Genomic DNA, 72,089 nt, shown 5'->3' on the forward strand with positions numbered 1-72,089 from the left:
AACAGTACCAGCCCCAATCTCAACGTAAACCTCGGCATACTCGAGCCTCTCCTTAGAAGCAGTGATGACATCCATATAAAGAGGATGCCCCACAGCACTAGCAATATAGCTTAAGCATGTCCTAGTGTAGAGCTCAAGGGGCACATTATACAACTGTACCCAGACTGGTATATGTTTTAGATCAAAGTCAAGCTTCTGCAAACTTGGCTCCCACTTCCGAAGCACAAACGACTTGTTTTGCACATGCCAGGGACCATTCTCAAGGATCCAGTCTCTAATTTCCATATTCGAAAAAGAGAACAAAGAGATTAGAACCAGCCATACTAACCTTGACAGTCGAAGTTTTCCCCTAGAGAGCTTCAGCAATTTTTTTGCATATAACCAAAATTAGGGGCTACTTCAATGAATTGGCCCACCAACGAATGGTTCTATTATGCTATCCCCTCATCGATCACTGCAGAAGGAGGTTTAACCATGGAAATCCCATTCGAAACCTTAAGAGGAAAGAAATTTAGGGATTACTTCTCAGCTCCTCCAAACAACTTCCTCTAGTCCAAACACAAGATCGGAGAGTCTATAGAACCTCAAATCCGAACGAAAACAATCAAAATAACGAAAGAAAGAGAAGAAATCAACACCGATGAAGCAAGCAAGAGAATCCATTAGTCCTGCTAACGTACGCCGGAGAGAATAAGATACATATGATTATTTGGGTTTGACTTTCTATTTTGGTCATATAATTTTTAAAAATTGTATTTTAGTCACTAAAATTTTCACTGTTTGGCCAAATCTAAAAATTTACATTGATATGAGCTAAAGGAACAATTATTATCTTTAAAGATAATAAGATATTTGAATGTTTCATATTAATCGATGAAGAATTTTTTAAAATAAATATGATTATTTGTAATTAATTTAAACTAATAAAATATTTATTTTGTACTACGATCAAAGAATACATATGTCTCTGTTTACTTGTTTATAAAAAATCATTTTGTTAAATTTTCTTTTTTCATGGCCAGTAAGTCAAGTTAGGGTGATCTTTTATTAATTGACATAATTTGTAAGATCATAAAATATATTATTGATCATTTTATTCTTGATTTCATGTGTTTTCGGTTAGTTTGTAAGACATTTTAAAGATGTTCTCAATAGTTATCTTATATTTACAACAACTTTCATATATACTTACAGTTATAAATCAAAGTCAAATATGCATTGGGCATTCGATTGTTGTGTAAAAAGGGGCAGGAACGGAGAGGATTATTATATTTTGTCGAACATTAACATTTAGCATGTTGATTCAGGCTTGTATACTTTCATGAATTATCCACGAATTATCTAATATATTTATTTATATAAGTGTGCCTTGAACCATCAAAACATACATTTTATATGTGTGCAGAGATTTACATTCGTTGTTGAAATCTTCATCGAGTATTTGAGATTTACAATCTTTCACTGAAACAATATCGTATTCAATAAAATCGATCATTTTGTATATTTGAAAATCATAATTAAAGAGAGAGATTTAAAAAAATGAATTATTGGATAATAAGCGGGAGACGTGTAAGAAAAATAAATGAAATAATTTGACAGCAAGCGAAGACCCACCGAGTGGGACATGGATTGCATTATTGGATGATATGACAACTGACAAGATCATAAATCGGGTGAGCGCAAAAATTTAAGGATGTTTATTTGGCTCTAGAATCATTTAACATTGAATGTTGTTTCGTATTTCTGAATGATTCAGTGATGACTGATTCAGTAAAATAATGTTGAATGATTCAGCACAGAAGTACATTCTGAATGATTCAGAGTCATTATCAAACAACATGTCACATTCAGAGTTAATTCATACAAAACCTCTGAATCATTCAACATTTGAATCATTCAACGCTTAATTATTCTGAAATAAATAAACAATCTCTTAGCATCATAAACCTCTTACCTGAAATATCTATTTTAGATATAAATAAAAGTAAAAACATAAAAATATTATATTATAAAATAAAATAAGATTGATATCAGATATAGATTAGACACCATCTTATGATGGACATGAGTCGAGTTAGATTAAATTTTTGTCCATTTAACTTTATTCAAAAATAAAGAATCTTCTACTCGAGAATTAGGAATGGACATGGATTGAGTTAGGTTTGGTCCCATGCCCATCCCTACAACATACTAAGAGTCTTAAAACCAACTAATAATAAAGCAGTTATTCCAGAAAATTAATTAATTAACATAGTTTGGTTCAAAATAAAAGTAGTTAATGGAAGGAATCTAATCCAAATTAGGTAGTTTGTCAATTATTTATTAAAATGTACTAGCCTCAAAATACAAAAAACAAATTGCTGCCGACACTTATTCCCGAACCTACCACTCAGAGCGAAGTGCCAGCTAGGCTCCCGAACCTCTCTCTTCTTGAATTACATCATCATCCCTTACCTTCCTCTAATTTTATATATATAACCTAATAATTTTTTATACATGTAAAGATAACATAATGAACCCAACAAAATATATTGTAATATATTCAACAATTTATATTACATACATAATATAAAAATCATCAAACCTACTTTTATTTCAAAATATTGTAACGTTTTATTTCATTTGTTTTATTGAACACCAAAGGAAGAGCAAGGAAACTAAAATATTAAAACAAACACCACCCAATTTTCAACTATTTAATCTTTTAAACAAGCTCATATTAAAAATTATTTAAATATAACAAAATTATGAAAACTTAATAAATTAAGGTTAAATTATACAAATAGTCACTCAACTGTTATTGTTTTCTATTTTAGTCACCAAGCTGTTTTTCTCTTTACAAATTTAGTAACAAACGTTACAATTTTCTATTTTAGTTATTTATTGTTAATTTTATTCGTTAACGATGTGTTGACTTGACTTAGTATAATAATAAATCGGTGTCACAGTAGGAGGACAATAGAGATAGAGATTGTTGTTGAAATATGCAATGCTGAAGGGATTGAGAAGAATTGAAGGATGATGAGCATTCGAGTAATAAGAGGTGACAACGATGTTAATAGTGAAAGAAGAAGAGGAGCAAGCAAAGGCGAGAGAGTGGATAAGCTAAAAAAATGTTCGGAAATAAAATTGAGGATCATACGTGCCATTATATTGGTGTTATTTTGGACTTACATCGTATAGTTAAAGATATAAAAGGAACGAGAAACACACATCTTTAAGTGTTTTCCTTATGTTTTTTCAATGTTTTTTCACTATGTTTAAATATTTAATGAATTATTTTAAATTAAGAGTAAACTAATGGAGTATATGATTTTTTAGAGACTATAATTATTATTATACAAGAGGATGTCACTATTTTTTACTAATCAATGATCAAAATAAAAAACCTAAAGTGATTATCAAATTCACAGAAAAAAGAAGTTCTAAAACCAAAATAGAAAAATCTAATAATGAAGTGACTAATGGTGTACTTTACGTTATATTTAAATAAATGTGTAATATTGAAAAAGAACAGAAAAGGTTGTCTTTCTCTTGGGTTACTTTACTGTTTGTTTGCAACCATAAAAGACGCAGACAAAGGGAGAAACAGACAGAAACAGAGAGTTTTAGTGAACTGAATTGTTGCTTCTTTCATCATTCAATAACCTCCTCCTCCTTCCTTATCTTCATCTCTATCTCAGATTCCATTTTTACAAGTGAAAAACTCAAATTCTGAGAAAGAATTCAACAACAAAAAAAGAAACAAAAAATGTTGTCGACAAAGTCCGAATCCGATATCACAAGCCTAGCTCCATCGTCGCCTTCGAGGTCTCCAAAACGTCCGGTATACTATGTCCAGAGTCCATCCCGAGACTCTCACGACGGCGACAAGTCGTCGACGACGCAACCGAGTCCCATGGAGTCACCTTCACACCCTTCCTCCGTCGGACGCCATTCGAGGAACTCGTCGGCGAGCAGATTCTCGGGGATATTCCGGTCGTCGTCCGGGAGGAAAGGTAGCCGGAAGAGGAATGATAAAGGGTGGCCTGAGTGTGGGGTGATAATGGAAGAAGGGTCGTATGATGAGTTTGAGGATAAAGCCTTCACTAGGCGTTTCCAGGCCTTGATTGCTCTTTTCACGTTTGTGGTTTTGTTCACGGTGTTCTGTTTGATTATTTGGGGTGCCAGTAGGCCTTACAAAGCTGAAATCGTCGTCAGGGTATGTCCATTTTATTCGATAATGAATATGAATATGAATATATGATTTCTCAAAAAAAGAATATGAATATATGATCTTCTAAATATATGTATTCTTTTAGAAAAATCGAACTTAGATTTGAAACCGAATAATTTTGATCTTTATTTTAACTGATAGGATTGACCATGATTGTTAAAATCCTAATGTGTTGCAGAGCTTTGCAGTGCACAACGTTTTTGTTGGGGAAGGCTCAGATTTCTCAGGGGTACCAACAAGAATGCTGACCATCAATGGCACCTTGAAGATGACTGTATACAACCCAGCTACGATTTTCGGCATTCATGTTAGTTCCGACCCTGTCTATCTCGCGTACTCGGAGATCAATGTCGCTGCCGGTCAGGTATGATTCATCAATCTGCTTCTGCCAATTAAAATTTTGTAAAGTAGAATTTCGCATTACTGAATTTCATAGAAACCACGAGCATGTTTGAATGTAACCTTGTAATGCAATGAAGTTAAGGTCTTTATCGAATCAATTGCAGTTGAAATATTATCAGCCAAGGAAGAGCCGTAGGACTGTATCAATTGTGTTGGAAGGGGAAAAGGTGCCACTTTATGGAGCTGGATCCAGCTTAACGTTCACACAAAATGGTGCTGCCGAAGTTCCGTTGATGCTCAAGTTTGAAGTCCGGTCGAGAGGGAATGTCGTCGGGAAACTCGTGAAAACGAGGCACCGGAAACAAATTTCTTGCCCTCTGGTCATTGATTCCGTGAAAACCAAGCTCATTAAGTTCAAGAAAGACGAATGTTCGTACGAGTGAAAGCCTTTGTCGTCTCTTTGCCACTCTGCTATTAAATCTCCACGATCGTTCGTCGAGAATGTGTTCTGTTTCGCCCCCCCCCCCCGGGTTCCCTTTTCTTTGTATCTTCTGTGAAGGGTGTAAATGTTTGTTGTTTTGCTTAGTCTTTTGAGCTTCTTTTGAATGAAAAATAAATAAATGTATAGACGACATAAGAGGTTCTTCGTGGTTGGTTTTGCTTAGGGATGTTCAACGTAGGGGAGATTTCCAAGAGAACAGAGTATAGACGACATAAGAGGTTCTTCGTGGTTGGTTTTGCTTAGGGATATTCAACGTAGGGGAGATTTCCAAGAGAACAGAGCAAGAATAAAGACATCGTTTGCATAGACTTGTTTGATTTTAGCCCATAAAAAATCGATAATTTTAGAGATTTGAATGAGAAATTGATTCAAACATTGTTGAGAAAAATGTAGAATCAATTGTTAGTTCGTACATGTGCAGACGTGCACGATATGGGTAACATTAATTTTAGAAATTGCTTGATTACTTGATTTTCATTAATGCTTTAAGTCAAAATTTCTCAATCGTTCACAATGTGAAACTCTTATAAATACCTCGGGAACCTACTAGTTTTTCTTTTTCTCTAGTTTTTTTTATGATAGATGAAGAAATAAATAGTTCGTGATCTCGACAGTTGTGTTACTGTTTAATAATAATCTCGTTGTTGTATTATGGGAGACAGACGATCAAATATCTTGAACACCATAGAGTGACTAAAAATCTATCTTAAAGAAACTATATAGTTGCAGGCTTTAACTTGTTTCTTTCCCAATCATGTATTTATTTCTATTTTATATTCTTTTTTAATATTTAATAGAATAAATTTTTTATGTTATTAATCATTTTATTCTATTCTTGTTTCATGTACACGAATTTTAAGACGAGATCATGTTGTGGAATTAAATGTCATCGCGACTATAGATAACACTCATAATATTAAATCACGATCGCAATACCATATCATAAGTTCATAACGAGTAACATTATAGTGACATTCGTAATAGAAAACCAAATTAGCTTTAAAAAATAAATCACACGTAGAAGGTATCTGAGGGTGACTCGAAGGTAGAGGCGGCTTTGAGAAATGCCTCATGTATGGAGTCCGGCGGAAGAGCGCAATCAATGAGACGGGCGTCTTCGAGGCATGGAGGAACTTGTCGTGTAACCCCGTGGAGGTAAATCATTTTCCGAGGCGTGGAGGACTTATCTTGTAACTCCGTGGAGGTAAATCATTTTCTCTGATAGTGTTCGGTTCGATTCAAATGATTATAAATTTTTAACTTGTGAACCAAAAAAAAATCAGTTGGACATATTTATGCACTAGATAGTAGATACCTCGTTTGGTCAACAAGTATTAATATAAATGAAAAGAAATTAATTATTATTATTTAAAATAATTTATCATAACATAGAAGTGCTCACAAATGGATTGAAAGGTTGAAACAAATTCGACTATTTTTAGCCATAAAAGTGCATGCAATTTGCCCATTAGGTTATCTACCAAAAGTCCACACGACACATAATGAGAAACAAGAGAAGGAATTCAACAGAAGTTCCACATTTACTACAGAATTATAGGTGGCATAAACATAGGACGTTGGAGGCATGGTACAATTACTTTTTTAACATGACTATCGACTAACCAACAATTATTTCTTTTGGTAAATTGAAAGAAATAGACAAGAGGAGGATCACTAACCAACTTATGATACACAAAATCCAATCTTTATATGACAACTCTCATCCCTAGTTTAATACTAATCGTCAGAACCTGCAAATTTAACATATAGGAATGAGAAATCTACTGCAGCTGTTTTCGCGTTTTGATATATGAAGCCCCATCTGATGATGACTCATTTAACATTCGCAGCCTGTAGATCTCTGTGGCCGTCCTCCGCCAGCAACATCAATGGTTTCAGGAAGGTAGCTTTCATCATGAAAAAAAAAACAAGTATTGAAATAAAAACAATTAGCAAGGACTCTGGTAATGCAACCCTTTTTGTATTATTCATAAGGCTTTCAAATGGAATCATATGCACGCACATATATATGGAAATTATATTTAACCTGACTCAGAATAATTCGTTAGACAGACAGACAAACATAAGGGATGAAACAACTTTTATGAGGAAATGTCTTTTAGAAAAACTCCCATTTCCTGCTGATTAGCTTTTCATCTATATAAGGCTCGATTAGTTTATTCACTGCTCACCTCCAGTGCACTAAAGAGACACTTAAGTTATGGCCGATAATGGTGTGTAGATAGGTGATCACTCAAAATGAACCCTCAAAACAATTTCCTAGGAAATGTCTTAATCCAAATATCATTGAATTGCAATTGAAGAAGCTTGTCTATCATAGAAAGGTCAGATTCTCCTAGTGTCAATTTACCCTCTTTGTTGCTTGCTACTTCAATTTTTTATTTTATTTCTTTGAAGACATACATTTTGTTGCATAAACATTTTGTTAGGCATTATCTTTCTGTTAAGGAAGCTCTGACATATGCAAATACTTACATTTCTTCTTCAGGTTCATTCTTGAGAGCATTTTTGGCTATGCACTCAAATGCAGCTTCAACATTGAATCCTTCTTTTGCAGAGGTCTCAAAATATGGTATGTTTCCCTTTGATGCACACCATGCCTTCGCTTTCTTTTCAGAAACCTAAACCAGAGAGAAATAACCTCATTCATACACCATACGAAAACACATTCACATTCGCACATGATATAGTAAAACATGAAGAAATCTGTAGGCAAAAAGGAAAGTCGAGGGTGGGAGACATTTTACCACTCGACTGTTGCCACCATCAACATCAACCTTGTTTCCCAGCACAACAAACGGAAAGTTTTCAGGGTCAGATGGACTCGCCTGAGCACTCGATCAAAAAAATAACAACATTAGTCATTTTTCCAATTAAAATATTCTATACACCATTGGAGAGAATATTACCTGAATCAGAAACTCTTCTCGCCAGTTGTTAAGATTATCGAAGGACTTCATGACATTAACATCATGCACAAGTACACAGCAATCAGCACCCCGATAGAAAGCCACACCTAAACTTTGAAATCTTTCCTGACCCGCAGTATCCCATATCTATGCACAAAATCAGAAAAACGAGCATGACGCTATGAAATGTAAATAAAGTTTATATCTCTATTTCTCAGCCAAATTGAATATCTTTGGAGAGTACAGAAAAGACAGGCTTAGTTTATACAGTTGACAATAGCTAAAATCAAACAATATATTAACTTAAACAAATGCTAAAATCCGCTTTGCATTATCATCATTAGGCACAACAGAAACCACAATCCATAGCAACTAAGATATATCTTCAAGTTGACTGTTTTTTACCTGCAATGTAAACAGTCTATCTTCGAACTGAAACTCTTTTGTCAAAAAATCGGCTCCAATCGTCGCTTTGTACTGATTACTGAACTTACGGTTAACATACCTAATTCCAATAAAATTAACAATTAACCAATACATAAGAACCAGCAATCGAACGTGCAAAATTCAAGAGTTAGATAAAGGAAAAAGAAAATCTAAGGATTTCAGTTTCAAAGCTTACTGATTCATGAGAGATGTCTTCCCAACCCTAAAAATAAGAGAAGACAAAAAATCAAAAAGAAAATCAGACATTACAATTAAAGAACAGAAAAATAATTGTAATTAAATTGGAAATGTAGCAGAATTAACAAAATCTTCGAATTCAAATATGCAGAAACAAAGTAAACTTCAAAAAAATTAAGACGATTATAAAGCTTACCCGCTGTCGCCGAGAATTATAACCTTTAAAAGCATACGCCGACGAGAAGCCATTGAATCAGATATCAGATTTTTTTTAAGTAATTGCAGGGAAATTATGAGATTTTATATATTTTTGTAGATCTTTGGTCAGAGTACAAAGAGATTATAAAAGAAAAAATAGAAAAAGAAAAAGAGTTTTGTGGCTGTTAATTTAATTTATTTTGTTTTGTAAGAATACCAAATTGATAGTTTCTTCAGCAAACGGCAAGACTGTTTGATAACAATATTAACATTCCAAAACTACCCCCGTTTTTATGTTGAATTCGGGATTTATTTATTTTATTGAATATATTTAAAAAAAATCAATTATACTTTTTAAAATTACATTTTCAATAAAATAAATGCACATTATAATTTATTTATTTATTAAATTAATTTTATTATTATAAAAATATATTTTATAAAATTTTAAATAAATATTATAAACATATTTTATTTTATATGATTATATTAATTTAATATTAATTAATTTTAGAATTATAAATAATTTATGTTAATTATTTTATAACTTTGATTATAAAATAAATGTTCAAATTATATTGTTTTTTCTAAATAAGTACACAAACTATTTTTCGAATAATTTAAATGACTGTCATTATAAACATTGTCATTTTAAATGTTCAAAGTCTTAATTACTGTTAAAATCTAACATTAAAAGGCACCTGTCATATTATAATAATTTTAAAATATATTTAAAATTAAAATCATACTTAAAAAAATGAAAAATCAAATTAACCCCAAAACTTAAAAACTCTCCTTTCAACTTTTAAATTTATGTCAAAAACCATCATTTATCATCAACGAAGATCCATCCACCCTCATCTCACCTCACCTCACGTCACCTCCTCCGACAATCAATAATCATGTATGTAATCACCATTTTTACTTTAATGTCTCTCCACGTCTCAGCTCCAGTTGATGGTTCCAGCAAATTCTAGAGAACACTAGCTGTCCCTGCACGTTTCAATTCCACCACAGCAGCCTCTACAACAGCAAGCCCGGAACAGCTGTCCCTCCACGTCCACGATCCAATAGCTTCCATCAACTCACCAGCTGTCCCTCCACGTTTCGGAAGCTTCCGGCAGCTTTATCCGAGGCCTCCCAAGCACCGTCCACGTCCCAGCAACAACAGGTCCCCTATCCAGCAGCTTCCCAACTCCAGCTCATCACAAAATTTTGAGAATGGGGTGACATGTTACATCTCATTTCACGTAGAAAGACTGAGGCCCTTGCTCCAGAAAATTTTGAGAACATGTGGACAAAGGGGAGAAACTACAAAAAAGACGGAGAAAAACGATTAATCGAGCAATTTCCACATCATTACTCTGCTGGGAACCCTGCTGCTGTGGATCATGCTAAAGCAATATCTAAGACCAGAGAGAAGTATCCAGCCAAGCTTAACTCATCTGAGAGTCATGTTGCTCAACCTTCATTAATTGATCAAAGCAAAATAGAAAAATCATTCCCACATGAAGTTCGGAATGTATCATACTGCTCTTCAGTTGTATCTTCTCAGGAGGATGATCACGATCTTGTTGATTTGGAGGAGGTTGAATCAGAAAGCAGTGATTCATTTACTTCTGGAGAGGAAGAAACAGGAAATGTAATGGGTCTCGATTCTACTGGAACTAAAGTTTGGGATGCTAAGAGTAACAGAAACCTGACTGTTTCTCATATTCATCGTCCACTTGAAAATCCCGAGGGCCATATTGTAAAGAAGGCTGGTGGAAGGCATGTCCAATATCGAATATTAACTAAAACTCCATCCAGCAGGAAAAGATCTAGATCGACCCGTCAGAAGTTGCCTGACTGGCAAGAGGTTGAGAGGATAAGCTTCTTATCAGGGGATGGACAAGACATACTAAATTCACTGAATGGACATGGAAAAGCTGAATATTCCAGTGATGATTCTGAGACTGAATCCTTTGGTAGACTTCACAGTGGAGTAACTGCTTCTTCATCTGCTGCTTCTCTCTCTATTGCTGAAAGTCGTAGTTTGGAAGCTAATTCCTTGCAAAATTCATTGGTTGGAGGTTCTTTTTTTAAATTGAGATGTGAGGTACTTCATAATGACAAATATGCGCTTCTCAGTTTGCTATAATTTCTTATTATATTATTGCAATATTTTCCTTTTGCAGGTTTTAGGTGCAGATATTGTGAAGAGTGGTTCTAGAACATTTGCTGTTTACTCCATATCTGTAACAGATGTAATAAATAACAATAGCAGTTGGTCTATCAAGAGAATGTGTGTACAGTGTGCTATATACTTTCTGGTCTTCGTCCCTTTTTGCATCCTATAGCATTCATTCTTCATTGCAGAGGCATCTCGGTTGGATTTTTCTAAAATGTCAAGCTAGTTACATTTATCTTCACCTCTGTTAGAGTTTCTAGTCTTTTTAATAGTTTTCACGCCATTTTGAAGAGCTGCATCAGCGTCTTAAATCATTTCCCGGGTATAAACTTGATTTGCCACCAAAGCATTTTCTCTCAACGGGTTTAGACATCCCTGTAATACGAGGACGGTGTAAATTGTTAGATGAATATTTAAAGGTTAAATGCTTGAACTCACTCAACCAATTTTCTTCATGCATGAGGGGATATCTGTTCTAAGTTATTTAAATTGATATTTTATTTCTATACTGAGGTTTCTTCATAAAATATATTTGTTGGGCTGTTTGATTGCTAGTACTTCCATCTGCACAAATTGTCATTTAATTTATATATGAGAAATAGACATAGCATATGCTTTATACACTAGATTTGCATATTTTTATGTTTTTAGAGGACTTATTAATATTTTTTTCGTCTTCAGAAGCTCTTGCGGCTTCCTTCTATTTCAGGATCAATTGAAGTTTGGGACTTCCTAAGTGTTGATTTCTATCGACACACATTTTCGTCCTATTAGGATTTAAACTCCTAAAAATATGATAAAATTTTGTTAGGATTCAAACTCCTAAAAATAGGATAGAGTTCTACTATTATTTAAACTCCTAAAGATAGGATCCACAAACATTATAAATAGTCATTGTAATTCACTATTGTAACACATTCGGAAGAGGATATACGAAATACCAAGTAAAAAATTACAAGCAACTCGTACCATTTTTCGAAGCATTTATATTTTGAAAGGTAAAGTTCATACATTCACATGTTATTTTTCCTTACCTTTGCTGTGTTTTGATTCGAAAGAAAACTGAGAGAAGTGTTTTTAGCCGATGAACGGGGGCATTTTCGAGATCTATTTTTGTAGATCTAGTCCCCGAGGCTTGTGTTTTTGAAAAACTATTCGGATTTTTATAAATGGGTCGTGTGAATCCGCGTGTTTTGTCGTTTTTTTTCTTCGATTGACTTTTAATTTTGACCCCTAATTCATTTTTCATTTTAATTTAACCCTTATTATTTATATGTATATATATATATTTAATTATATTTTATTTATTTATTTATTATAATTTTTTTTCATTTTTCTTTGCGTTATATTATATTATTTTTTTTATTATATATATATATATATTATATTATTATTTTTTATCTATGTTTACTTATTTATTATATTTTTTTACTATATTTTCCTAACGTTATATATATATATTCTTACTTTATTTTATTTTATATTTCTATGATTACTATTTTTTTAGTTAATATTATATGTATATTTATTTTTCATTTATTTATTATTATTGTTACTATATATATATTGTAATTATCTTTATTTATTTTTTTACCATTATATGTGATATGTTCTTTTCGTCATTTAATTTAGTAATTTATATATTTACTTTTTTATTTATTTTATATATATATTATTCGTACTTTGTTATTATCATTTTTTATTTGTTTTATTTATTTTCTTTTCTTTTTTATATATATTTTATATTTGTTTTTTTTTACTTACTATTTATCTTTGCTTTCTTCATTTTATCATTTTACTTAATTTTTTTCTTTTCTTTTTTAATTTAATTAATTAATTTCTACCATTTTATTAACAGGCTTTTTTACTTTCTTAAGGGTACATTTTCAATCAATCAATGTAAGTTTTGGATCGTTATTTTACCTTTCAATTCAAACTTTCAACTTTCTTAATTAAAGACAACTGGAAATTACATAGTACCGAAAGGGCGGTTCAAGGGTGCTAATCCTTCATTGACCGTAACCGACTCCCGGATCCGACATATCACTGGTAAGACGCAGATCTGGTAAGAAATAAGGTATTCGATCAACCCACTTTTCGTAAAGTAAATGATCGGTGGCGACTCCCAATCCACATTTTTCAAGTCGAAGCCCAATCCCGGGGCCCAACCAAAATACGGTTGCGACAGCTTGGCGACTCCGCTGGGGACACATATAAGTGAGTCAGGCTAAGGTAATTTCCAGTTGTCTTTTTAATGAAAAGGGTAAGTTTAAATTTTAAGGTAACATTTCGATCCTTATTACTTACTTTTGATTATATTTTCTAGTAAATAGTTGTACTGACCATTTTTTTAATGATTTCAGCCCTTAAAGATTTTTCATCCAAAGGCTCTATACCTGAGCTCCGAACCCGTTTTAAATGGGGGTGAAAGCGACGCCTTCGTGTGAATTTATTCATCGTATGGGCCTAGCAAGTAACCTTCGGGATTCATATACCTTATGCCTTCGTGTGAATTTATTCTCCGTATGGGAATAAGGGAATGTTTCCTCTCAAGTTTAACTTAGTCCACACAAGCCTGTGATGGGTTTAGGACTAAGGGTCTGGTAAGCCCAAGGGGGCACCGGCAAGGAGAACTCGAGTACCTTTTTTTAGAACATAAACTCGGAGACTACAAGGAGTTAGGGCCCACCCCAAAACCTCGCTTTAAACCCTAGGATGCTGAAATTATTTTCTTCTTTACTTTCTGTTCAAAACATGTGAACTAGAAATTTATGCGGTTAGGACTTGTTCAAAATCAACTTGCGGGATAGCGATCATGTCCGGGTAGGAAATAAGCATGTGGGGTACTTTTATTTTCATGATTGCTTTGATTATTATCTTTACCTTACTAACTCTTTTTTTTTTTCCTCTCTTTATTTATTTCCATCATCTGCATCATTTAAAAGAGGTGTTGATCCACCAAAAAACGTGTTAGTTAACTATAAATAATCTGCATTAATGGACAAAGGTGTTGTAATACAGGAGATTAAAAACCCCGAGGTACGACTACGGTCCGAGAAGACTCAGAAACAAAAGGGAGACAGTCTTCAAGGAAGTTATGTGTCAGAGCTTGTTAGCTATGCCTCTATCAGCCTAAACCGAACAATGTGCAAGAACTTCGAGACTCTGGGACAGGCTTGTTAGCTATGCCTCTATCAGCCTAAAACAGAACAATGTGCAAGAACTTCGAGACATCTGGGACAGTTGGAAGAATGATCGAAAACAGAAGTTCAGTCAACAGTATGGTGACATTGCACTTTTGCTTCATGTTAAGACCGGTGAGCCTTTAATCAGAGCCTTGGTTCAATTCTGGAACCCGGGATACAGTTGCTTCACTTTTAACCAAGAGGACATGGTACCTACCATCGAGGAGTATACTACACTATTGCACTGTGAAAACATTAAACTGGAGCGAGCCTACATCAAACACATCAAGAGTTAGCCTTTCAAGAACAGACTGGCTAAGATTGCAGGAGTTGATGAAAAGTGGGTGACTGACCGACTCCGAAACAAAGGTAACGAGCAAGGAATTCAGTGGACCCACATAAGGAAACTAATGAATGACCACCCTGATGAATGGAAGACTATAGACCTTTTTTTGCACTAGGTCTGTATGGCTTGATCATCTTTCCGAAGATTTTGGGATGTATTGACGTGGTGGAACTGTTTGAGCAACTACCGAAACGAGTCAACCCAGCACCAATCATCTTAGTCGAGACCTTTCGATCTCTCAACCATTGCCGAAGAGCTAGCGGAGGTAGATTCATTGGATGTGTTCAGCTCTTTCAAGTCTGGATTCACAGCCACTTCTGGAAGACTAATTGGGTTGTCTACCGCCGATTTAGCACTACGTATTCACCTTTGAGAGAGTTCATCACCTTTGAGAGAGTTCATCACCATGAAATGGCATGAAGGAACTTCAAAAGAGAAGTGGATGAAAGTCTTCACTCATCTATCAAGACCGAGATATTACTTGGAGAGCCCCCTGGTTGTTCCTCAGTAACGTTCTTTTCCAATGTAGGGACTCTGACACTATGACCTTACCTGAACTTTGGGATGCAGTTGGGTATGCTCCATTGTTAGCACTTAGACATTATGGGGCACGTCAGTTTGTCCCAGCAACATGCGGACTAGCTAAATCAGAGTTTGAGTATCACGGTGACAACTATAAGAAGATGATCAAGGAAGTAGTCGATTCATGGAAGAAAGTATTCTGGATGGATGTGGTAGCTTCCAGAAACATGCTTGCTCCGGACTATGTGGAGTGGCGAAGATTGAGGAAAAATGACAATATTCCGGTGCCAGACTGTGAGGACACCCAGACCATTGAGGAACATCTCAGGCCCGTCCCTTCTGGACTTGAGATAGCCAAAACAGAGTTTGAAGCTATGAACAATGAGCTGGGGAAGAGGATAAAGGAACTTAAGGCTGAGCACTATCAGTGGAATCTAGATGCCGACTCTCAGAAAGATTGAGCAGACAAACTAGAAAGAGAACAAAAAAGAGTCCGTTTAGAGCTCGAAGACTTGAGAAAGGGGTATCAAGATAAAGTCAAGAATAACTCCAAGTTGAAAGTGGCTTCTAAATACTGGAATGAGAGAGCTTGGAAGGAACAAATGAAGACTGCCCAGAGGCACTTAGCAGGCAATCAACATCAAAACTAATGCTTGAGAATCTGGATGGCTGATCTGGAGAAACAACATGAGAGAGATGGCAAAACAATAGCTGAGTTAGAAGCTATTGTAGATGGGTTCAAGAAGCAAGCAAGCAAGCTTCAGATAGTGTCATTCGACGGATGTTTACAGTGGCGTTGCCGTTGGGAGCAAGCAAAACAAAGGGTGAAGGCCAGAGACGCAGTCATCCGAGACTTCCTGGATCAAGTACAGAAGGCAGCTCGCCATCTACACGGCCTGGCAAGGGAAGCTGGAGTGGGCCAACAAGGCATACAACCAGTGACAGATGAAAACAGAAGACTTGTCAACCTGTTGGAAGCTGTTCGGGGTCTAGAGGATTTAGTCCGAATGTACCTTTGATTGTTTTTATATCTCTTACAAGATAAAACATTTTTGTCAAAATAAGGATTATTTATAATAATGGACATTTTTCTGGAACAATGCCTCGAACATTTCATGCATTTTTTTTCATTTTGCGTTGTGCATCTACATTTCATTTTTAAGCATTTTCATAAACATGAAATTTCTTCATGGAGGATTCGATGAAGTGGTTTTAACCACATGTAAGAAATATTGTAACATAAAAAAATGAAAATAATACAGTGGGAGCCTGATCAGCTGATTATAAGACAAAGCCTGTTAGGATGATCTAATAAAAGAATCCCCATATCCTAAGGGCTACGATGTTAAAGGTGTTAGTTGTTACCACATAAGAAGCCCCAAATATTCCTCTGAAAGGCGCTTTCCGAAGAAGGGGGCATGGCATGTATCATTTGCACTTAGAGGATTGTTTTGTTTGAACACGTCTTTGATCTTTCATGTTTGCTTAGTCTTTTAAAAGGATTGAATTTATGCTACTTTTTATGGTGGAGCAATTGAACAAATCTTAATATTTAGTTATTCGAATATTAAATGAATTAAGGATCCTTTTAATTCTTCAAGAATTATGGATTTTTGACATATGGCAAGATTAGACCTTTCTTATCCTGTCTCAAACCCCAAGATAAAATACCTCGATTCTTTACCCAAAATAACTCATGGTCATTACCAAAAAAGCCAAAATTTGACATTACCTCCCTTTGAAATTCTTAAACATTGCCTTTATCTTTTTGATACACCCATACATCTCTTTGAGTCAAATAAAGTCACACCATTGTCTTTTTAGACTCAAAATTGACATTTTAATACCATTAAAACCCAAGGCATTGAGTTGTTCATTTGAACATGAGCATTCTTCTAACTTGGAGCATTTCGCATATAGCCTGAACATTGAGACATCTGGGGAGCAAAAAAAATCATTCAAAATAATTCTATCATGCATTAACTACATTATTTTCATGCGAATAGAATTAATCCTGAAAATCTATCCCCCTGGGGATACCTCTTCTGTGAAGACTTACATGTATGAAATGATGAACGGCTTTATTTCTTTATCCCTTTACAACAGGAGAAAATATATATCGCTTGTGTCCCCTTTTGAGCCTATAGTATTTTTCTTCTGATTCAACCCTAACCAAGGATCACCCTCCACACTTGGGCGAAAGGTGGAAGAAATTTGCTCACTTGAGTGAAGGTATCAATCCAAAGGAGATACCAAAAGGTGGACCAAGTGGCAAGTGCGAAGATCCAATCAAGAACAAAAAAGCAAAGAAGCAAAAAACAAATAAAAAAGAGAATCAAGAACAAAAAAGAAAAGAAGCAAAAATCAAAAAGAAAAGGGACAAAAAGCACATGCAAAGATTCTCTAAAGACAAATGGCACATCAAGCTTCAAATTATGAGATTGATCAAGCACAAACATTCCCGAATCACTTCACTAGAAGATCATAGAGCATCAAGAGAGAAACATTTTGAGCAAGACATGATTGAAGGCATCAGAATGAATTGATCCTTGGTTCAACACCCTGAAACACTTGTTTGGGCCTATTTATCATTTTCTTTCATAACCATGAACCCTGGCCTACATTACGTGCCTTGAAAGTCCATTCTAATCATACATGGATTTCTAAACAGAAGAGAATATCTTCAGATTTCATCCCGCCCATCAGGATTAATCTTTGTTTGCAAAAAAACAATGTAATTAATGCATGGTAGAGAAAAATAACAAAGGGGGGTTCAAGACGTAAATCCTGAATAACGTCTTGAAACCAAAGGAGGATTCGAGTTGAAAACCTGAAAAGGTGGCTCGAATATAAAAATTTTGCAACTGAGGCGATCACACAAATTCCTTGATAAGGCATCGCATAATCCAAATGTGACTATGAAAGCTGGGAGTCAGAGAACACTTCCAGTAGAGGAGCATGCAATCACCCCATCAAACCTTTGAGCATCAAATGCCAAACCTTTGACCAAACACAATAACCTGAGACCTTTTTATCTTTTCCTTACTTAACCATTTCCCAAAGATAGCTTTGATTTTGGCACGTGTCAAATAGCTATAATTTATTGAAGGATTAACATTGTAATTAAACATTTGATATCCAATGAACTCTAGTTTTACGATTCATCTCAATTGTAAAACCGTGAAAGAGACAATATTTTCAAAACTTTTGATTAAACATTTTTTGAAACTCTTTATTGATATTTTCATAACTTTGAAAATAAAAGAGAAAGAGAAACATTTTTTTTCAAACAAGACAGTCTCTCTAGAGTGGATCTTGGTAAATGACATGTGACTCTTAAACACAAAACTCATGCTCAGAATCAATGCTGAAGCAAAAAATGAGGAACATTTGAGGCATATTTGAAGATTCAACATCAAATATTGGGGCATTTTTGGATATTGGGGCATAATTTGGGGATTCAACATCCTAATGCAAATTATCAAACCTTTTTCAGGAGATAAAATATAACCAATTCATGTTATATGCATCTTATGCATACATTTTAGAGCATCATATTTATCATTTTCCACATACATAATTTTTTGCAGCTTTTAGAGTCAAGTTTCAACTTTAAGACGAATGATACTCGATTCAAAAGAACCTTTAAAGATTCATGTTGGTTGCTTAACTCAGCAGCAAGAAGCTATACTTCGACCAACTCAACAGATTGAAAGTTTCTCTCGAAACAACATAATTTGCTCGAGAGTGGATTTCAACTTCACGACGAAGGATATCTAGCTCGAAGCCAAACTTCACAATAAAGGGGTCTCTACGGTTTCAACTTCACGGCGAAGGGAATTGTGTCCACCCGCAACATACAATACTTGGATTTCAACTTCACGACGAAGGATATTCAAGTCAAGGCTCAACTTCACAACGAAGTGGCTATCCGTGATTTCAACTCCACGACGGAGGATATCGTACCACTCGAGACAACACAAGTTCAACTTCACAACGAAGGGACGGCTGGTTGTCAACAAACAACTTCCCAAATTCAGAGCCAATTTCAACTTCACAGCGAAGGATATTGGACTCCAGACAACACAAGTTCAACTTCAAGACGAAGGGACCGCTAGTTGTCAACAAACAACTTCTCAATTTCAGAGCCAATTTCAACTTCACAACGAAGGATATTGGACTCCAGACAACGCAAGTTCAACTTCACGACGAAGGGACCGCTGGTTGTCAATAAACAATTTCCCAATTTCAGAGCCAATTTCAACTTCACAGCGAAGGATATTGGACTCAAGACAACGCAAGTTCAACTTCATGACGAAGGGACCGCTAGTTGTCAATAAACAACTCCCAATTTCAGAGCCAATTTCAACTTCACAGCGAAGGATATTGCTCCAGACAACGCAAGTTCAACTTCACGACGAAGGGACCGCTGGTTGTCAATAAACAATTTCCCAATTTCAGAGCCAATTTCAACTTCACAGCGAAGGATATTGGACTCAAGACAACGCAAGTTCAACTTCATGACGAAGGGACCGCTAGTTGTCAATAAACAACTTCCCAATTTCAGAGCCAATTTCAACTTCACAGCGAAGGATATTGGTCTCCAGACAATGCAAGTTCAACTTCACGACGAAAGGACCGCTGGTTGTCAACAAACAACTTCTCAATTTCAGAGCCAATTTCAACTTCACAATGAAGGATATTGGACTCCAGACAACGCAAGTTCAACTTCACGACGAAGGGACCGCTGGTTGTCAACAAACAAATACCCAATTTCAGAGCCAATTTCAACTTCACAGCAAAGGATATTGGACTTGAGACAACGCAAGTTCAAATTCACGACAAAGGGACCGCTGGTTTTCAACAAATAATTTCCCAATTTCGAAGCCAATTTCAACTTCACAGCGAAAGATATTGGACTCCAGACAACGCAAGTTCAACTTCACAACGAAGGGACCGCTGGTTGTCAACAAACAATTTCCCAATTTCGGAGCCAATTTCAACTTCACAGCGAAGGATATTGGACTCCAGACAACGCAAGTTCAACTTCACGACGAAGAGAATTTCAGAGCCAATTTCAACTTCACAGCGAAGGATATTGGACTCGAGACAACGCAAGTTCAACTTCACGACGAAGGGACCGCTGGTTGTCAACAAATAATTTTTCAATTTCGGAGCCAATTTCAACTTCACAACAAAGGATATTGGACTCGAGACAACACAAGTTCAACTTCACAACGAAGGGACGACTGGTTGTCAACAAACAATTTCCCGATTCCAGAGCCAATTTCAACTTCATGACGGATGATATTGGACTCGGAACAATGCTATTTACTTGGATTTCAACTTCACGACGAATGATATCCAATTCCAGGCTCAACTTCACGACGAAGGGGCCACCCGCGGTTTCAACTTCACGACGAAGGGAATCGTGCAAACAAGCATCATCCATCTTTAGATTGGATTTCAACTTCACGACGAGGGATATTCAACTCAAAGAAGGATTATCTGTCAACAAAGACCTTCGAGTTCGACTACGCTCAGCTCCAAGGCACATCATTTACAACATAACTCAAGGCTAGAAGGGTTATCTGCCATCAAAATTGTCGAGTTCGATTCCATTAAGCTCGATGACACATCAATCGCACTACTTTCCGGCTGCAGTCGAGGTTTTCAAGTCGAGAAGAGGACCTGTGTTAGCCGTGCCTGAGTGACAAGCAACCATTTTCAAGCAGCATAGCTTAAGTAAGAAAAGCTATCTGTCAATGAATATTTTTGAGTTCAATTCCAATCCAAGGTCTTTAAACCGAGAAGAAGACCGAAGGGCAACGGGAAGCCACATGTTGATTCAAATTCCGAACTACAGCTTCAATTTCATATCATTTCAAGATGAACTCGACTTCACGATGGATGAGTCATCCGTAACTCAATTCGACAGGGAGTTACTGAAACATCAGAGTCAATTTTCAACTCCACTGAATGAAAAGTGTGTCTTTTAATCTTTGTCCTATCCCTGTTACACGACTATAGGCAAAGAGGGGCAACTGTCAACACACCTTTTCGTCCTACTAGGATTCAAACTCCTAAAAATAGGATAGAATTTTGCTAGGATTCAAACTCCTAAAAATATGATAGAGTTACTATTATTTAAACTCCTAAAGATAGGACCACAAGCTTAAATAGTCATGTAATTCACTATTGTAACATTCGGAAGAGGATATACGAAATACCAAGCAAAAATTACAAGCAACTCGTAGCCATTTTTCGAAGCATTTATATTTTGAAAGGTAAAGTTCATACCTTCGCATGTTATTTTTCCTTACCCTTGCTGTGTTTTGATTCGAAAGAAAACTGAGAGAAGTGTTTTTGACCGATGAACGAGGGCGTTTTCGAGATCTATTTTTGTAGATCTAGTCCCGAGGCTTGTTTTTGAAAAACTATCGGATTTTATAACGGGTCGTGTGAATCCGGTTTTTGTCGTTTTTTTTCTTCGATTGACTTTTAATTTGACCTCTAATTCATTTTTCATTTAATTTAACTCTTATTATTTATATGTATATATATATATATTATTTATTTATTTTATATATTTTTTTTTCATTTTCTTTGCGTTATATTATATTTTTCTATTATATATATATATATATATTATTTTTTATATGTTTACTTATTTACTATGTTTTTTACTATATTTTCCTAACGTTATATATATACTTACTTTTTTATTTATATTTATATGATTACTATTTTTTTAGTTAATATTATATGTATTTATTTTCATTTATTTATTATTATTGTTACTATATATATATATTGTTATCTTTATTTTTTTTACCATTATATGTGTATATTCTTTTCGTCATTTAATTATTAATTTATATAATTTAATTTTTATTTATATATATATATTATTCGTACTTTGTTATTATTGTTTGTTTATTTGTTTTATTTATTTTTTTTTTTTTTTTATTATTTTTTTTATTGTTTTTTACTTATTATTTTATATTTGCTTTCTTCATTTATCATTTTACTTAATTTGTTCTTTTCATTTTAATTTAATTATTATTTCTTACCATTTTATCTAACATGGTTTTTACTTTCTTAAGGGTACATTTTCAATCATCAAATGTAAGTTTTGGATCGTTATTTTACCTTTCAATTTAAACTTTCAACTTTCTTAATTAAAGACAACTGGAATTACATAGTACTGAAAGGGCGGTTCAAGGGTGCTAATCCTTCATTGACCGTAACCGACTCTCGGATCCGACATATCACTGGTAAGACGCAGATCAAGTAAGAAATAAGGTATCCGATCAATCCACTTTTCGTAAAGTAAATGATCGGTGACGACTCCCAATCTACATTTTTTAAGTCGAAGCCTAATCTCGGGCCTAACCGGAATACGGTTGTGACAATTCCCAGGTGAGCTATTTTCCTTTTCCTCTAGGGAAAAAACTGTTCTTTTTCCTTTCTTTTCTGGGAAGAGAAATTGTTTTTTTTTTGGGGGTGGTGGTGGGGGAGTCGCAGATTTTCCCAGTTAAGCACAATCTCTTATTATATATATTTTTGCAATGCAGATATATGTATTCTCGAGTTCTTTTTCTATTGTCGAAACATTATCAGGTAATTCAAACATAATTTATAAGTTGTTTGCAAAGTTTGCTTTTTCCTCAAACTGTCATCAGATCATTATATTTTGTGTTACTTGGGATCTTTCTACTTGGCCTTGATGATAATCCATCTGAAAAGGGCAAAAAGGCTTCAAATGTTATGGGGCCTCTGATGGGTCCCTTAACTTCCAGGAGACAACAGTTGGACACTGAAAGCAACGAACCTTCATTGCAAATAAAACCTAATTTTGCACTGATGGATTAAGAAATGCAAAAAATGTGTTGACTTATCCATCAAAACTTCCCACTGAAGCATGGTGCAAGTCCTCTGAAGATACTGGCAGTGATTCGGATGCTAGAGTGGGAAATACTTTGTTGATAAGGAACTCAAAGGAAAATGTTCAAGCAAGAGAGAACAAAATAGTGGAAGATGCTTCTGAGTTGCTTCTTGATTCTGCCACGTACCCAACCCTTCCTACCGAGGTAATCAATTTAATGTCAAGTGTTTTCTTTCGTCTATAACTGTCTCCAGAATTAACTTGGCTGCCATAACCATTCTTAATCAAATGTAAAACTTTCATGTTTCATACTTATTTGCAAGTTGATTTGAAATGCTTCTATGGTCCTCAATGGATTTTAACAGACGTAGCCTTCTGTGCGGTGGGTGCCACCAAATTTAACTGCTCCTATATTAGATTTGGTGGATGTCATTTTCCATGTCCAGGATGGTGGATGGGTCAGGTACATAAATGGCTATAGGACTATTCACTTACGTTAGCATTATATTTTGATTTTGCCTCCTTAAAATGGGAATTCATCCACCCTAATGTAAGCGTAACATTGTCACATCTAGTTCTAACTAGATGCACAATATTTACGTACTTTGCTTGTGTATTTCAGGCGTAAGGCTTTTTGGGTGGCCAAGCAAATTCTACAACTTGGAATGGGTGATGCTTTTGATGACTGGCTGATAGAAAAGATCCGGCTGCTGCGCAAGGGGTCAGTTGTTGCTTCAGGAATCAAGCGGGTTGAGCAGGTAGTCATTTGATCTTTGATTTTCCCCCCTTTAAAAGTGTAGCAAATTTATCCGTAAATTTGTTTAGTGGCATTAGAGACCTAAAAGATATCTCCTCTTGACCAAGTTTGCAAGAGGATGGAAGGGGAAGCCCAACCCCAATGTTATTTGCTCAGCCTTTGGAGTGGAGTTTCATCACAGCTAGTCTAGATCTGTCCAAAATATGGTTTTAAGAGCAAGATCAATTGGGATTTTGTTCAATGTCTTTTCTGACTTGAAATTTATATTTACATCCTTTGTCTCATATGTTTTTGCCATGTTGGAGATTCTCTGTATTTTCTTGTGCTTCTATGTACTCCTAATACAGAATGACTGCAATTTCCAAGCAGATACTTTGGCCTGATGGAATATTCATAACCAAACATCCAAGGCGACAACGTCCGCCACCACCCAGTAGCCCATCCCAAGCTTCAACACATACACAATCTCCTGAAACTTCTTCACCTATAACGAGTGATGAGCAGCGACTGGAAGCAGAACGTCGTGCAAAATTCGTTTATGAGCTAATGATTGGTAGTTTGTTTATCACTAATGTTTCTTACTATAATCTGCATTGCACCTTATCTAATGTCACTGGACTGAAAGTTTAAAGAAAGTCAATTAACTCAATTTTCCTGATACAGACAAAGCCCCTGCTGCTATAGTGGGTCTTTTTGGTCACAAGGAGTATGAACAATGCGCCAGAGATCTCTATTTCTTTATTCAGGTAATTTAGGACATCTATATACTTTTTTTTTTCTTTTAATGCGGAACTGGGTCTTGTTTTTAGAAAAAAAAACAGTTTAATAATTAACATCGAGTTGGGTAGAACATGATCGATGCATCTAGTTATGCGTCTGTTCACTCTTGTTGCAGTCTAGTGTCTGTTTGAAGCTGCTGGTGTATGATGTTATCGAGCTATTGCTGTTGTCTGCAATTCCAGAGATGGATTATGTATTCAAGCAGTTGCATGAAGAAAAACACAAGTTTGGTGAATATAAAGCAAACTAGTTGAGGTTTAGAATGTGGAGTTCGAATAATAGAGAGGTTTGGCCTTGTATTTCACCTCAAGTAGATGGTTGAGACTCATGTTTGGCATTGGCCTTTGATTCATTGCGTTGAGAAGATATTTTACTTCATCCATATTTTACAGTGCCAATATCTTCCACTTCATACACAGGTTTAAGTTCTGTAATTAGTCTCTCTTTTCCTTGAGAAAAAAATGATTCATCACTCTTGGAGGAAAATTGTAAGTAAACCTTGAGAACAGTGAATATATTATAATTGAAAGCTTCTTGCTGTGGTTCATTTTCCTTTTTTCTCGCTATCTTTATTCCCTTAAACATGTGCAATCACTAGGTTCATTAAATTGTTACTTAATTAACAAAATAAAAGTCAGCAATTATTGTAGATATATTTATGTTACGATAATATCACTTTCTCAACAAATTATCATTGTTATATTTATTTTTATGTTAGCATTAATGTTCATCTTTTCCGTCGTTAAGTGATATTTTGTTTTATATATTATTTATTTGTGTTGTTTGGTTGAACTTTAAATCATTTACTTCATAAATCTTTTTCATTCTCAGACATAAAAACGAATACTATTATCACCAAGGTGCATTAATCTACCATCAAATAAACAAAGAAAACTATTTTTGCTTTACATGCCATCAAAATCTATTGAGAAGAACTGTTCAAGAATCATACCAAATTCTTCTAAACTATAATCCAACGTTGACAATTAACTCATGAACCTGTGTCCAAGCAACAGGTTTTGAATCCACCAACCACTATTATCGATTACAGAATTTCAAGTACTTGACTATTATTTAATAGCTGAAAATGGGATTTTATAATTTGAATCCATGCCGTAACACCATAAAAATAGAAACTAAAAACAATACGCATCCAATATAATAAAACGACACTTTCTCAAGTAATGTTCCCAACAAAACTTCTTAAAAAGATGGATTATTCTAAATAAACTCATTGGAATTTAAGCTGAAGAAGCAGCTGCAACCTTCTTCCTCGGTGCTGCTTCAGTACCTAGATCATGATCCAGCACAAATGAAAAATTATGAACAAAATGTTGCTAGGGGAAATTAACTTTAAACTAGAACAGAATATGTTCAAATAATGAAATTTGCATTCACATACCCTCTCTGAAACCCGTCTTGAACCTGCGAGGAACATGGCGAAGATACCTCATCCTACCAGTCCCACTGGTCTTTCTTCGGATTGCCTTAACACTCCAGTTATCTGTTTCCCACAATAAACAAGTTCCCCTTAGGTTTAACATTAATTGATGTACCTAATTACAGTCCATTTACAGACATACTTAACATTAAAACATAATAAACAGGCAAGACCTGAGACTGCACCCTTATTACTGCGATTTACGGTTAAGAATATAAGCACATTTCTTGAAACATTACAACTCCCAAATAATCTAACCATTATATATGACAGCCGGCAGTATTATGCAAGTAAAAAGTTTAGAAGTATACAAGTTCATACTTTGATTAAGGGTAATGAATTCTAATTAGAAGAGATTCATTCAAGTGGAAAAGCAAACTAGAAAACTACAATCCACGATTCATAATATTATCAAAGTGATTTAACTTTAATACACTGAGTAGATGAAAAAACAAAACCCAGAAAATAAATCAGATAACACAAAGAATTCCAGATTTGAAAGCAGAACTAATACCATGAAGCAAGTAACCAAAAAGAAAAAAGAAAACAATAAAGATCTAGAAATGAACGGAACAGAGGGGCACTTACATTTCCTCTTACGGGCAGCAGGGAAAGCACAAGCACCACAACGGCTCTTCTGGAGATGAAAGCTACGGCGGCCGCATCTCACGCAAAGAGTGTGGGTCTTGTTCCTTCGTTTACCGAAACTACCGGTTCCTTTTCCCTGCAAATTACAATATTCATTTCATTTGTGAACATTCAATCGGATCAAAGGAAGAAGAACAAATAAAAAGGGAAAAGAAGAGAGTGCTGCATTTTTTCTGTAATACCATTGGAGTTGATGCGGTAGAACCCTAAGACGTTCTTCTTCGGGCTCTGAACAAGAAAGAGAGCGGCGGAGGAAGAAAGAATTATGGCACAAAAGGGTTTTTCAGGATTGAGTTGAAGATTGATTTCCCGGATGGGCCTATCTCTGGGTTCTTTTTACGCTTTTGGGCTAACACCAGAGAATGACCTAATTTGTTCATTCAAAATGGACTTAGGTCTGAGCATTCAACATGGTTGAGAAAATATAAATTATTTTTTTAAAACAAAGATAAAAAGACCACTTAAATACCTTTATTGTTTTGAAATTAGACAAATTGATCCTTATCAAATCAAAGAGCATTCGATTTGTCAATTTTGAAAGTGGACAATTAATCACGACATTAATATTTTCTTTCAATTTTATATAATTTTGATTAATGCAATAATAAATTTATTCTTCAATCCTTATAATGCTTTTATTGTTTGTCATTTTGATTTTAAATATAGAAATTTAATAAATTTAACTCTCAATATTTATAAAATGTATAAATTATATGTTGAATTTTATATAATCAAGCATAAATTGAAATAATCCTTAAATATTGATGATTAAAATTGACGAAAAATACTAAAATCGTGATTATTTTTTGAGTTACTTACTTTTAAAATTGTCGACTTAAATTGTCTTCCTATTTGAGAGGAATCGATTTACTCAGTTTTGAAATTGAGAGGCCCGGAAAGGTCTTTTGAACGGGAAAACCTATTTCTTTTTTCTGTATAATTTGGCGGGAAAGTCATATAGAGAGCAAAAACATAAAATCCTCCTGGGTAAAGGAAGAGGCGAAGGCGCCCAAGTTTCAGTCGAGAAAGAGAGAAATGGAAAACGAAGGAGAGAAAAATTTCCAGCATTCCCGTACAAGCCATATTCAATCCAGATGGATTTCATGAATGCACTTTATCACTCTTTAGATAAAGGCGCGTCTCCATGCTCGAAAGCCCTACCGGTACTTTCTCTTTCTCTCTCTAACTCGACTGTTTTCTTGATGTTTGGTTGCTGAGAAAATGGAGAGGAGAGAATATTGGAATATTGAAGTTGGAAAAATAGAAAAGCTAAAAATATTTTGTATTTAACTTAAATCGAGTTTCCCCTGTTTATGTAAACTTTGAATAATTGATTTAGTTTTTGTACGTGCCCTGATTCCTACTTTATGACAGAACAAAACAACAAATTAATTTGAAAATTTCTTGTAAAATTAGGAACCGGCAAAACACTGAGCATCATCTGCAGTGGTTTGCAATGGGTGATTGATCAGAGACAAAAACAGAAGTCTGAAGAAAGGGTTAATTCTGATGAAAAGCAGGAACATAATGGTCAAATCGGTTCAGATGATGAACCTGATTGGCTCAAAAACTTTGCCGTGGACAAAGACAACCAACTTGATGAGAAGAAGAGCAAGAAAAAGAAAAATAGTTTTGCATTAGCAAAACCTGGAAAAGTAATGAATAAAGATAGTCACAGGGATTTGTTCTCACGTGATTTTGAAGACGGCAAAAGATCTGTAAAGAAAATTGATGCGGGGGATTTGGTTGATGAAGAGTTTCTGCTGGAAGAATATGAAAGTGAAGAGGAAGGTGGTATTGGAAGTTCGAATTCGAAGAGGAAAAGCGACAAGTTTCCTGTTAATTCTTCAAGTGATGAGGAGGAGGACGAGTCTGAGGAGGAGGAGGAAGTGAAATTGAAGGTTTATTTTTGTAGTCGTACGCATTCACAACTTTCACAGTTTGTTAAAGAGCTAAGAAAGACTGTTTTTGCCGATGAAATGAATGTTGTCTCATTGGGATCAAGGAAGAACTTTTGCATCAATGAAGGTATATAAAATTTTGTAATTTAGCATTATTTTATTTACTTCTATTTTCATATTTTCCTGACCGTGTGAAGGTTTACATTTCAGAGGTTTTGAGACTAGGAATATCTACTCAAATTAATGAGCGATGCTTGGAGCTTCAAAAGAATAAGAAAAAGGAGGAAACATCTAAAATGAAGGTACTTGAATATCCCAGTTCTAACTCCACAGTTTAGCTGTAATGCACTTTATCAAGGATAGTATCTTAAGTCTGTTAGCAGTTGCAGCCCCATAACTTGTTACTTATCAATGTTTAATTATGTCATTAACGAAATTAAGACATTGTGTACCAAGGTCCATTTACTTTGGAGACGTTTAGTCTTGCTTTTAAGTTAGCTCACATCCTAATCCAAGACTAACAAATGAGATATGTGTTGCTTGGAAAAGAGGGTTTTCTCGACTAATTATAGTATGCTTTTTAATTTTGCAGAAATTAGGCACAGAGGGAAAGATAAGGCAAACCAAGGCTTCCTCTGGATGCCCAATGCTTAGAAAACATAAACTTCAAAAACAATTTAGGAATGAAGTTTCTCAACAAGGAGCATTGGACATTGAAGATCTTGTTCAACTTGGTAGAAATATAGGAACATGTCCATATTATGGCTCCCGAAGTATGATCCCCTCAGCTGATCTAGTAGTTCTTCCATATCAATCACTTCTTTCAAAAGCATCACGTGAAATTTTGGGGTTGAATCTGAAGAATAATGTTGTTATAATAGATGAAGCTCACAATCTGGCTGATTCTCTCATTAGCATGTATGATGCGAAAATTACTTTGTCACAGGTATATAATTTTCCCTGGTATTGTCATTGGTACTTGAAAAATAATGTTTGATCTTGATATTTCGATTTCTTTGTTTCTCAAATATTCCATTTACAGTTTGGAACCTGCATGATGAAAACTTGGAGAAACCAGTTACAAATTAGATACCTTTTCATTTTAGAAGGAATTTGAATCTTCTGTAACATATTGTTTTACTCAGTTATACTAGCTTTTGATGTTTGTCGATTCTAGTTCATCTAAAACTAAAATCGAGTAATTCTATGTTTCTTTTCAGTTGGAGAATGTACATAGCCACATAGAGAAGTATTTTGGAAGATTCTGCAGTCTCTTGGGACCTGGAAATCGAAGATATATTCAAACACTTTTGGTTCTTACCCGAGCTTTCCTCCGAGTTCTACTCAATGATAAGAATGGGAATTGTTTAAACTCTTGCCCAGATGCCGAAAGAGGTGTTGGAGGAAACAAAAAATTTGATTCTTCCATGGCTATAAATGATTTTTTATTCTCCCTCAATATTGACAACATTAATTTAATCAAGCTGCTTCAGTATATAAAGGAAAGCAACATCATGCACAAGGTAGATTTGTGTCCATACAATATTTTTTTCTTATATTGTAAAATTATGAGCTCAGCACCTTTTCTCTTTTACTTCTCCCAATTTTATGGTCACATCTCACAATATTATGGCTCCAGGTTAGCGGGTATGGAGATAAAACGACTACCTTGCAGAAAGGTTCAGTGGTCAAGGAAAATGGGGAAACTTGTGATTCTGGTAGCATTCTATCTGGCTTTCGGGCATTGGCAACTATGTTACTTTCGCTGACAAATAATGATGGTGATGGAAGGATAATAATATCAAGGAAGAGACCAACATCTTCAGGACAAGGAGCTTACCTGAAATATGTTATGCTCACCGGTGAAAAGATTTTTTCTCAGGTTATTCCAAGAGTTCAATAATCTCAGTGATTGTATTTATTCCCCATATTTCCTTTGTTTGAGATCAATACATGGTGTTAAAGTCTGTATTTTGGATACTCGACATCATCATGATAATCCTATATCGCAACTGTCTGCAGGTTGTGCATGAAGCACATGCTGTTGTACTGGCAGGGGGAACTCTGCAACCAATAGAAGAAACAAGAGAGCGACTTTTTCCATGGTTACCAGCAGATCAACTCCATTTCTTTTCATGTAGCCATATTGTTCCTCCAGAGAGTATATTGCCACTTGCAGTATCTCGTGGACCATCAGGCAGATCTTTTGATTTTAGCTATGGTTTGAGAGGTTCATCAACTATGGTGAGTGTATTGCACTCATAATATGTAGTTGCAATGAATTTTGTAACCAACTCTTTATTGAATCTTTTTCTTTTCTCAATTTGATTATGATCAAACTCCACTTAATTGACTTCATTACTATTTTCTATTGTTGGTCTTGATTATACAGATAGAGGAACTAGGGCTCTTGCTTTGCAATTTGGCAACAGTTGTCCCCGAAGGAATTGTTGTGTTCTTTTCTTCATTTGAGTACGAAGGACAGGTCTACGATGCATGGAAAACCTCAGGAATACTTGAAAGAATCATGAAGAGAAAGCATGTCTTCAGAGAACCTAGAAAAAGTACAGAGATAGAGGCCATTCTTAATGAATACAAGGAAGCAATTGATACTCCTGCCCCTAAAAGTGGTGCAATACTCCTAGCCGTGGTTGGTGGCAAGATATCGGAAGGCATCAACTTCAGTGATGGGATGGGGCGATGCATAGTCATGGTTGGACTTCCATATCCTAGCCCTTCTGACATTGAATTGTTGGAAAGGGTGAAGCATATTGAAGGTTTGGGTGATGCAAGTTTTACGAAAAGCCTAAAACTTTCAACTAATGAAGAATTTTACGGGGGAGACGTTCAGTCTGGTTTCAGCATTCTAAGGAGTTGTAGGCACAGGGGAAGAGAATATTATGAAAATCTCTGCATGAAAGCTGTAAATCAATCAATTGGTAAGTCCAAAGCACTCTAAGGATATGGTTTCTAGTATAGTTATTATACTCGCTAAATAGTTTTGGAGTTGAAACCGGATTCCCTAGGCTCATAGGTCTGTGTTCACGTTGGCAGAAAACTATTGGCCTGATTTCTCTAAGACCGACCAAGATTTATAGCTGTAGGATTTCTGTTTGAATGGTGCCTATAAGTGTAACTACATATTTCTGTTATGTCTTGCTTATGTCAATCTTGATTTCTACCCTGAACTGCGTCTTTATGTTTGTAACCCTTATTTGATTGATCTTAGGCAGAGCGATTCGGCATGTAAATGACTATGCTGCAATTTTATTGGTGGACATCCGTTATGCATCTGATTCTTCGAAAAGAAGCTTTTCTCATCCGAGCAGCAAGCTCCCGCAGTGGATAAAAGATAGTCTCGTTTCCGCAACTAACAATTATGGTGAAGTTCACAAGCTGCTGCATCAGTTCTTCAGATTCAACAAGAACAAAGGCAGTAAGTAGAAGCCGATCAGAGGTTCGAATGCGAAAGCATATTTATGAGGGAAGAGTGAAGGTGTTTTGCTGCTCTGAATGGAATTTTCTTAGTTACTTTGCAACCTGTTCTGGGCTGGTGCAAGGACTTTGGAACCCTTAAATATCATCCCTCACTACAGGTAAGGACCATTCACACCCTTTATGAATGCTTTCTTTTCTAAAGGGATGCAATAAAATATTCAGATTATAGATTCACAAGACCTCAATCCAGGACACGAAATTGAAGTTGGTAATAGGTTTATTTTAACGTATCATTTTACAATTTTCAATATTTATGAAAATATGTAATATTTTTAAAAAGTTTATAAAAATATTGAATGACTGTCTAATACAAAATACTAATTACTTGTATGATATCATCCATAAATTTCACAAATGTAAGAGTATAATAATTTTTTTGGTAAACTAATGTAATTAAACTCCTCTAAGCATTATTCTTGATCTGGAGTATTACGCTCGAGCTGGATTAGCTGTTTAACCTCTATCGGAGGGTCCAGGTATACGGAACAATCCATTGAATCAAACTTTGCGCTTTTGGCCAGGCGGTCTGCGATCAGGTTTCCTATCCTTGGAATGTGCTTGATTTCCACCGTCCAATCCTTCTCCAAAAGTTCCTTGATTGCATGCATTAGAGTTAAAGATTTGACTTTGAATTTCTCTAGCCTGTAATAGCTGGACTACTTCTAGGTTGTCTGTTTCAAGTGTGATTTTTCTTTCACCTAAACGCCCCCATAATTCAGCTTACACAATAGTGCATATAGCTATGCATGTTGAAAAACCTATTATCCAATCACCCGAGCTTCCTCGGAGTACTCCATATGACGTTAATCCTTCATTCAAGGTTCTTGCACCATCGGTATTCAACTTGACCCACCCCGGCGGTGGTGGCGTCCATTTTACTTGCTCTCCGTTCACGTTCTTCTTCCCACGTATACCACTCCAGATTATCTTATTTGCTGCGTAACTCTCGTTTTGAAGCCTTCTGCTATGCTCCAATACTGATTCCATTTGTGTACGTCCGGGGTTGAAAATGCGTGTGTTTCGGTTTAGCCATAATGACCATAGAATAGATCCAAATAAAATGTCCCAGCCTTCCGGTATCTTTGCAAATCTCTCCGGTTGTTGCAAGTTTAGACGGATCCAATCTTTAGATTGAAATATTTTTTTGGTCATTGAAGTTTTTGAAAATTACAAAATAATTGTTAAAATTTTCAAATAATAATAAAATAGTTGTTAAATTTCAGCATTTTTTTTACAAAATGATCTTTAAATTTATTAAAATTTATCACTATTTTATAATGAGTAGTGACCATTTTGTAACAATTTGATAAGTTTAATGACCATTTAGTAACTTTCAGAACTTCAATGATAAAACAGATTACATAATCCTAGTTTTAGTGACCCATTTGTATATTTTATTCAAAAAAAATTCATGCATCATATTCAACCTTATCATAAAAAATTATTCATAATTTAATGCCCATTTACTACTAAAGTGACGCACACCGGCTAATACGGTTGGAACCAGCGCGAAACTAACTTCGTTGGAACAACCACGCATTCGTCTTTAAAATGGTATAACTTTTATATAGTCCTTATAAAATTTCCCTAAAAAATTGAACTCCTACTACGTCCCTGTTGTTTGACTCGACCTCTATTTCTTTAATTTGCATTATTCAAGCACTCTTTGAGTCTCCAATGCCATCATTTTCCTTCTTTGCAAATCATAATTCAGAAAAAATCGAGTGGCAAAGGAAAAAATAGGAAGCAAAGGGACAAAGAGTAGGCAACTGTAGAAAAGGAAATTGCAGGTTCGGGGTCCATTTAGCTTTTCTCTTTAGTTGAACACTTGCACATAGAGACACCAAACCTATCCCTCACTTTACATTACTACTTGTTCCACGTAGCAGTCGAGAGCCTTAAATCTTTCTTCATATGATACCAAAAGCTATCCAAATCCCTTAACTTCCACCAGGTGCAGCAGAGAATTTAGCTCCCGGAACATCGATCCTCTGCCAACTATTTTACTGACCGGGAAGGCGTAGAAGAGGCAATGATGAGAAAGAACGATGTCATGACATTGAAAGAGATACCTAGGGTAGAAGATGAAAGTAGATGGAGCTTGATGAGCTTTGTAGATACGAGTCCGGCGACGATCGAAATGCAAAATGAAGGGAAATTGGATGAAACAAAGGTGGGAAGCCATGCATTATTGGTGAAAAAGATGAAGGAATTGGAGATGATGGATGTTGGTGACATGGAACATGTACTGGATGTAGAAGAGGCAATCCATTATTATTCCAGGCTTAAACGTCCCGTGGACCTTTCGATTGTCGACAAGTTCCTCATAGAAATGTACTCCGAATTCTCCGTTCCAATGGCCTCCACCAGCATTGATGGTTCCAAGCAAGGATTTGGATCATTTAGGATGTAGAAATCATGTTCATGTTTTTCTCATCCCAGACTATTCTGAGTAGTGTTCTTGCCTGCATTTTTATGCTGCTTTAGCATTTAGTTCTTGTTTCTATTCTAGTTACCAATAAACCATTGAACTTTTATGTCGAGATTTCATATTCGATACGCTGCAGATCGAAAAATCATCATATATTATCAATTTATTATTTTAAAATATTTCAATAGAATCTAGCAATACCAAACCAATCCAGCAATGTATTTAGGAAGAGATCAAATGAATAATTTGACTTCTATCTTCAACTACTTGATCAATAGCCTGATGAAGATACTAACACGTTATACTCCTTTAAGCGCTTCTGGAAATGCGCCAACCGGGTTTGTAACTGGGTGATGCCAGAAGCCTTCTGCGAGAGAAGAGCAGCCAATTTCAATATATAATCGTCCAGCTGGTTTCCGGGTCGATCTGCTTCAACCAGCAGGTTCATCTCCTGGAAATGTTACATTAAACTTTAATGAAATCATGAAAGCAGCTCAAGAAGGCAAAGAATGTGTTAAGAACTCAGGTTTACCTCTTTGACAATATTCATAGTTTCCTCTACCTGTTTCCTGTGAGCATTTACAAGATCCTCTTCTTCCTGTAAAAGCATCACTTTGGCTTTTAACATTCAAACAAGTTACTTTGTATGTCTCTTAATGATAATAATTCTCTCATAAAAATTACCTGTAGGAGAGCATTCAAATCATCATCTGAATTTGAATGCTTGAAATTGGATCTTACTGGTTCTTTCCACTTCGTCTGACCGTTAGATTTCGGTATCTTGTTCTCCAATGTAGAGAAACTGTATTGATCTCGCTTCCTATTTTGCTTCCACATCGGTTTCTCCTGCTGCTCATAGGTGTCTTCTGATGCATCAAAATCATCTCTTTCGTTTTCGTCAGGCCATGTATCATTAATATCATCCTCCAAAAATGATGATGCAGTTGATAAAACCGAAGACAAGGGCTGAGCAGTTGATTCTTTCAGATTTAAGGTCGAAGATAAAACATCTTTCTTCGGGTTTCCCCCTTTTGAAAGGCTCTTCACCCTAGATGAAATTTTTACGACTATAAGTCAAATGCATGAAAGAAGACAATTAAAACCGAAAGCGGAATAACTTTAAAAACAGATGCCTAAACATTTTTTATAATTAGGCAAGCTAATTTACCTATCTGCATATCTTAAGGTGTTCAGAGTGTGTTCACACGATCCTGAACTTGGTGAAATGCAAGATATCATAACCGTGCGAGAATTTCCATAAATGAGTCTCTTAGAACCTCTGTCAGTTTGCTGCCTCTGAAAGGAATGTGGCCCTGATCGTTGTCTAGAGCTCTTATGCACTCCTTCAAGGCAAGCAAGCTCTTGTTGATCTCTGCACCTTCCATTCTGCATTAAAAAAGGTTAATTAAACAAGCACATTCAGCAAAACTAAATTTGTACCTATCCGATGTTTGTCCACAAGGAAAAATATTTGGTATGCAAGATCTGAAACCATGAACTCGAACCAAACTTTAAATGCAAAAACAAGGAGTAGGGGTGTATTTAGACTACTTAAACACACTTTTACTTTGAAATGTTTGGATTTGATATTAATTATTGACTAAAATTAATATAGAGGCCAAACAACTAAGACAACTGCATGACATTAAATTTCGAGATGAACCAGAAACATACTATTTGGCATAACTATCTCCAAAATATTGTCATTTATTCTTTATATCAAGCTCCGTTATTTAATCTGCCCCATATCCATGGTCATTTTGCAATTTAAAAGATGAGCAGTACCTTGTCTGTTTATCATTATCTGTAGTATCTGCACCCCGTTCACTTCCAGCCAGATCTATAAAGGAGATCTTGCCAACAAGACGGGGAGGCTTTGACCCATTGCCATCAACAGAACTCTTGATGGCAAGCTGAAGTATGGCATGAGATCGGGATGATTCCTCATTTGCGCCTGTGGTACCAGTACTTCTTGTGGCATTTCCTTTCTCGATAAGCTCCTTAATAGTCTCTACATCGGATACTACGTACTCTTGCAGACCCACAATACAAACTTGCTGCTTCCCATCCTCTCGCATGCAAAGTTTTCTGCAGAAAGAAAGGTTGGGTTTCAGAGAATTAGAAACAATACCACCGACCAGAAAAGATGAATGCGTGTAACAATTAACAGCTTACTTCCTATTATCACCGAGAAGATCATACAATTTTCCTCCATATATCTCGAAGAAGCTTACAAACAACTGAAACCCTTGGTTCCTGTAGGTATGGTGCATCAACCTCAAAATATCCCTAGCGGCTCTAAGAGGAAGCGGCTTCATAGTATAGGTTTTTCCACTGCCTGAACAAGAGAAAGACCTGTAAGTGCAAGATGGCTTAAATATGTAATTCAGAAATAAGAGAAGAATTGATGCAGAAGGCAGATTATAATTTCGTCTCAAACAAGAAAAATTCACAGCAAAAAAGAAACCTCCTCCAGCTTCACCGATGATGGGGAAAAAATAATGACCAACGCTTTAGAAAACACATCCTCATAAATAACTACAAAATTATGCTAATAAAATTTCTGAGAATAACACATTCAGAACAATTTAAAACTAGAGAAATGTTACACTAAATGACTAAATCCAAATTTTGGGTCATGCAACAAACTTCAACAAAGTATCCATCTAACATTGGTGACAGTTACTCACCTGTTTGGCCATATGCAAAACACGTGGCTTTAGTGCGTTGAAAAATTATAGGAACTATGGGCTCCACCGTCTCACGATAGACCTACAGAAAGAAAAATGAAGCCAAAACAGAGTGAGGAAACAACCATTCTAGGAAATTCATATCCTGTAATATATTCTAACCTTATCCACTAATAAGTTCAGATCATCTACTCACCTCATCATTTGATACCTCCTCATTCAGCACTGCATCAAAAACAAATTCATGCTTCTCCAAGTATTCCGTAAGGTCAACCTACAAAATTTCAAGAATTAAACATGCCAATATATGTAGTATGAGGATAGACTGATACTCCTATGCTACTAGATTAGATGAATGGTTGGAATGTCTAAAAAAACAATTAATAAATGAACACGAGAAAATACTATAGGTTTTTCAATGTGCTATGTCATGGCATAAAGAGCATATGATACTTCCTCCGGGGACCGAAATAATCATTTGACACTTAAAATAGAAGTAACAAGGTTCCTTTGAGATTTCTTATTGGTGTACAAAACTCCTGCTTAAAATAATTAATATGAAAACTGCATGTCATTGGTTCCATTTGCATTTTCCTTTGTTACTTCAGGCATAAAATTGGGGAATACACATTGAGATTTTCTGGTTTCATTTTGGATCCCTATGCTTCTTCGTGACCTTGTTACCTTAAGTTTAGTCTCATGCACTACTAGGGAATTGGAAAGGGTCTCTATGATATCTTCCTCATTCTTTGCCAACTCCTTTTTATTGAGAGGTCTCTTGCGCACCTGCAATCAGAAACCCATAGAAACTCTTAGTGGTGGAAGTAGCTTGATGTAAGATATATAGATGATAACAGGCATGAATCACAAGCTAGTAACCAGCATCTACTGCTTGTGTTGCTGTTGCAATTCCTTTAGGTTGAAAAGAGAGCAAATTATGATGAGATAGTCAAAGGTAATCAGCAGAACAAAGACATACCACAACTTTGATCTTTGCAACTGAATTGACCTTCTCTTTGTCTGCCGTGAAGCTTTTGAGTAGGCCATTCTCTAGCACACCACCAGCCCTACTTGTTTGTTTGTTATTTGAAATATAGGGTTCAGAGTCGTCAAAGCTTCTGCCTCGAACTGGATTATAGAGAGAATGACCATTATACAGGTTGGGAACAGGCATCTGTCACCAATAAAAAAAAATCATTACCATAAACAAGTATAAAAATTGAATTACTCCTGAATAATTTTTTTATTTTCCAATGCCTTGGCAACAGAAAAAAATACGTCAATTACATTTTTACACATCCAGCATCAGTTCAAATACTCATCCAGTTGAATCTCAAAATTCTACATTGCATACTTCTAGAGAAAACAAAAGTACAAGTATCTTTCAATTTCACTGCAACTTTGAATTTATGGGCAAACTGCAAAGAGGTGTATGGGTTGAACCATAGTCACATGGATCGCAGTACGCTCCGGTACGGGAACATGATTGCAATTCGCTAGGTCCCTAAAATTCGGTACGAGGGGTAGACTCATTTCGGATCACTCCGGTACGATGTACCAGTTTCTTAGGTTGCTATTTTTCTACATCAAATTTTATAAGTAACTATAAATAGTAAGAATAAAATAAAAGAAATTAAAAGTCCCTTAATAACTGAAATAACACAAAAAAAACAAGGATTTAAATAATATTTACTCTTAACCAGAAACACAGAAATGGGGAAAAGCCAAAACGATTGTGTTTTGCTTAATATATATATATATATATATATATATATATAAGCCAAACGGCTTATTTTCATTTTGTTTCATTTCTCATTTTTGAGAGATAGAGAGAGAGGGAGATACAACCGGCGCCCAGATTCCGATGGTTTTCCGCCGCGTCATCAACGGCCGACACCGTACGCCGACGTCAGAAATAAAAGAGAGATGTCACCCAAAGCGTTTCCTCACCCTTGTTTCAGATCTAAGGTTAGTTTCGCCTAAAAATGGGTCTATCAACGTAGATCTATGAAGAAAGCTTCAACTTTTTTCGTCTCCGGCGATTTTGGAACGACCTGGAATGCGTTCGTACCGCGTTTTGGATCGCAGCGTACAGTATGTAGATCGTGAGCTATTGAGCGATTTATGTAACTATGGGTTGAACGAAGTGCATGTGACAGAAATCAAAATAAGTTGTTAACATACCGTAGGAATCAACCAAAATTGCTACAAGGGAAAATTGAATTCACTCAAATAGCTTACTTCTATCACCAAACAATAATTTATATTACTGATATTTAGTCCATCAATAGTAGACGTGAAAAATAAACCCACTGAAGTTAAAGAAATGGTGAATGACCAACCTGAGGTAAAAGCTCTGTATCAAAAGAATGCAAATCTAAGAGACCAGGACTGAACTCATTGGGTGATTCTTCACCGTTCTTCCTCTGGCTCGACGGCCGTGAACTAACCGGAGGACTCATAGGTTCAGTGAAAAATTCATTCCCCATATTGAAACCCCTTTGCACGTTCCTATAAATTCTAGATCCTTGTCCTCCTCCATCTCTACCGCCATAAAATGCATCATCCTGCTCTCAAGTCGAGCAGCAAAATAACACAATCAATCATTCAAAGTTCGATATAATAACCAAATTGTATTGAACATGGATGCATAAAGATCCAGAAGTCAATCCTCTAATCAAAACCTCCCAGCATTACTTTGTAATCTTCGAAGTAGAACGTCAATCGAGCATAACAATTTAAACAGATAAACACAAAATTTCTCTTTTACTTCTAGCTCTTTTCATTATTTCCCCTTGGAAACTGATTATAGATATACAAAAAGGAAATTATCCATAAAAAGAATAAAACCCCATTTATGTTCCAACCAAATGGAATCTAAAAAACAAATAAATTATTTTAGTGCCAAAAAAGGGGACTTTTGTATCGCAATTTTCTCTTATCATTAAGACCAAAAATCACGTAATTATAGATCTAAAAAATTCCACACTTTCCGTTTATACCAAAAGAAGTACGTGTAAGTGGATACAAATTTTCATTTTGTGTTATCTGCACAATATCCGGAACAAAAACATGAAAAAAAAAATCTATAAAAAAAAGCGTGAGGACCTGAAGAGGAGGAATAGAGTTGTTAGAAGAATGAAGATGCTGAAGGCCGGCAGACTGAAGCCATCTTCCATTCGACGTCGTTTCCAAGAAGTTATCAGAGTATTGTCTCTGATGGTGCACTTGCAACCCTGACGCACCAGATATCCTCCCCTGTCTGCCCATTCCGTTCATCACAACTCTCTTCCCGTCCTCAATTATTTATACCCACAGTGGAATTTTTTATTTGAAAAACAGAAAACTTGGATGCTTTGATCCAAAGCTTCTATTTCTAAGTTCCTTCTTAAAAATGGAATTAACTAAGAGAAAAATGCACCCCGATCACCCGATTTATACTAAAACGGATCTTAATCAGGTTGTTGCCTAAAACAAAGAAGCTTATTTTGCCTTCAGCTTTCGGTTACAGACAAGATTCAAAGGAGTGAAAATGAAGATGACTATGTCTGTCAGTGATATGGAGAGGGGGGGGTGAAAGGATGGGGAAGGTTTAAAACGGCAACGTATTGGTATAGTGGTGGATCCAGTGGGCCGTAAAGGGTTTGGGTAAAATGGATTTAAAAAAAAAGAATAGGCCAATCAGCAATCACCGTCCCACATGGTGGGGCCCTGGAGAGATTAATCCGTGGTTTTTTTTCCAATTCTATCATGGAGTTAATTATTTAGGGTATTGGCTTAATTTTGATTTTATTTTGGAAACCATGACACTCTAGTAAATATCGAATTCGTCATCTCGAGGTAATAAATTACTGAATATATTATTTTTAAATTATCCCCGTGATGTTGGTCTTATGTGGACTATTATTTTATTATTATTAAAATAACTTATCACCTCGGTATGATGAGTTCGTTTAAAAAATAATTTTTTAAATTACAAAAATAAAATAAAAAGTATAAATTAAAAAAAAATAAGTGAAACTCATCATGTCGAGGTGACGAGTTTTTTCACATTCAAAAAAGTAGTCACTGGTCACGACTATATGGCCAACGGTCATGGCCAACAGTCACTTAGAACTCGTCACCTCGAGGTGATGAGAAAGGCCGGGTATTTTTCCCAACTAGTCGTTTATAATCGTTGGATGTAAGACTATAAATAGAAGTTTAGAGTTTTGGTTTTTCATCAAACCCTAAATCCAAAAAAATACAAGAAAACATATATTCTCTAAAAATCTCAAAAAATGGCAACCCGAGAATATATGTTGCACTTGGATAACGTTCATGTTTCGTCGATCGTACGCCGACCAGATGATGAATGGAATATTCGTAAGCGTTGGATGACATACGAAGAGTCGCATTAGTGGACCTTGATATATCTGCAGCAATCCAGTCTATTTCCGACCCATATTTGTGCGTGCCTTCAAGTTGTAACCGGCTTTGATTGAGGCTTTGGTTGAACGTTTGTGACCTGAGACACACACGTTCCACTTCCTGAGTGGTGAAGTGGCGAGTAATTTGGAAGACTTCGCTTAACAATTTGATGTTTATGTGAATGGAGCCCCCGTGGTGAGTCAGAACATGTATGACCCCGCATCGTAGGTCTACCAAGTTTTGGGAAAATGGCCACCATTCGAAGTCATCGACAACTTTCAGGTACGGATAACATGGTTGGAATCGAAATTCCAAGTGCGGACAAGTCTACTAAGGAGGAGGTTATTTTTGCGTCTCGAGCATATCTTCTCCAACTGATCAGAGGGGTATTATTATCGGATAAATCCGATAATTTGGTGCATACTCAGTATATGCGATATTTGGAAGACTTTGTTGTGTGCAGTAATACCAGTTGGGGCTCGGCGATGCCTTTCTGTACTGAGAGCTTTGCAAGGCTACAATTGTCCAACCAAGTCGAAAGTCGATGTCACTGACTGTCCGATACTGCTACAATCGTGGGCTTGGAATCGATTCATGTTTATGACGCCAATTACAACAACCCCTATCGAGTTTCCTCTGGCTGCAAGATAATTATTTTTTATGATAATTTTAAATAAATTTAATTTTTTTATTTGTTTATAATATTTTTTATTTAAAAAAAATTAGATGGCGTCATAAAATATTCGAGACGAAGTTGGCGGGTGCCACTGGACGAGATATACGAATGAGGATGGACATTGTCGGTCGATATGCGGTATGAGATACGATTTTTTTTAATATTTTTAACTTTATATATACTAATTTTGATATTGAATATTTACAGTTCTCTTGGCTTCCATATGTTGATGTGGAGATCAACCAGTTATTGCTAAGGGGATTTTTTTGAGGGGTTTCATTTATGGTGTGTCGTGATGTCGTTATTGCATTATGCGATTGTTGGGTGGCACGTTACTGATAGAGTGATACGATAGTTTGCGTCGCATCAGTAGATTTCTACGTAGATGGTTGATATGGACGCAGTCCATATAATTGATACGCGTGGGAAACATATCAAAATTGACCGGTGAAACACGCTATATACCTCGACGCGTGAAATCAACTTGAACAATCGTTCCCCCGCGTCTCGACATTACATTGCTGGACCTAGATTTTGACTATTCTCCCTATCCCCAAAATCACGAAGCAAATGAGAAACCATATCTCACGACATCTGAAGAGATGGGAGAATGGAAATATCATTAGGACACATGCGCCAAGTCCAAGTCCAAGAAGAAAGCATCTTCGTCGTCTTCTTTCGCTTCAGCATCTACAATTGAAGAGTACTATTATGCATCTCATGCTAGTTTCTGTTTCTATCCTCCGTTTCATACTTCAGCCGAGACTCAACTGAGTTAAGTTGGAGGTTCATAGGATGCATCGCAATACACTCAAGCATCTTCGACAGAATATTCGGTTGCAGGTGAGTGGGAGCATATCCCATATGTTCAACAAAGTAGAAGCCAAGTCGAACCAGTTATGGCAATGATAGCTTCAAATGTCATAAATCCATCACTGCATTTCGAATGTGGGTCCTAGAGTGTGTTAAGCACACCTCCTCGGCAAGACAACGACGACGGTAGTCAAAGCCTACGACCTCGGCATACTTGACGAGCCCCGCGACATTATCATTCGACCACTCCACGACATCGTCTAGAACTTAGGAAATATAATAAATTTTCTTTGTAAATATTTATTTTTTTCTAATTATTTTATTACTTTGCATTTTTTTAATTTTCATTTTTTTTAGATTTTATCCGGTCGAACTCGTTACCTCAAGGTGATGAATTCCAAGTGACTGTTGGCAATGACCGTTGCCCAATAGTCATTTACCAATGGTTACTTTTTTGAATTTAAAGAATCTCGTCACCTCGACGTGACCAGTTTCACTTAATTTTTTAAATTTATACTTTTTATTTTATTTTTTAATTATAAAAAATATTTTTAAACGAACTTGTCACGCCGAGGTGACGAGTCATTTTAATAATAAAAAAATAATATCCCACGTGAAGCCCACTTCACATGGACAATTTAAAAATAATATATTCAGGAACTTATCACTTTGAGGTGACGAGTTCGGTATTCACTGTAGAGAGTGTTGTAGTTTCAAAAATAAAGTCCATGTTGGCCCAATACCCAAATAATTAATCTGTTTGGGGTATTGGGCCAAAAAAACCTTAATCTGTTGCGCGGCTGATTTTTTTTGAATTTTTTGGGTAAGTAAATCGAAGGTCACTAAACTATATTTAAATTATAATTTTGATTATCGATTTTTTTTGACAATTTCTAAATCTAATCTTAATCTTATCTATAGGGGGGGAAAGAACTCTAGAGGGAAAAAAGGATAATGCTCCCAATGAGTATAAAACTTGTGACATTGCAAATGAATAACGCTAGTGACTAATATATAAATTTTGAAATTTTAATAAAAAAAAGTACTCAAACGTTAGTGATCATTTGTGTAGTTTTCCCTAAAACCTCACATACCTTTCATGAAATCTTCTTCTCTTCTTACATATATTACATATATAAAATAAAGGGTAAATTACACCAACTATCACTAAACTTACTCTCTCTCTCTCTCCTATTTTACTCCCTATACTTTAAAATCCGTTCAATTTTCTCAGCGAACTTAATACATTTGATTTTTTTAGTCACTCTGTCGTTTTCTCACTAACTACGTTATAAATTAGTTGTTATATAGATGCAAAATGACATCATTTTGGTGAAAATTTAGTTTTTCTAAAACGATATCGTTTTAACGATATTAACTATTTAATGGCGGAATGACAAAAAACCAAAATGTAGTAAGTTTAATACGAAAATTGAACGAATTTAAAGTATAGTAAATGAAATAGAAGGGAGAGTAAAGTTCATTGATAATTAGAGTAATTTACCCTAAAATAAAATAAAAAACATATAGCTCGTACACAAATAACTCCACGCCTTTTATTTATGTACATATGGACTAGGACAAATAGGAAATCTTCGATGCACAAACTTCCACCTAGGAAGCATGAACTTTGCGGACAAACACGAAACCCACTGCTAATTTATTAAGGAACCTTATTCATATTACAATATGCATTATATTAGTAAAATGTTATTTAACCAAGCAACGAGAAGACCTATTTCTTCTCCCAGTGGCCGCCATCCTTTTGAACCATTTTTCTGCGATTCTCGTCCACGTCCCACCATTTTGGAGGAATTTTAGTGTCATTCAAACAGTCCAAATATTTGTCCATAAGTGCAATATCAAGATCAACCGCCAGCCGAAACCCTTGTTCTTGTACACCCGCAACTCCATGCAGATACACGTTCAGATCGTGAGCAGTACAGGAGTCTTTGCATTTCATGTAGTCCGACTTGCTGGTGTCGACCATCAGCTCTTCTCCCACATGGGTGTAGTCGTAGACCGAGTTGTTTGGGAGTTTCGGAACGGGGTCCGAGGAATTCTGAATGCGCAGAAGATGAAGAGAACCACCGTTGCCGAGTTGCGTGAATCTGTTCTTCAGACTGGTGGTTCCGACACGCGGACCGCCGTATACGAAGGCCGTGACCATGGACGACTTAATTTTTTGTTGGCCACTATGTCCATTGCAGTTAGAGTCGCGAGTGCTGCGCCCAAGCTATAGCCTGTTACGGTAATGCTTGTTTCCTCACTCTTGTACTTGTTCACTAGGTCGCTTATTGCATTCACGACCTGAATAAATAAAACAAAGAAATATTATTGTTGATACTAACATTTGGGCTAGAATATTATCATCTTTATTTGGATAAAGAATCGTATTAATAAAAAGTCAATTTTTGAACCACGAATTATATCCTTTTATCTTTAGATATGAAGGGAGTAAAAAGAAGTAGAATTTTTTCTTCAATTTTAACCTAAAGATATTACAATGATATTTAGTATTGGGGTTATACTAGATATTCATCAACTGATATTTAATCATTTAATAATAGAGATAGACGCAAAATTTTATATCAATAGATAAAGGATACAATATATATATTTGGTCTATCAATGTACAAATATCTATCATAACCCCGACATTGAAGATAACTATAAAATCTCTAAATTAAAATAGTTTGTCAGAATGTGATTTTGTGAATTTGAAAGTTTTAGGATGGTTGGATTCACCCGATGTCTCTTCGTATATTTTTGTCTGACAATAAATTTGAAGTGGATTTATTAGAAATCATATCAAATGCTATTATTAATCTAACGATATTAACCTCTGAAGCTTTGATTAGGGGAGAAGTCTTCAAAGGATTTCATTAGAGGAGTTCTTCCAAAAGTTTCAGTTAACATAAAAAAGAAGATATAGATACAATTTACGGAAGAGATTTCGAGGAAGTATAGCAGTTATTAATCACCATAAAATATTTTAGTTTTCTAATTAATTTCAATCTCTCGACTGAATTGATATCAGAAACAAACAATATATGAGAAATACCTGCGTTCTGGCACTAGTATAAAGAGAGAGGAAGCCAGTCTGCACCATAGCTTCAGTGGATGGCCCGAACAATTCCGTAGCTCGTTTGGGAGTACAGTTGGCGTTGTGGATCCACTCTGTGTCAGTTTTAGTCCCTCTCCAAGCAACCAAAATATCCCTCCTGCCCACAACAGCCTTGCCATCATCTGGGGTCACCGCCACATACCCAAACCATTCAGACTCGGAGTCGGCATAAAGGAAGTGAGTCACAACATACTTGAACTTGTTTCCTTTTATAAGACAAGCCACTTCGAAGAAGTTTTCTTTTGAAGCGTCCGGTTTGCCGGTATCATCGTCGTAGAGATCTCCGACAGATCCAACCCTTTCACCGTAGTGAATTATATAGCGGCGGAGATCACTGTCCAGAGGATGCAATAGATCCTCCCAATTGCTCTCGCCACTTAGTTCTCTCCTACGAGTTGCTATGGAGCCCATCACTTTCTTTGATTTTTTTTTGCTGGTTTGTCGATGTGCATGTGATGACTCCGCTAGCTTTGTTTGGCTGCTTTATATAAGGGGGAATGGACATGGGATAGTGGATTCTGAAGTTTGATTAATCTTTGTTGGTTGTGAATAGAATTTTACAATCGATATCTCCGTGTAATTTTATAATGCAAAGAGATGCTACACAAGGATGGGAATCACTTTCTAACTCACATCTAGAAGGATGTCAAATCATGTGTTGGTGTCGAGGATGAAATTGTAAATAGGGGTGAATGTTTAATCGAATCGAATTGAATTAAGAAATTTTGAGTTAATTGAGTTGATTAGTCATATTTTATAATAATAGTTTTATTTAAAAAATTGAGTTGAATTTATGAATTTCAAGTCGAGTTGTTGGAGTTTATGTTTAAATTTAATTGTAAATATTTATTTATACAATCCCATTCTTGCACCTACTCCTCTTCTTAACATCTTATTCATGGTTGAAGACTAAGGGAGTTCTCTCAATCTTTTCGTTCTTTTTCTCTTTACATTTTATACTTAGCATTAATTTGATATATTATGTCCATATCATCATTTATTGTTATGCCTTATTAACATATGTTATGCATTCTATGTTCAGGTTGTTAATTATGTACGAACATCTTCATACTATGCATGACTATTGAATATAAAGCATGATAGTAGCCCCACATTCCTATACTTAGTTTTATACTATGCATGTGTTATTAATTACTTTCATTCCTAGCTTAATATATGTTATTATTATGAGTTTGCATCATTCCTTAGCTTATGCTATGTTTATGATAGCTCATGCATTCATCCTTAGCTCATTTGCATGGTTAACATAGGTGGAAGCAAGCATTTGGATTGATTATAGCTCACACATGTCTCATTTGTTTGTTTTCTTTGTTTCCATAGGTATACACATTGGTAAGGCACCATATGGAAGCTTGGAAAAGCTAAACAACAAGCATGACAACTCATGGATAGCTCGAAGTGATGACAAGCAGCTGAATGGAGCTCAAACATAAGGATCCTAGCTCAAGGTTATCTAACATTAGCTGGAGAGTAGCTGGCATTAGCTGGAGAGTAGTTGAGGACTACAATAACTGAGCTGAGTACATGAGGTAACTGGAGGCAGCTGGAGTGACACTAGGTATCGAGCTAGCTACTTATGTCATTACATAGCATACACATAACATGTGAAAAACATATGGCCGAGGGAACGCCATAAGCAAAGCATGGAAGAGCACATTAAGCAAGGAGACATGTGCATTCATTAAAAATACATGTGCCTTTCTTTGAATTCAAACTAGGTGCCATTTCTCAATGGAGTTGTAACCATTTGTCCAAGCCTTTTCAACCACACATTTTAGGCGCCAAGGATAAAGAGCAACAAACCTATTCGACCAAGCAAAGCACACACTTATTCAAGCATTCCAAGAGACCGAACCATATTAATCATTCGACCAAAAGAAGTCATAAGGCTTATGAAAGGCTAGCCGAATCAACACCTCACTTATTCATTACTAGGGGTTGTAATTAATCATTAAATGAACATCTATCTTCATAGGAAACACCTTTGTCGAATCCATACATAACCATTCGATCTAGTCTCTTCATTTTGAATAAATAGCCAATGCCTTGGCTTTGTAAGGTACCCATCTTTGAGCTTTAATACAATTGAGAGTTTAACTCTTCATTCCTTAGTCCTTTGTGAATTTATCGACTTATCAAGTAGCGATACTTGTGGTATCACCCCTTTTTCATTTCCATAGATACTTGAGGCTCTTGGATCATATATCTAATAGGTCAAAGTCCTTATTTACTACATCTTAAGAGAGCTTATAAAGGTTGGGTATATACTTTTTAGTATAGGTTATTCTTTGAGCATTTCTTCAAGATACAACTTCACCATCACCTTTCCTTTTCTTCTTAACCATTCCCTACGGCCATAACATCAAAACTAGCCCTTTACTTCATCATTTCAAGCCCACCTACATCACCCTTCATCAACTATCCAAGCCACTCTGATTAGCATCTATTCGCTTACTTTGCAGGTTGTTTGCTTCCTTCCTAGATCCACAATCAGGAGGTAGTCTACCTTACATCAAGTAGTATTTAGAGCATTGGTGGAAGAAGCAAACTGCAACAACAACAAAAAGAAGTGAAGCTCTACCATCAAAAAGAAGAAAAAGAACAAAAAGAAGTGCAAGTGAAGTTCAAAGCAAGAAGGCTCCAAAATAACAAAAGGAGTTCAAAGTTTCAAAGAAAATAAAAAGACTTCAAAAATAAAACACAACAACGAAGAATGGTTCAAAAGGCACAAGCAACATCAACTTCACTTATCAAGCAAAGTAAGCATCATTTGAAGACTTGATTGTGGTAATAGTGAGGTTGTAAGTAACTTGTTTTGTATGTAACATTTTTGTAACATCCCAAAATTAGGACTAGTGAGTAAAATATAAGTTTTGAAACTTCGAGGTTTGATTTCAAAAAATTAAAAAGTTCAAGGATTTAATTGAGAATATTTTGTGAATGATGGTTTAGTAAATATTAAATGAAATAAAGGGATATTAAACACGTGGAATGGGATAAAAAGGAAAAGAGAAGTCTGGAACCTGGTTATCTTCTTCTCTTCCCGTGTCTTCATATATAAGGTGAGTTTGATTTTCAACTGGTTTTCTTGCAATTAAAAGAATGGTTTTGATTAATGGAGTATTAGGAAAGACTATGGGAACTTAAAAGGAGATAGAAAATAAAATATAAGGAAGTTATGGAAGATTTAATATAAGGGGTGGTTAAGTGAAATTATGGAAAGAAGTTAGTAAATGAGTTTTGAGATTAAATTTGACTTGTCATGAATAGAAATAAGAAATTCAAAGTGTTATAACTGAATTTGGAACATGTTGATTATTTGGCATGATTATTGAATTCAAGTATAATAGTTATATATGGGATGTTATGATGAGTTAAAGTGAAAAAGTTAATTTGTATAAGTGTGGTTAAGTTTAAAGGCATGAAAGAAGAGTAAAATAAGGAATTTAGCTGGGTAATGGTTGATTTCCGGGTTAAAGGAGTAAATTATGGGCCTGGGGTATCGGTATTGTTCATTCAGTACCGATACTTCAAAGATGAAATGAATGTTAATTGGGGTATGGGTATCAATACTTGTTGAATGAGTATCGATACCAAATGAGTAGTATCGATACTGGGGGTATCGATACCATCTAGCAAGTATCGGTAACATTTTGAAGTAAGGATAGCAGAATCGAAATTGGGTATCGATACCGTGGAAGGGTATCGATACTACAAGCATAAAGATATCGATATTGTGCTTGTAGTACTGATACTATTTGAGCTGGAATTTAGAAATTAGTGCTTTGATTAACTTGCAATAGTAAGAATCTTTGCAAGTAATTCGAATTCCGATATTTATTGGATTTTGTATTCGTGTAGATAACGATCGAGAGCAAATTCTGGACAAGTCAACCAAGTAATAGTCATCGAGAAGAGATAATAGATCGATATTGACTAGTAAGGCCAGGTGAATGCATACTAGTTGATATATGATAGTTGATGGAAATAAGACTTGTGACGAGTCTATTTTCTATATTAGAATGCATGTATTCATAAATATAAGCATGTGTTTGATATGAGTGTATGTGTTGTTGGTTATTGTATATGTTACATGATATATGTTAGTATATGTTAGTGTATATGTGAATGAGCATAGATAATATATGTGATGATATAAGAATAAGATATAACCCATATGATATGAGTTATATGATTGTTTACATGATCACAAGACTTGAGACATGATATGAGATATATGAGGAAAAGTATATGTGATTGATATGTGAATGTGAATTATATGAAAATGTTTTACATGTATATGGTACTTCGGTACACCTATTTGGTCCATTGAAATGTATGTGGTCCTTAAGGAGTGGTCATTCGGGATATATATGTGATATGTGGTCCTTCGGGACATCTATATGGTCATTCGGGACAAATTTCATATGCCACTAAGTGGGAATTATGCGAGCTGTGGTGACAGCATATGTGCACAACCTCTATGTACTCACATATCTTTAGTTCTCACATGTGTACATGGGCTACGGCTAATAAAGAGATGGCAACAAATACAATATATGTGATGTATATGCTTTTGTGATATAAAAGGTGTTACAAGAATGATATGATGATGTGTGTGTTGTATGGTTAAGAATGTTAGGTACAAGAACATATGACTAAGAGATATGAATGATAATAATATATGTGCATGATAAAAACATAAATGATGATATGTATGTATTTGTTATATGAAAAGTATATGAGTTGTATGATATGATAGTATAAAATATGCATGCATTGTTAGGAGATATAAACTGCATTATATGTGTTTATTATGCCTCACTAAGTCATCGACTTAGCGTGTAAATGTTTCACACGTAGGTTTCGAGAATATTAAGGAGCAAAGAGGAGCAAGACAGATCAGACTCTCATTTCCGAAGTTCAGATCAAAAAAGAGTTATGAGTCATGTGTATTTTGTTATATTAAATATAGTTGGCATGTACTAAGATATTTAAGTTGATTATGCTCTGATATATTTTGTAAAACCAATTGATTTAATTAATGCAAAATATTCAATTTCTTGATATGTGAATTTAAAATTTAGCCAATTTGTAAAGAAAAACGTTTTGAAAAGTCAATGTGACACCTCGGACTCGGATCCAGGTCGGATATGGGTTGAGGTGTTATAATTAATGGTATTATAGCTAAGGTTTAGTCGATTCTAGGCTTAAACCGAAGTCAAATGAGTTTTAAAATGTGTACATTCCAACACAAGGTGAAAAATTTATGATCTGATAGTGTAAGGAGTATGTTGTCTTGCTAATAGAATAAGATTAGTATGATATAGTAGTAATCTGATTATGAGAATTTTTGAAGAAAGTAAGAAGTGATAGATCTAATGGTGGTAGCAATTCACCTGCCCGACCAGGCAGAATGAAGAGCGAACACCTCAGAAATTGTTTTTATCATATTAAGGATTATTTTTAAGAGATTGAAAATGCCTCTGAATAGTGTTTGAGGATCTCCATCATTTTGAAGTAGAGTAGTTACTTTGCTACGCTGATAAGATAGAGTAGAGGGGATAGATGATATCATGAGAATATTAAATGATCAAGTGATGTAGATCTTGTTTCGGAAGAGTTTAAGAATGGGTACGTCGGTGATCAATTTATAAGACAAAGGAAGTTGGAATATTTGAGTTTGAACAAAGGAGATTGCATTGTGTATGAGTAAGAATGCAGGTTTGATAAGTTAAGTAAATTAGTGATGAGTAAATTTTGACTAGAAATAATGTATATGAAAGGTTTGATGAAGGTTTACACTCTAGATTGAAAGAACTGGTGCTGACCAACAAAGTTATGTGATAGTAAGTATATTAGAGTTAAAGGATTAGAAGATTATGTCAGGTTAAACTATCTAAGTATGGCGTGGATTTGGATATGGTTATGTATTTTGATCATGTAAATGTGATATAGTGAAGGAGATAAGGATTCATATGTTTGAAAGAAGTTAAGGATTGATAGAAAAGTTTAAGATGATAAAAGGGGATATGTGTATTGTGATTCGAATAAAGATTCTACAAAGAATAAAGTTTGTGTAAGTAGTATTAACTATTAAAGTTATGAAAATGTGATAAAAGTTGGTGATCAGGGATAATTATAAGTGATATGAAAAGAGAATGAGAGCTTGAAGGAAAAGATATGATCTGTTTTACAAAGAGATCTTGATTTGTGGAGTAATAAATAGATCAGGAAATGGAAGATGGAATTTAAAGGATCAAATATGACAAGGGGTATATGGAGGTGTAAATTATAAGTTTGATATTAAGGTAGGAAAATTTTACCTTCTTAGTGGAATGAGAAAGAGTTGTTATAAAGTATGTATCAGAATTTCTTTAGAGACTAAATAGAGATTTGTATGAGGAAATGGAGTAAGTTAGCAACCTTGAGGATAAAAGGTGAATATTCATTGGATAAATACGTAAAGTTACATGAAAAGATTACGTGTATCGTAATTTAGACAAGGATTTTATAAGAGTAAAGGTTTGGTTAATGAGACAAAGTATTTAGAGAATGACGAAAAGAAACAATTGACTCATGATCTTAAGTGGTAAAATTTTGAAATTCCTGTCTATATGATGAGTGATATTATATAGATGATTAAGGTCGACTGTAGGTGAAGAGTTGAAGAAGTAAAATGGCAAATTTATTAGCAGTAATCACGAAAGATTAAAGTAGAGGAAGCAACAAGAGAACACTAGAAAATTTGTTCTTATCGATGTGTGCAGTGAAAATTCGAGAATGAATTTTCTTAAAAAGGAGGGGAGATTTGTAACATTCCAAAATCAGGACTAGTGACTAAAATGTAAGTTTTGAAACTTCAAGGTTTGATTTTAAAAAATTGAATAGTTCAAGGACTTAATTGGGAATATTTTGTGAAGGATGGTTTAGTAAATATTGAATGAAGTAAATGGTAAATTTGTCTTTTCATAGGAATGATTTTTATGTTCCCTTTATAAGGGATATTAAACACGTGGAATGGGATAAAAAGGAAAAGAGAAGTCTAGAACCTGGTTATCTTCTTCTCTTCCGTGTCTTTATATATAAGGTGAGTTTAATATTCACATGGTTTTCTTGCAATTAAAAGAATGGTTTTGATTAATGGAGCATTAGGAAAGACAATGGGAACTTAAAAGGAGATAGAAAATAAAAGATAAGGAAGTTATAGAAGATTTAATATAAGGGGTGGTTAAGTGAAATTATGGAAAGAAGTTAGTAAATGAGTTTTGAGATTAAATTTGACTTTTCATGAATAGAAATAAGAAATTCAAAGTGTTAGAACTGAATTTGGAACATGTTGATTATTTGGCATGATTATTGAATTCAAGTATAATAGTTATATATGGGATGTTATGATGAATTAAAGTGAAATAAGTTAATTTGTATAAGTGTGGTTAAGTTTAAAGGCATGAAAAAGAGTAAAATAAGGAATTTAGTTAGGTAATGGTTGATTTTCGGGTTAAAGGAGTGAATTCTGGGCCAGGGGTATAAATAATGTTCATTCAGTGCCGATACTTTAAAGAGGAAATGAGTGTTAATTGGGGTATGGGTATCGATACTTGTTGAATGAGTATCGAAACCATAAGGCTAAAATTTATAAATTGTTCAAAGAGTATCGATACTGGGGGTATCGATATCATCTAGAAAGTATCAGTACCATTTTGAAATAAGGATAACATAATCGAAATTGGGTATGATACCGTGGAAGGGTATCGATATTACAAGCATAGAGGTATCGGTACTGTGCTTGTAGTACCGATATTACTTGAGCTAGAATTTAGAAATTAGTGCTTTGATTAGCTTGCAACAATAAGAATCTTTGCAAGTAATAGTCATCGAGAAGAGATAAGAGATCGGTATTGACTAGTGAGGCCAGGTGAGTGCATACTAGTTGATATATGATAGTTGATGGAAATAAGACTTGTGACGAGTCTATTTCCTATATTAGAATGCATGAATTCATAAATATAAGTATGTGTTTGATATGAGTGTATATGTTATTGGTTATTGTATATGTTACATGATATATGTTAGTATATGTTAGTATATATGTGAATGAGTATAGATGATATATGTGATGATATAAGAATAAGATATAAGCCATATGATATGAATTATATGAGCTATATGAAAATAAGTGATGTGTTTACATGATCACAAGACTTGAGACATTATATGAGATATATGAGGAAAAGTATATGTGAATGTGAATCATATGAAAATGTTTTACACGTAAGTGAATCGAATCACGTGCCTATGAATATGTGAAATAATATAAATGATAATGCCCATGTTATGTGTCATGAGAGCAAGAGATATAGTTGTTATGCCAAGAGTCGAGGGTTCTACTTGGTCCTTCGGGAAATATATGTAATCCTTTGGAACATATATGCTGTACTTCGGTACACCTATTTGGTCCATTGGAATATGTATGTGGTCCTTAAGGAGTGGTCATTCGGGACATATATGTGATATGTAGTCCTTCGGGACATCTATGTGGTCATTCAGGACAAATTTCATATGCCACTAACTGGGAATTATACGAGCTATAGTGACAGCATATGTACACAACCTCTATGTACTCACATATCTTTAGTTCTCACATGTGTACATGGGCTACGACTAATAAACATATGACCACAAATACAATATATGTGATGTATATGCTTTTGTGATATGAATGGTGTTACAAGAATGATATGATGATGTGTGTGTTGTATGGTTAAAAATGTTAGGTACAAGAACATATGACTAAGAGATATGAATGATAATAATAATATATGAGCATGATAAAAACATAAATGATATATGTATATATTTGTTAAATAAAAAAGTATATGAGTTGTATGATATGACAGTATAAAATATACATGCATTGTTAGGATATATAAATAGCATTATATGTGTTTATTATGCCTCACTAAGTCGTCTACTTAGCGTGTGAATGTTTCACACGTAGGTTTCGAGAAGATTAAGGAGCAAAGAGAAGCAAGACAAGTCAGACTCTCATTTTCGAAGTTTAGATCAGAAAAGATTTATGAATCATGTGTATTTTGTTATATTAAATATAGTTGGCATGTACTAAGAGATTTAAGTTGTTTATGCTCTGATATGTTTTATAAACCAATTGATTTTAATTAATGCAAAATATTCAATTTCTTGAAATGTGAATTTAAATTTTAGCCAATTTGTAATGAAAACCATTTTTGAAAAGTCAATGTGACACCTCGAACTCGGATCCGGGTCGGGGTGTTACAATTTTCTTTCTTTTTTCTATTTCTAAGTCACCCTATACATTATATTTGTTTTTCATTCCTACAAACCCTTTTGTAGCTGACATACAACAAGTAAATACTACTTGAGAAGTTTTGAGTAAGTCTACAAAGAACCTTGGAGGGAAGAGATCAAGTTGAGAAATGCTTGAGTGTGTGAGATCAGAAGATGATGTGTAAAAGCCATTTAGTCCTAGAGTGCAAACACTAGTGAATTGAGTGGTATTTCAATTTCTTTGGAGTGTTCTTGTGAGGCTTTTTGTGAGAGTACTTTCAGTAAGGTCCTTATACACAATTCTTTATTATTTCACTAACCATGTCTCGAGAATTAAGTTAGTTACCTAGTGGAGAAGTACCAAACTTATAAGCACAAGCAATCATGTTGGATGGAAAAATTAATCATATTGGAGATCAAACCTATTCATGAATGGATAGATCAAATGGAGGCATCTTTTGGTGTTATAAGGAGGCAACCTTAACAAAGACAAGATGAATAAATTGAAAATGTGGACAACGCTGAAGTTAACCAAGTTTCATTAGGATCAAGGAGGAATCATCCGAGAGAACAAGGAGCTCATTATTCCTTTGATGACAACCTAAACAAAATTAGAGCAAACATCTCTGCAATCCAAGGAAATATGGATCCAGAAGCTTATCTTGATTGGGAAACCAAAGTGGAACATGTATTTGAATGTCATAATTATTCAGAACAAAAGAAGGTTCGAATGGAAGTCATAGAGTTAATTGATTATGCTCTTGTTTGGTGGGATCAATTGGTGAGTACTAGAAGAAGAAATGGTGAGCCCCATCAATATATAGAGAGACCATCATGAGAAGGTGTATACTAGTCCATTATCATAGAGATTGTTGAACCATGTTTTATAATATTTTGATATAACAAATTAAGGAAAAATGTTTTTAGACTTGATTGAATTTGTTCAAAGTTTTTCAAAAAATAATTCAAAGTCCATTAAACTAGAATTTTAGCACAAAATAGTTTTTTAGGTATATAGTACCGATATTGTTCTTATAGTATCGATACTACATGAACAATATCGATATTGTTCATGTGGTACCGATACCAAAGGTAAGAGAAGTATTGATACTCTATAGGTAGTATTGATACTACCAATTGTTTTCCAAATTGCTCAAATTCCAGAATGAAAAATAGGTACTCATACTCAAGGGGTATCGATACTACTTTACACAATGGTATCGATACCATGACGCATAGTATCGATACTGGTCAATCCCAACGGTCTTCAACGGCTAGTTTATTTAAAAAATTATAAAGATAGTACCGATACTCATGAAAGGAGTACTGATACTCCCTATTCTAGGTAGTTTTATTTTGTAGAAAATTGATCCCCAATGGCTCCAAAACATCTCCAACGGATAGAAACGAACACAAACTCATTCCAACATATAAAAATAAGTTGAGGACACTTGAAGAAGGTTACAACACCTATCTAAGCAATAAAGATCAAGAGAAAAACTATTTCACTCTTTATCTTTCATTTTCTATTGTACATATGTGTTTGAGCTCATTGAAAATCTTTTAATAGTTTTCTTGTGAGTTTAATTTTTGTAAACACCTTCCTTTTGAGAGGTGTTTTTTGTTTAGATCTTTTAACCTTTGTAAAGGGGATTGGTTATAGCTTAGCCTTTGAAAAGCTAGGGAGTTGTAAATGTTATCTCTTTTTCCTGGAAAAAGAAAGAAAAATTAGTGGATTTGTTAGAAAATCCTAAGTGAGGAGCTAAGGTAGTAGATGTAGACTCAGTTGTTCAATTGAGCTTCATTTGAATCCTAACAATTGGTATCAGAGCTTGACTCATTAGAAGGTTTAACAATCCTGAGACGATCCTTGAAGAAGCTCTATCCATTTTCGACACAACCGAGAAGATGACTTCTACCTCCAGCTCGTTCCACATGGAAGACTCCCAACTCATTTGAACATATAAAAATAAGTTGATAACACTTGAAGAAGGTTACAACACACATCTAAGCAATTGAGATAAAGAGAAAAGTTATTTTACTTTTTTTTTCCTTTTCTCTTGTACATAAGTATTTTTGAGCTCATTGTAAATCTTTCTATTATTTTCTTGTGAGCTTAATTCTTGTAAAAACCTACTTTTGTGAGGTTTTATTGTTTACATCTTTTAACCTTTGTAAAAGGGAGTTATTTTAGTTTAGCCATTGAAAAACTAAGGGTTTTGTAAATGTTATCTCTTTGTCATAGAAAAAGAAAGAACAAATTAATGAATTTGTTATAAAATCCTTAGTGTAGAGCTAAGGTAGTGGATGTAGACTTGGTTTAGAAGTCTAGCCACTATAAATCATTGTGCAAATGCTCCTATCATTTCTCCTCCATACCCAAAATTTTTCAATAGGCCATTTCACCCCTATTGGCAATTATTCATTTGTTCAATTGAGCTTAATCAATCCCAATAATTGGTATTAGAGCTTGGCTCATTATAAGGTCTAACAACCTTAAGATGATCATTGAAGAAGCTCTATCTATTTTCGACACAACCGAGAAGAAGACTTCTACCTACTACTCGTTCCACATGGAAGACTCCTAACCGATCGACAAGTGTCCATACTTCAATGGATCCAACTACCATTATTGGAAGAAATTAATGAATCTATTCATCCAATACAATGATCTTGATGCGTGGGAGATAATCAAGAATGGCTACTCTTCTCCAAAGAAGAAGACGAATGAGTGGAGTACCCAAGAACAGAAGAAAACTTAACAAAATGCTAACGTCATGCACATATTGTTTTGTTCATTTGGTTTCGATGTCTATGAAGGATTTTCTTCTCGTTCAAATGCCAAGGATCTTTGGAGTAGGCTCGAAAAGTTCCATGGAAACAAGAAAGAAGAACCAACAAAGGTGGTGTGCTTAATGGCTCTTGAAGAGCCCAAGGTATCTTCTAACTCTAATAAATCTTATTCATGTTCTTTTAATGAGTTACAAGATGCATATGTTGAATTATTTTTGGAGTTTGAGACCATGAATTCTAAATACAAGGAAATGATTTTAAAACTTAAAGCTAAAAATGATTTTCTTTTGAAAGAAAAAGTTGATTTTGAAAAACAAAATGAAATTTTGAAAAAGAATTTAGAGCTTTCAAAAATGAAAATTGAAAATTTGAAAAAGAAAGTTTTGATTTAAAGGTTAAGCTTGAGTGTTTAACAAAAGAAAAGGAAATCATTTTAAATAATTCATCTAATTTCATAATGACAAAATGCTTACATTGTCATTATCATGGTCACAAAGAACATACTTGTCCTTTAAAGAAAGGAAAACATTTTAAAATTAAACAAGTATGGTTTCCTAAGGGAACAAGGGGCATTGAAACTAACGTTCAAGGATCCAAAGCAATTTGGATACCAAAATCCACATAAATGTCTCTTGTAGGTGTGTAGGAGCAATGGTGATGAAAGTGAAGATATTCAAATGCTCTAGCCACACTTGATATGGAATGGACGAGTTTAGTTTAATCATGCACGAGTTTTGATTTTAAATAATTTTATGTTTCTATCTCATGTATGTTAAAAAGTGTTGTGATGAACATTTTCTAAAGTTTTAATGTTTTTTCATAAATGTTTGTTTATCATAATGAATTTTGGTCAAAATTGGTTTTAATGCTTTGTTTTTACAAAATTTAATTTTTGACCTTAATTTAAATGTTTATGCATGTGATTTGTTGCAAATGATATCTCTCTAACAATTGATATCAATTTTTCAAATGCATAACAGTTTTTGATAGCTTTACGCACATGCACTTAAATACAAAAAAAATGGTATTGCATAAAGTATATTAGACTTTGATTTATTGAATTTTATGTACTACTAATGTGTTTTCTTTTAATTGAAATTCAATATTCTTTTATGTGTTAAACTTTTTTGTCAAAAGTTTTCTTGGAATACTTTTATTGAAGGGGAGTTTTGATTTTTCGAATGATTTTATGCTAAACTTTTTACTTACTCTCCATTGTTATTCTTGAACTTTAAATTTGAATTATATTTTATATAACAAAAAGGGGAAGAAGTATAGGTTTGAAAAATTCAATTTCTCAATGAAAAAGGGGGAGCTTTAATATTTTCCAAATATTTCTCTTTTTCATGAAATATTTTATTAAGGGGGAGTTTTGCTAAAACAATTTTTCAAATGTTTTGTTATATAAAAAAGGGAGAGATTGTTAAACCATGTTTTATAATATTTTGATATAACAAATTAAGGAAAAATGTTTTTAGACTTGATTGAATTTGTTCAAAGTTTTTTGAAAATAATTCAAAGTCCATTAAACTAGAATTTGAGCACAAAACATTTTTCTGGGTATGTAGTACCGATACTGTTCTTACTGTATCGATTCTACATGAATAATACTGATATTGTTCATATGGTATCGATTCCAAAGATAAGAGAAGTATCGATACTCTATAGGTAGTATCGACACTGCCGGTTGTTTTCCTAATTGCTCAAATTCCAGAATGAAAAATAGGTACCGATACTCAAGGGGTGCTGATATTAATTTACACAGTGGTATCGATACCATGAAGCATAGTATCGATATTGGTCAAGCCCAACAGTCTTCAACAACTAGTTTATATAAAAAAATTATAAAGGTAGTACCGAGACTCATAAAAGGAGTATCAATACTGGGCATTTTTATTTTGCAGAAAATTAATCCCAAACGGTTCCAAAACATCCCCAACGGCTAGAAACAGTCAAAAACTCATTCCAACATATAAAAACAAGTTGAGGACACTTGAAGAAGGTTACAACACCTATCCAAGCAATTGAGATCAAGAGAAAGTTCTTTCACTCTTATTTTTCTTTTTCTCCTGTACATAAGTATTTTTGAGCTCATTGTAAATCTTTCTATTGTTTTCTTGTGAGCTTAATTCTTGTAAACACCTATATTGCTGAGTTTTTATTGTTTACATCTTTCAACCTATGTAAAAGGAAGTGGTTTTAGTTTAGCCATTGAAAAACTAAGGGTTTTGTAAAGGTTATCACTTTGTCCTGGAAAAAGAAAGAACAAATTAGTGAATTTGTTAGAAAATTCTTAGTGTGGAGCTAAGGTAGTGGATGTAGATTTGGTTTAAAAGTCGAATCACTATAAATCATTGTGCAAATTCTCCTATCCTTTCTCCTCCATACCCAAAATTTTTCAATTAGCCATTTCATCCCCTCTTGACAATTATTCGGTTGTTCAATTAAGCTTCATCAATTCCAACATAGACCTATTCCACAAACTCCATAATCTTAAACAAGGGAGCAGAACTGTTGACTACTTCAAGGAAATGTAGATAGCCATGATTAGAGCCAATGTTGAAGAAGACAGAGAGGTAACAATGACAATGTTCTTATCTAGTTTAAATCATGACATTGCTTAAGATTATAAAAAACACATTTTAAGAGTGTTAATTGTATTTCATATTTATACAATATTCAAATAAAATAAAATAAAAATCATTACTTAAGATTGCACAAATCAATTTACCTCAGTAGTTAAAAGAATCATTGTTATTCTTAGAGGTAACAAATTCAAGCACTAACGACTACAAGAGTGATTAAGCGTTCATTGCCATGTATAAATTTAAATACCAACTAATTTAAAATGATCATTATAATCATATTTTAAAATTTGATAAACCAATAGATCCAGAGATGAACATAGAATTTTATGTTAGAAATGACGAATTTAAACTTATAAAATTTCAGATGATAAACTTAAATTTTCAAAATTCTAAAGGACAAAAATAAATTTTCATTAAAATGTATAAAAATTAAAATATATAATAATTTTAAATTTTTAAAAGATGAAAGTCCGGAATGACGCTCACTATTTCGATAAATTTTATCAATTTCATAAATTTGATAAAAATGTTACCGTAAGCTTTTACCCACTCTGACATTTTAGGTATTCTCAAGTTCTCCTGGTACGTTAAAATTATTTTTCTAATGAAACTGATAAACTTTACTTTATATATATATATAAACAAAGATACTTCGGCGTTGTTTTGATAAAGTTATTTTGGATTCTTTATTCGTTAGGTAATGAGATGAATGATGGATTATAGAACCTAATTCTATTTAACTAGTCAACAATCCTTTTAACATCTCACCAGTATATAACTTTTGTTCAAAATATAATATTTTAATTACGTTTTAGGAAATTAAATTATAATTATACACATAGGATTTTTATTATGTTTATAAAAGTCAAAAGATATATGAAACTTGAATCCAATTCTTGAGAAATTATGTTTTAGATAAAAGCAAATCTATATGATAGATCGTGTAAAATATAAGACGAAGGGAATCACTTTATAATGCAAAGAGCTGCTACACAAGGAAGGGAATCACTTTATAACTCACATCTAGAAGGATGCCAAATCATGTGCTGGTGTCAAGGATGAAATTGTAAATAAGGATGAATATTTAACCAAATCAAATCGAATTAAGAATTTTTAAGTTAATCGAGTTGATGAGTCATATTTTATAATAATAGTTTTATTTTTAAAAATTGAGTTCAATTTATGAATTTCAAATCGAATGGTTGAAATTTATGTTTAAATTTAATTGTAAATATTTATTTATACAATCCCATTCTTGCACCTACTCCTCTTCTTAACAACATCTTATTCATGGTTGAAGACTAAGGGAGTTCTCTCAATCTTTTCGTTCTTTTCCTCTTTACATTTTATACTTGGCATTAATTTGATATATTATGTCCATATCATCATTTATTGTTATGCCTTATTAACATATGTTATGCATTCTATGTTCATTAACTATGTAGGAACATCTTCATACAATGCATGACTATTGAATATAAAGCATGATAGTAGCCCCACATTCCTATACTTAGTTTTATACTATCCATGTGTTATTAATAACCTTCATTCCTAGCTTAATCTATGTTATTATTATGAGTTTGCATCATTCTTTAGCTTATGCTATGTTTATGATAGCTCATGCATTCATCTTTAGCTCATTTGCATGGTTAACATAGGCGACAACAAGCATTTGGATTGACTCTAGCTCACACATGTCTCATTTGTTTGTTTTCTTTGTTTCCATAGGTATATACATTGGTAAGGCACCTTATGGCAGCTTGGCAAAGCTAAACAACAAGCATGACAGCTCATGGATAGCTCAAAGTGATGACAAGCAGCTAAATGGAGCACAAACATAAGGATCCTAGCTTAAGGATAGCTAACATTAGCTGGGAGAGTAGCTGATATTAGTTGGAGAGTAGCTGACATTAGCTGGAGAGTTGTTGAGGACTACAATTGCTGAGCTGAGGACTTAAGGTAAGTGGAGGCAGCTGAAGTGACACTATGTACCTAGCTAGCTACCTATGTCATTATCTAGCATACACATACCATGTGATAAGCATATGGCCGAGGGAACACCATAAGCAAGGCATGGAAGAGCACATCAAGCAAAGAGACATGTGCATTCATTAAAAATGCATGTTCCTTTCTTTGAATTCAAACTAGGCGCCATTTCTCAAAGGAGTTGTAACCATTTGTCCAAGCCTTCTAAACCAAACATTTTAGTACCAAGGATGAAGAGCAACAAGCCTATTCGGTCAAGCAAAGAACACACTTATTCAAGCATTCCAAGAGGCCGAACCATGTTAATCATTCGACCAAAAAAGTCATAAGGCTTATAAAAGGCTAGCCGAACTAAACCTTACTTATTCATCACCTAGGGTTGTAATTAATTATTAAATGAACATGTATCTTCATAGGAAACACAATTCTTATACAATAAATCATTGTTATTCTTAGAGGTAAAATTCAAACACTAACGACTACAAGAGTGATTAAGTGTTCATTGCCATGCATAAATTTAAATCCCAACTCATTTAAAATCATCATTATATTCATATTTTAAAATTTGATAAAACAACATATCCAAATATGAACATAGAATTTTATGTTAGAAATGACGAATTTAAACTTATAAAATTTCAGATGATAAACTTAAATTTTCAAAATTCTAAAGGACAAAAATAAATTTTCATTAAAAAAATATAAAAATTAAAATATATAATAATTTTAAATTTTTAAAAGATGAAAGTCTGCCTGGAATGACGCTCACTTTTGTTCAAAATATAATATTTTAATTACGTTTTAGGAAATTAAATTATAATTATTCTGATAGGATTTTATTATGTTTATAAAAGTCAAACGATATATGAAACTTGAATCCAATTCTTGAGAAATTATGTTTTAGATAAAATCAAATCTATATGATAGATCGTGTTAAATATAAGACGAAGGGTTAAATACGTATTTCATCTACATGTACCGATGTGACAATAAAAAAAAGAGAAAATAACTTCAGTGACCAAAAATCTCAGATAATATACGATTTTGACTAATTTTTTTTTGGATTTACGAAAATGACCAACAAAATCGTAATGCGATCTCTAATTTGCATTGCGATCTCCACTATCGCAAATTCGCGTTGCGATAGTTGAAAATCGCGTTGCGATTTTCCATTTCGCGTTGCGATAGTCTACAGTTGTCGTTGCGATTTTCTAAATTCGTTGCGATTTTCCAAATTCGTTGCGATAGTCTACATTTGTTGTTGCGATAGTCTACAGTTGTCGTTACGATTTTCCAAATTCGTTGCGAAAATTAGTTGTGATAGTTAAAAAAAAAAGATTTTGTTTCTTAAGAATTTTCTCTAAAAAGATAGTATCCGCGCGGACGTGTCGAAGACACGTATGACCACGACCACGAGACGAGACGGCGGCGGCGGCGGCGCGTGAGAGTCCCCTTGTTCTCTATCACTCAATAAGAAAGTGGGAAAGCCAAGCCTTAAATACCATTACCAATAGTGTTTCCAATACTATGTGGGATTTGATCATTACCAACACTTGTTCCCAATACTATGTGGGATTGAGCCTTAAATAGTGATATTATTTTGAATGTTTTGATTAAAATTGCAATAATCGTGATTGATTGTAGATTGACTTTTAATTATGACATATTTAATCGTATAATACTAATGCAATTGGTTGTTGATTCAGTTGTTTTAAGGTGCATGATTGTTAATTGTTTCTTGAATAATCACATTGTATTGGAAACAAATGTTGGTAATGCTCAATCCCACATAGTATTGGAAATACTATTGGGAATGGTATTTAAGGCTTGGCTTTCTCACTTCCTTGTTGAGTGATAGAGGACAAGGGGGACTCTCGCGCGCCGCCATCGCCGTCCTTCTCGTGGTCATGGTCGTGGTCGTGGTAATACGTGTCCTCGACAAGTCCGCGCGGATACTATCTTTTTAGAGAAACAAAATCTTTTTTTTAACTATCACAACGAATTTGGAAAATCGCAACGACAACTGTAGACTATCGCAACGCGAAATGTAGACTATCGCAACGCGAAATGTAGGCTATCGCAACGCGAAATGAAAAATCGCAACACGAAATGGAAAATCGCAACGCGATTTTCAACTATCGCAACGTGAAATGGAAAATTGCAACGCGAAATAGAAAATCGCAACGCGATTTTCAACTATCGCAACGCAAAATGCAACGCGAATTTACGATAGTGGAGATCGCAATGCGAATTAGAGATCGCATTGCGATTTTGTTGGTATTTTCGCAAATCCAAAAAAAATTGGTCAAAATCGTATATTATTTAGGATTTTTTGTCACTGAGGTTATTTTCTCTAAAAAAATTAAATACCAAACGATAACAGTTGACAAATTTGAGGACCAAATATTAGAATTAGGGTTCGTTTAGTTATTATTATTTTTAGATAAAAAAGCACAACGTTAAGTTGTTAAATTGTTAGTTTTAACAAGCGAAATTAGTTCTGTTTGTTTCACTGAAAACGTTTTTCGAAAAATATTTTTCGTAAAACGAATTACATTTTTTGAAAAATGTTTTTGGAAAATGTTTTACGATGTTTTGAAGATGTTGTTTAAACTCATTTTTTCACTAGTTGGTGATTTTTTTAAAATTATTTATTACAAATATTAAATACAATAAATAATATTATTTATAAAAACTTATATTTTATTTTTAAATATTAAAATAATTTATTTATTATAAAATATATTTTTTAATTTATTAATAAAAATTAATATTGATATATTTATTGCAATAAAATATTATAAATTATATTTATTATTTATTAATGTAATAGTGTTTATTATATTTTTAAATATTAATTTTTTTAAATCTTTATTAAAATATTACTATATTAATTATATATTAAATATATAAATAATATTATTTATTATTAATAATTTAATAATATTATTTCTATGAAATTATAAATAATAAATTTTATTAATAATTTATTATATATTATTAAAATATAAATAATATAATTGATTATTTTATTATATATTAAAAATTATATTATTTATTAGAAATATTATAATATATTTTAATAATTAATATTTTGATTAAATGATATTAAAATATTTTATAATATTAATTCATAAAATAAAATTATTTTGAGTATTTATTCCTTGAAGTGAAAAGTTCGGAAAATAACTTACGGAAAATCAAATCGTAAGTCATTTTCAGAAAACACAAAAGAAATTCTATTGACCAAGAAAATGTTTTACGTTGACCAGCCAGTTTTCCTCCAACCAAATATTGAAAAAATGAAAAAAATATTTTCCGAAAAACGTTTTACGTAAAACAAACGTACTCTTAGTTAAACCTTGTTGTTAATCTGTTTGGGTTGGTTCAGAGATTCTTGGACTGTTAGCATTGGGTTATAAAAATCAGTTAATGTAATGGGTCAGAGCATCACATAATTGAATCTATTAGCCCAAACAAAATTAATTACGTTCTTAAAGTCAGACCCAAAACTCTAGTTGCATTTATTTAGTATTTAAAACTAAGGGTAACGACTCAAAAGATAATTTAAAAACTTTAAGGATAAAGACACAAATAGTTTTGACTATAACACACTATTTTGTTAAACTTCTTGATCATTAGAAGTTATAAAAGATCTTTCTATTTTATGACATTGTTTTGTTAAATCTTCTGACTATTAAAAATTATAAGGTAATCATCAAACTATTTATAATGTTTTAAATTCATTTTTTTCAAAATTAGCAATCGGATGAGATGGATGTTAACATTTAGTTTATGATATGATAAAATATGATCACAAAATCATTTGAGTTATATTTTGTGGATCGACTCTTTATTTACAATATACTGTCAAGTCAGTGTTTGTAACATTATATCGTTGAGCTAATGCTTAAAAGCAATAATGATATCACTAGATATCGTTAAAATATAATTTTTATCATATTTCAATCAGCAAGTTAATATCCAATTTAAATGGTCGCTAATTCTTTAACGAAAAAAGATAACTTTAGAATATATGAATAGTCAAGTGACTATTTTGTGACTTTTGATAATTGGAGGCTCAATAAAACAACAATGTATAGTTAAGAGACAATTTTATTAATAATTGAAGAATTTAACAAAAATAATATCTTATAATCTAGGAGTGTTTGTATACTTTTATCCTAAAATTAATAGATAGTAGATTTGTTTTGTTTAACTTAAAATTTTCTAACCTCTTCTTTTTTTTCATCTTAATTTTCTTTTAATATTTTTGTGTCTTCTTCTTCTTTCTTTTTTATTTTTATTAAGTCGATAGAGACATTAATCTTAATATTTCTTAGGGGGGTTTGGTTCAAGGAATGTGGGATTCCCATGGGATGGGATCCCATTCCCATGTTTGGTTGGCCGGGAATCTCATTCCCGGTAATGTTTATTACCAATAGTAGATTTTTTGGGTATTACCGGGAATGTCATTACCTCCCTTCCCTTAGGTATTGTAACATTACCGGCGTTTTGGACTAAAATGCCCTTAAATTTTTATTTTTTTTCAAAAATATCCTTCTTCTGTCATTGAATAATAAAAATTCTACGAATGTTAAATTACAAATTTATCCTTAAATTATTTTAGATTTACAAAAAAAGTCTATAATTAAAATTTTATATGAAGTTTAGGGGTTAAATTTTTTTTACCCTTTCATTAAACATTTTTATATTTTTTAATTTTGTAAAAAATTATATAAATATTATGAATTTAATTTTTTAAAGAAAATATATAAATATTTTAATTTGTAAATTTATACAAATATAATAAGGACAATTTGGTCAAATACATTCCAATAATCTTTTATTCCTTTGACCAACACGGTAATTAATTCCTGCTAAACCAACCAAACACAAAATACAACATTCCCAGTAATCCTATTCCCTGGTAATCTTTTATTCCCACTGGTAATCTTACATTCCGTGAACCAAACACACCCTTATGGTATAATACTTATGGTTTTTGGTACGTTTTTTGCATACATTTGTGATCATTTAGATTGTTTAGTTATCTCTCCACTCCTTTTTCGCTTCATAAAACGTCTTATTCGATAGAGACAAAGTGATTTTGTAAAGATTATTTAGTTTTGATTTGATCGTCATTCTTAATAAAAAATTATGTTCAATATTTTATTTTTGTATAAGTATTTTAATAATTATTATCTCAATTTTTTTTAATTTAATACTTTATAATTTTGATTCCCTCTTATTAATGAAATTCAGGCCATCGTTTGCTAGAATGAGACCCCATACCTTTGAATGCTTCACCACACTTCTCGAAGTCATCAGACACCTCCAACCAGCCTTTTATAATTCCCTCACAGTCTCCCACCCTTCAATCCTTCTTTCTCAGAGCCTCGAACTAACGAAACCGTAATTTTCTTCCATTGAAGCAAATCCACAAGCATCTGGCAGCCATGGAAGAAGACGGAGGAGCTTTAACACTCTACAACAGCACAGTTATAACCGACCCCAAGCAAAACCCATTCTCGATCAAAGTGGGCTTAGCACAAATGCTCAGCGGCGGAGCCATTCTCAAAGTCTCATCCCAAAACCAAGCCAAAATCGCCGAAGAAGCAGGCGCCTGTTGTTTAGTCATCACTGAACCCAACCCCCGAGGCATTTCACGCATGCCGGATCCCGCTCTCATCAAACAGATAAAACGCGTCGTTTCGATCCCCATCATGGCTCGCTCCCGCGTCGGCCATTTCGTTGAAGCCCAGATACTTGAACGAGTCGAGGTCGAATATATCGACGAAAGCGAGGTTTTAGCCTTAGCTGATGAAGATAATTTCATCAACAAGCATAATTTCAGGTGCTCTTTTGTTTGCGGCTGCAAGAATCCCGGCGAAGCGTTAAGGAGAGTTAGGGAAGGAGCTGCAATGATTATAACGCAAGGGGACTTGTTAGCACTGGTAACATTGCTGAAACTGTTAAAAACGTCAGGTCTGTGATGAGTGAAATCAGGATTTTAAATAACATGGATGAAGATGAAGTTTTTGCATTCTCGAAGAAAATTGCCGCCCCTTATGATTTGGTTGCTCAAACTAAGCAAATGGGGAGACTGCCAGTGGTGCATTTTGCCACTGGTGGAATCGTGACTCCGGCCGATGCTGCATTGATGATGCAGTTGGGGTGTGATGGTATTTTCTTGGGGTCCGAAGTGTTCGATAATTGCTCGGATCCGTATAATCGTGTTCGCGCCATCGTAGAGGCTGTAAGGCATTATAACGATCCTCATGTTTTGGTCGACAACAGTTGTGGGCTGGTGCAGGAGCTGGCGGAGCTTAATGTGAGTGAGGATTGAGAATATGAGCCCTTTTTACCCCGTACTCTGTTGCTCTTTACTTGTTCTAGTTTTGCTATGGTTATATTTAGATATACTGTATTTTGTATGCCAAACTATTACAAAAAATGAACTAGAATAAATTGGTCATCAGTCTTTCAACATCATTCTGTATGTTGAACGGCTTGAGGCTATATATAATGCAGGAATGAACTAGAATAATCGGTTGATCATTTTGTCCCCCATCATGTTTTTTCAAACATTCTCTGTTGTGATCCCATTATAGTATCTTCCTTTTTTGCTGCTTCGATAAACTCACACATGACTTGCAAACAATGTTACTTGAATCCAGGTCGATGAGGGAAACATGACACCCTTTGCGAACTGAGACCACTCATTGAGTTCTTGCCCCTTGCTACTTGAGTGATTAGTTGCTATTAACAAGGCCGTAGACTAACTGAAGTGATGACTGCCCTTGTTAAGTTCATTTCCTTAAACACCTGTTCCCTTTTCTCGAAGGTTAACATGATAGAATGTGCTTTATTTGAGTTGTATTTTCGTTAATCATCTCTTTCTTTAGTTCTTGCAAGTTAACATTTTTGAGCTATTAAAGAGGAGACTCGGAATTAATGTATTAGTTCAGCATGTTTACTAGGACAGTTCTGTGCATAGTAAGACCCTGTTTTTGTGAGGGAAAACCACTCGGCTATTGCTTATCGGGACACTGTTGTTTAATCAGTTTCTGAACCATACAGCGAGAATAACTGATTCGCCCTTAGCATATGTATGTGCTTCATTTATAAATTGCTTGTTTGGAAGCCATTGCTATATTACGTTTTTGGTTGTACGGAGAACTCATCAGTGCACCATTCAGCATTTGTATTTTGAAGTTTGAATGTCATACTATATATAATAGGATGAAGTTGTTAATGATGCCGGTTTAACTATAAGTCATTTAGAGTCTATTTGATTCTATAAAATATATTTTCTGTTATTATTTTTATTTTTATTTCAGAAAATAGTTTTCATTGAAAATTAAAAAACATATTTGGTTAATATAATAAAATCTAGAATTTAGAAATAAAAATATACGGTGTATCTATTTTTTAAAATAAAGATGAATAAATAGATATTAATTAATTAAATTAAAATATAATTATTAAAAAATGTATTACATAAATTAGACATGTGAGTTATGTAAATTTAAAATAATAAAATTTATGAGAATTTTTTATAACACAAAAATTATTTAAACTTTAATAAGAATATAATGTTATTGTATAGTGGGGTATCAATTAAATTAAAAAATACATAAAAAGTATTATTGTAAGCAGAGCATATAAAAATATTGTTAAAATAAAAATATATATATTTAGTACCATTAAAAGCCTCAAACTTTAGGGGAACTAGTGTAGTCCTTGAATTTTTTTACACTATATGTGATTCTTAATATGAGAAAAGAAACTAATATAATCTTTTGACCAACAAAATCAAATATTGAAGTTTACATGACAATTTACAAAGCTTACATAGTAATATGTAATATTGATGTGATAGTTTACAGTGGATAATGATATGATAGATGATCTTAATTGATTTTTGGTCAAGTTATAGGTCTAATTAATTTTTGTAATTTGTAGAAAGTTTGAAGAGTTATTTAATTTAAAAAAATTAAGATATTTAATACATTAAATATTAAAACTTTTAAAAATTAAATTATTTTAAAAAAATTAGTTTAAAAATCACATTGAGTATAAAAAAGTTCAGGGATAATATTACCTTTTTTTGTTGCAAAAGTTTGGAAATTTCAAGGACCCTTAAATCAAAAAATTATTGTTAAAAGAATTTGAATCCATATAAGTTTAATTAAAAACTAAGATCCATGTTTTATAATTTTTTTAAATTTTTAAAACAATTTTTTTAATGAAAATACTAAAAACATGTTTTTTTATGTTTTCATATTTACAATTGTTTTTATTTTTATTTTCTAAAAAACATTTTCTAATTTTACAACCAATCACGTTTATATTTTCTAAAAATATGAAAATAAAAACAACCTATATTTACTAAAACCAATCAACACCTAGTTATTTTTTCTGCTTTTCAATTGTACCAATGAAAGTTAGATAGAAGAAGTTCAAGAGAATAAAATGCTCCTGGCTTATTTAAAATTTCTTGAATTTACCAAATGCCACTTAGCCGATTCCTCTCTTGATAGAACCGATACACCAAAAAAAATCCTTTGTTCTTGCTTTCTCGTGTTTATGTTGAAAGCCAAAGTGCAAGGGCAAGCTATTGACAATCCCCTTTATGAGATTTTAGTGGCTCGAGATAAATATCAAAAGTAGGTCTCCAATAATAAGTATTGAAAAAAAATTAAATTGTAAGAGCAAAAAATAAATAAATTTGTTTGTAAATTATTTTTTAGTACGTTTAATAAACTATTTAATAAATACATAACTATCTCAGACATTTTCAAGACCCTAAGCTGAGCGAAACTAAAAGATATACACTTATAAAATAAAAGTATATTCTAATGATTTGAATAATTAATTTAATATTATGTTAATAAATCATATAAAATGATTAAATTAGGGGCTTAAATTAAAAAAGTAAAAAGTATGGTTGAAAAAAATTAAGGACCCTAATTATAAAGGTAAAAAATGATATTAAAAAAATAGAGGCATCAATTTTAAAGGTAAAAATTGATATTGAAAAAAATTAGGGGCCTAAATTATATGAGTAAAATATGGGATTGAAAAAATTAAGGGCCTCAATTATAAAGGTAAAAAGTGAGATTGAAAAAAGGATGAGCTTAATTATAAAGGTACAAGGTGAGATTGAAAAACTTAGGATCATCAATTATAAATGTAAAAATAATTTCACAATTTTGGGCCCTGGGCAAGAGGGAGCCCTAGGCAAGTGCCCCTCTTGCCCATGCTCAAATACGGGTCTGCCTATAAGCGATT

The 72,089-nt window shown here is 34.0% G+C and overlaps 6 protein-coding genes, 1 long non-coding RNA gene and 3 pseudogenes across 8 annotated transcripts; 6 read left to right on the plus strand and 4 right to left on the minus strand.

Moving 5' to 3' along the window:
• Positions 1–3,545: 3,545 nt before the first annotated feature.
• LOC120212455 lies at positions 3,546–5,212 on the plus strand. The gene is made up of 3 exons (XM_039210747.1): positions 3,546–4,201; positions 4,395–4,580; positions 4,723–5,212. The coding sequence occupies exons 1-3, from the start codon at positions 3,752–3,754 to the stop codon at positions 4,999–5,001; spliced, it is 915 nt and encodes a 304-aa protein (XP_039066678.1). The 5' UTR covers positions 3,546–3,751; the 3' UTR covers positions 5,002–5,212.
• A 1,350-nt stretch (positions 5,213–6,562) lies between these two features.
• LOC120212456 (ras-related protein Rab7-like) lies at positions 6,563–8,925 on the minus strand. Its single transcript, XM_039210748.1, has 7 exons — positions 8,811–8,925; positions 8,613–8,639; positions 8,396–8,495; positions 7,991–8,137; positions 7,829–7,909; positions 7,557–7,702; positions 6,563–6,967 (listed from the first exon to the last, which is right to left on the minus strand). Exons 1-7 carry the CDS (start codon positions 8,861–8,863, stop codon positions 6,898–6,900), a joined length of 624 nt encoding a protein of 207 aa, XP_039066679.1. The 5' UTR covers positions 8,864–8,925; the 3' UTR covers positions 6,563–6,897.
• Positions 8,926–10,035: 1,110 nt separating this feature from the next.
• LOC120212380 lies at positions 10,036–11,151 on the plus strand. The gene is made up of 2 exons (XM_039210710.1): positions 10,036–10,910; positions 10,990–11,151. The coding sequence occupies exons 1-2, from the start codon at positions 10,044–10,046 to the stop codon at positions 11,149–11,151; spliced, it is 1,029 nt and encodes a 342-aa protein (XP_039066641.1). The 5' UTR covers positions 10,036–10,043.
• An 11,654-nt stretch (positions 11,152–22,805) lies between these two features.
• On the plus strand, positions 22,806–25,011 carry LOC120212381. Its single transcript, XM_039210711.1, has 7 exons — positions 22,806–22,846; positions 22,912–23,128; positions 23,295–23,386; positions 23,546–23,681; positions 24,050–24,233; positions 24,344–24,426; positions 24,576–25,011. Exons 1-7 carry the CDS (start codon positions 22,806–22,808, stop codon positions 24,708–24,710), a joined length of 888 nt encoding a protein of 295 aa, XP_039066642.1. The 3' UTR covers positions 24,711–25,011.
• Positions 25,012–25,589: 578 nt separating this feature from the next.
• On the minus strand, positions 25,590–26,844 carry LOC120212457 (60S ribosomal protein L37-3-like). Its single transcript, XM_039210749.1, has 4 exons — positions 26,732–26,844; positions 26,490–26,625; positions 25,863–25,964; positions 25,590–25,751 (listed from the first exon to the last, which is right to left on the minus strand). The coding sequence occupies exons 1-4, from the start codon at positions 26,732–26,734 to the stop codon at positions 25,702–25,704; spliced, it is 291 nt and encodes a 96-aa protein (XP_039066680.1). The 5' UTR covers positions 26,735–26,844; the 3' UTR covers positions 25,590–25,701.
• Positions 26,845–27,549: 705 nt separating this feature from the next.
• LOC120212458 (ATP-dependent DNA helicase DDX11-like) lies at positions 27,550–32,074 on the plus strand. 2 transcript variants are annotated; one of them, XM_039210750.1, is made up of 9 exons: positions 27,550–27,712; positions 27,966–28,577; positions 28,661–28,752; positions 29,043–29,396; positions 29,671–29,973; positions 30,090–30,332; positions 30,473–30,694; positions 30,843–31,389; positions 31,680–32,074. In XM_039210750.1, exons 1-9 carry the CDS (start codon positions 27,694–27,696, stop codon positions 31,892–31,894), a joined length of 2,607 nt encoding a protein of 868 aa, XP_039066681.1. In that variant the 5' UTR covers positions 27,550–27,693; the 3' UTR covers positions 31,895–32,074. The 2 variants fall into 2 exon arrangements, with proteins under 2 accessions (XP_039066681.1, XP_039066682.1); XM_039210751.1 differs by having other exon boundaries at positions 31,684–31,842.
• Positions 32,075–34,631: 2,557 nt separating this feature from the next.
• LOC120212459 lies at positions 34,632–40,573 on the minus strand (annotated as a pseudogene).
• LOC120212461 lies at positions 40,553–59,283 on the plus strand. Its single transcript, XR_005524698.1, has 3 exons — positions 40,553–40,623; positions 58,857–58,860; positions 59,264–59,283. It is a non-coding gene; the product is annotated as an uncharacterized LOC120212461 (long non-coding RNA).
• LOC120212460 lies at positions 44,668–46,544 on the minus strand (annotated as a pseudogene).
• Positions 59,284–68,109: 8,826 nt separating the features above from the next.
• Positions 68,110–69,354, plus strand: LOC120212302 (annotated as a pseudogene).
• Positions 69,355–72,089: the final 2,735 nt, after the last annotated feature.

The sequence above is a fragment of the Hibiscus syriacus genome, unplaced genomic scaffold (genome assembly GCF_006381635.1).
Source record: "Hibiscus syriacus cultivar Baekdansim isolate YM2019G1 unplaced genomic scaffold, ASM638163v2 tig00110013_pilon, whole genome shotgun sequence".
In the NCBI taxonomy this organism is placed as follows: domain Eukaryota; kingdom Viridiplantae; phylum Streptophyta; class Magnoliopsida; order Malvales; family Malvaceae; genus Hibiscus; species Hibiscus syriacus.

Bases quoted from the DNA above. Each gene is read 5' to 3' on its own strand.
- LOC120212380 (XM_039210710.1), top strand. From the start codon at position 10,044: ATGTTACATCTCATTTCACGTAGAAAGACTGAGGCCCTTGCTCCAGAA. The intron at 10,911-10,989 runs GTACTTCATAAT...TTCCTTTTGCAG, and splicing joins TTTTTAAATTGAGATGTGAG to GTTTTAGGTGCAGATATTGT.
- LOC120212381 (XM_039210711.1), top strand. From the start codon at position 22,806: ATGGGGCCTCTGATGGGTCCCTTAACTTCCAGGAGACAACA. The intron at 24,234-24,343 runs GTAGTTTGTTTA...TTCCTGATACAG, and splicing joins CGTTTATGAGCTAATGATTG to ACAAAGCCCCTGCTGCTATA. The intron at 24,427-24,575 runs GTAATTTAGGAC...CTCTTGTTGCAG, and splicing joins ATCTCTATTTCTTTATTCAG to TCTAGTGTCTGTTTGAAGCT.
- LOC120212456 (XM_039210748.1), bottom strand. From the start codon at position 8,863: ATGGCTTCTCGTCGGCGTATGCTTTTAAAGGTTATAATTCTCGGCGAC. The intron at 8,496-8,612 runs GTAAGCTTTGAA...TATTGGAATTAG, and splicing joins AAGACATCTCTCATGAATCA to GTATGTTAACCGTAAGTTCA. The intron at 6,968-7,556 runs GTAAGTATTTGC...TCATGATGAAAG, and splicing joins AATGAACCTGAAGAAGAAAT to CTACCTTCCTGAAACCATTG.
- LOC120212457 (XM_039210749.1), bottom strand. The intron at 25,965-26,489 runs GTAAGTGCCCCT...TGTGGGAAACAG, and splicing joins TGCTGCCCGTAAGAGGAAAT to ATAACTGGAGTGTTAAGGCA. The intron at 25,752-25,862 runs GTATGTGAATGC...ATCATGATCTAG, and splicing joins CAAGACGGGTTTCAGAGAGG to GTACTGAAGCAGCACCGAGG.
- LOC120212455 (XM_039210747.1), top strand. From the start codon at position 3,752: ATGTTGTCGACAAAGTCCGAATCCGATATCACAAGCCTAGCTCCATCG. The intron at 4,202-4,394 runs GTATGTCCATTT...AATGTGTTGCAG, and splicing joins AAGCTGAAATCGTCGTCAGG to AGCTTTGCAGTGCACAACGT. The intron at 4,581-4,722 runs GTATGATTCATC...AATCAATTGCAG, and splicing joins TCAATGTCGCTGCCGGTCAG to TTGAAATATTATCAGCCAAG.
- LOC120212458 (XM_039210750.1), top strand. The intron at 29,974-30,089 runs GTAGATTTGTGT...TTATGGCTCCAG, and splicing joins AAAGCAACATCATGCACAAG to GTTAGCGGGTATGGAGATAA. The intron at 30,695-30,842 runs GTGAGTGTATTG...TTGATTATACAG, and splicing joins TGAGAGGTTCATCAACTATG to ATAGAGGAACTAGGGCTCTT.